The following is a 72089-nucleotide window of genomic DNA, read 5'->3' on the forward strand; positions in this document are numbered from 1 at the left end:
TGATTCGAATACGTCTCAAAACCGCAGCTTTAAACAATGACTTGAACATCAACCTCTAGATATAGTAAAGGTATGCCTGAAAAATTCATCCCAGTAGAGTGAATAAACTAGTATTGTAACACAATCATATATGAAATTACCCATTTGGAATATGCAATGTAAATCAACTACCAAAATAATGGGAAAATTCAGAAACCATATTCAGTAAAGGCAAATCACATTACCAGGAGCAAGTAAATACTCCGAGATTACGTACTGATGCCATAGTCAATTGCAGAAATTATTTAAATAAAAGAACCATTTTTTGTTCACTCGGCACATAAGTTTTTATATATATATCATTTTGAAGAATCAACAGATAATTGGTAGTGTACTAGCAGGTGAGCGGAAGTCATAGTATGGGACCTTAAAGGCTGGTTCAGAACAAAGACCAGCTTCTGAAACTACGGAAGCTATCACAGCACTAAGTATGACCATAGAAGTGGTATTCACAAGTGAAATGGATGAGGAATTAGGTGGTGATGGACTCAACGGGAAAGAAACAACCAGAAATAGCAGCATTAAACCCTGTCAACAGAGAACAACAATTACAATGAGGGTATACATGTATTGATAATGGCAGCATAGATATACACAAAACTGAATACCAACCAGAAGAAATTCCAGCAACCATATGAGAGACCCTTCTTTGTGAACTTTTATCAAACACAACACCAATAGAAGTTCCAATCTCAACGCTAGGACCTCGGGACCTAACGAGTTCCCAGTCCCAAGTGTGACACAAGCAGCAATTGCCTTGACAAAAGTACACGATGCTGCCTTGAAACCATCAAAAACCGAAATAGGCATTCCCATTTTCACTAATAAATTCTCTCCTTTTTCTCCTCATTGCTCATTGCCATTGTTATCTTGTGAACCATCCACAAGAGCATCTCGAAACAAGTTTATTATGGCAACAATCAAACTGTTAAGGGTAATAGAGGATCACCATATCACAGTGCACTCAAGGCACCAGATTAGTGTTTACCATAGTGGTTAAGTAATTAGTAGATACGACTGTTATGTAAAATTGGTGACTAGGCAATAGACAGTTATGTATATGTCTATGTCCTTTTGTATAGTGCATTGTGAAAGTTAATGAGAATCATTCTTCACATATTCATTCTATCTCTACAAATTCTCTCTCTCTCTCTCTCTCTCTCTCTCTCTCTCTAAATCTCTTTATTATTGCTAGATATTAGACTTCTACACAAAACCCCAGAAGTTGGAACCAGAATCACCTGTAGACATTGAAATTTTGGTGAAATAAATGTTGACAAACGCATTAAAATTTCAACATGCTGAGGCATACATGCCACGTGCCACGTGTCGTACAAATTGAACGCATGGCTTGTGACTCAACAAAATAAGAAGAAATACCCTTGGAGGATTTAAACAAGTTTCTTTTCTCATTTTGGGCAACGACAAGGCAAGCACATGTCAATCCATTGAGGATCAAAACAAGTTTTTTTTCTCATTTTGGGCAATGACAAGGCAAGCACATTTCAAGTTTAAAATGGTATTAAGTGGAAAATTAGGTAATGGTTCATGGAAAGAAAAAAAAATATTTTGTGGTGGTGATTCATTCTCAAAATCTATAAATAGGCTTCTCCATCACAAGGCCAATACACCAATTCACAAATACATTTCTCTACTCCAAAAATGGAAGAGAATATTCCCCACACATCCAAAATCCTTGAAGCTTTGAAACTCTAAAGCTCTCAAGCATCCAACCTCCAAATTCCCAAGAATCCCGAAGAATGGAGAAAGCACTCTTCATTCTTCATCAAATCCTTGAGGCAATCGTTCATCCAAGATCAAGCTCTGATGGCCCTTAAAGATCCGTTCATCCTCATTCATCCAAGATCAAGCCTCGACGGCCCTTGGATCAACAAACAACTGTTTTTCAAGATTAAGCCTCGAAGACCCTTAAAGATCCGTTCAACAACTGTTCATCCAAGATCAAGCCCCGACGGCTCTTGGATCAACAAACAACTGTTCTTCAAGATCAAGCCTTGAAGGCCTTTGAAGATCTATTCATCCTCGTTCATCCAAGATCAAGCCCCGACGGCCCTTAGATCAACAAACAACCGCTCATTCAAGATTAAGCCCCGACGGCCCTTGAAGAAGCTCTCAATCGTTCATCCAAGAACAAGCCCCGACGGCCCTTGGATCAACAAACAATTGTTCTTCAAGATCAAGCCCCAAAGGCCTTTGAAGATTCGTTCAACAACTATTCATCCAAGATCAAGCCCCGAAGGTCCTTAAAGATTCGTTCAATAACTGTTCTTCAAGATCAAGCCTTGAAGGCCCTTGAAGATTCGTTCATCCTCATTCATCCAAGATCAAGCCCTAACAGCCTTTGGATCAACAAACAACTATTCATCCAAGATCAAGCCTCGATGGCCTTTGGATCAACAATAACTGTTCTTCAAAATCAAGCCCCGAATGCCCTTGAAGATCTGATCATCCTCATTCATCCAAGATCAAGCCCCGACGACCCTTGGATCAACAAACAACTGTTCTTCACGATCAAGCCCTGAAGGTCCTTAAAGATCCGTTCAACAACCGTTCATCCAAGATCAAGCCCCGACGACCCTTGGATCAACACACCCGTTCTTCAAGGTCAAGCCCAAAGGCCCTTGAAGATCGTTCATCGTTCATCAAGATCAAGCCTTAAAGGCCCTTGAAGATCGTTCATCATTCATCCGTTCTTCAAGATCAAGCCCAAAGGCCCTTGAAGATCACTCATCGTTCATCCATTCATCGTTCATCAAGACCAAGCCTCAAAGGCTGTTGAAGATCGTTTTCTTTGAAAACTACAAACGATGAAATGTTCTTTCCTACTCTCCTTTCTCACTGCCTATTCTCTGCATTTGTAATTCCTTATTTGTTTTGGTGAAATGTGAAGTTATTTTATGTGTAATAAGTTGCTAGGTTTATGTTTGAGCAGCTTCTCTTTCAAGTGTTTGGATTTTGTTAAGTTTTGGGTAGTATGTGAGATCCTACATCGCCTAACGAAGAGGGAGTGATGTGCTTTATATGTACATGCCCACCTCCATATAACACAAGGGCTTTTGGGGACTCACTGGCTTTGGATTCCATATGAACTCGGATGGGTGACCCACTGGGAAGTTCTCGTGTGAGTTCCTAGAAACGAAAAAGTGAGGGCGTGGCCCAAATCGAACAATATCCTGCTACGGCGGAGTCGAGACTGGGATGTGACATAATGGTACCAGAGCCACTCTGTTGTTCGGTACAGATATGCTAGCGAAGACACTGGGTTCCCTTTAAGTGGGGTGGATTGTGAGATCCCACATCAAGCAACGGAGAGTGGGTGATGTGCCTTATATGTACATGCTCCCCTCCTTATAGCATGAGGCATTTTGGGAACTCACTGGTTTCAGATTCCATCGGAACTCCGAAGTTAAGCGAAATTAGGCTAGAGCAATCCCAAGATGGGTGACCCACTGGGAAGTGCTCGTGAGTTCCCAGAAACAAAACCATAAAGGCGTGGTCGGGGCCCAAAGCAGACAATATCATGCTATGGCGGAGTCGGGATTGGGACGTGACATATATTGTTCTGCAATTTTTAGTACACAATTTGAACAACATGACCTTATTAACTACTATAACAAAGATGAAGAATTATTGAAGTTAACTTAATTTCAGGTTTGTGTTGGTCCATTACATATTAATAACAAACATTTGACATGTTCCTGACTAGAAACCTTGCATAGGCTTGTGATTGTTATTTATTTCAATAACTTATTAATCTTGTGTACAAGTCAAAAGCTCCCATTTGATGGACGATGACTCCTTTGTCTGTTGTCTTTTCTTAAGCTTAACTTATTGAGGGCTTTCCATATAGGATTTAACGGTAGTTTATATTGGATTTTTTTTAATGTCAAATATTGTTTTTAGTTTTCAAATTCTCTTCCTGTCTATTTATTTTCTTCCTCTCAATTTTTGTTTCCAAATTTATATTAAGTTAGAGTAATGAAATTGGTATACATCTTGGTGTTATGGGGACCTTACATTAAGTTAGAGTAATGAAACTCATATACTTTTGCATTTAGCCTTTTTGGGTTGCTTGAAAAAAACCTATGCATCTGAGACCCACTATAACCCCATCATGTTCATTTACTACCATAACCAAAGCCAAACAGTTATCGAATTATAAGAACTTCTATTTCATAATTTAAAATTTAAACCACAGCTTATGCTTAATGTGGTTTTATTTGGCAACTTACTCTGATGCACAATCCACAATCCAAGTACAATCCACAAACACCGTTTAGTTTACCCTGATGCACGCTTACCTTTCTATACACATACGAAATTTTTATACTTTCATGATTTTAGGATTGAAGGTGCTCAAGGTTGAGATTAATTAAGTACAAGACCAAAGCTTCAAGTAAGTATGTTTTCTTAATCATTGCAATTTACAATTACATAGTATTAATGCTACCTCTAGCCAAATTATCATGGCATCTGAAAAGTAATGATGAGTATGAAGTATTGTGCATGTATTCAAAGCATGCTGGTTATTTCAATTTGTTATCTAGCATGCTGATTTTTGTGTGATTTTGCTATTTTCTAGTATGCTTACTTTAGTATCTAGTTGCTCTTGAGTTGGGATATGTCTATTTTTTTAATTAGCTTCTTGACGTTTTTGGTTGTTATATTGTATGTCTATCTTAACAATTGTACATATATATTTTATTAGGGTAACGCTAGGGAGTTCAAATTATTTAAACCAAATCTGCAAACCAAATGATGTGGTTGTAGATGATTTGATTATTAACTAAGTGTCTATTAACGTGCTTGTTTCTTATTGGTGACACATCATTTGGTTTGCAATTCGGTTCCCTAACATTATCCATTTTATTATGGCAACATATTGAAATAAGGGTGTGCAGCTCAATACTAGGAGTCTAGGATTGAAGTGATCTGACTTCATGGATCGACAATGGAATCGTAGTCAGGTTCACCTTAGTTCCGAACATAGAGAAGGGGTCAAGTCATTTATTGACATTGCTTGTCAATGTGAACTAGAATAATCAAATACCATGTCCTTGCAGAGTTTGTCATAACACATTTTTTTCAATTAGTTGAAGATGTTCATCTTCATTTGTTGAATTCTAGTATGGATGTGAATTATGATGGATGGATATATCATGGGGAACATATCCATTAAAAACATAGGTCACTGACTTTTGTATTTTGTGACGCTGATATCGTCACATATTAGATTTATAAGTGACGACAAAAGTATCACGTAAAAGTAAAATATGTGGCGACTCTGCCTTTTTGTCACTTAAACTATCGTTGACGTTGTATAGGCGACAATAAATGGGATGTTGGAATTTCGTCACATATAGTCATATGTGACGAATTTTCATATATATATGTGATGAATGTTGGTCGCTACAAGAGTCCTGTTTTCTTGTGGTGGGTGCTTTGCAATGGTTTTGAAGGATATATAATTGTGTTTTCTCTTCAAGTGATGGTATGTGTTTACCTTGTGTATTTAAAGGTGTTGGATCCAGCTTGTAATGTTTAAGTATTGTGAGCTTATCTAATTTGTTGGGTAGGTGTGGATCTTCCGTAGCTAAGGAATCATACTTGCGAGGAGTTGGTTTTGGATTGTGTTATTTTGTTTGTTTTGTTTGTGGTATTGTGATGCCTCATAGAATGACGTCTTTGTCGAAGGAGCATGGTCTGTTGCAAGTTCATCAAAAAGTGATGCAAGGTTTTGTCCTTGTGCGCATTAACTTTTTGTTTGGTTAGGTGTAGTTATGTGACTAGGTTTTGTATGGTTTTTTGTTACATTTGTAATCATAAAATTAATTTCTTATCGATGATGTTCATGGTTTTATTTTATTAATAAAATGTTTTTTATCTTAATAAAAAATGCAAATCCATATTTAAAGTTGTTCAATAATGTTTGTTTTGTTCTTTTATTATATCTTGTATTGGTTGTGGAGAAGAGAAGTGAAAAATGGCAAGGACTAAGAGTTTGGAAGCGAAAGACGCACTAATTGAAGCCTTTATTGAGAGAAAGGCTAACTATCAATCACGAGATTTCCGATTTTGTTTGTTATGGCTACTACCATGATCAGGATTAGGGTTTATGTCCCCTTGACATATTGTATTTTTTTTGTTTTCTTTTTATAAATCTAGCCCATTGTCACTTTCCATGATAGTAATGCTAGAGTGAGATTGACTTTGTTAATTTACAGGGAAAAAAAAACACACGAAGGAAAAAAAAGGCTAAAAAAAAAACTCAAAAATTGTGTTTTTTGTTATAGTATGAATTTAGTGAATGAAGAAAAAGGGAGATCGGCCAGAGAGAAGAGGAGGGAGAGAAGTGCTTGAGTAATTCGTAAGTCATATTCCTCATGCCTTGTGCCTTTATTTATACTAACAAAGGAGAGAGAAACTTGCTCAATAATACAAGTTGTACAAAGAAAATCTTCTAAATCTCATAGGATTTGTATACATAATCTACTAAGATTTACACAATCATATTCCTAATTAAATTAGAATTGCATCACTCCTTCATGAGTGTGTAAGTACTCAAGTAGATGACACATCAAGTCTTCAACGATAATGTAGAGGTAGTTGATGAAGTTATTGGCACAATGAATGAATGTGAGTCTAAAAAACAAACTGAAGAATGCATATAGTAGTAAAATTTACAAAACCTGGCTATGTTAAAAATCAAGGCAGGATAAAACCCATAGTCTAAGGAAAAGGATGAGAAGATACATTATGTCAAAACTAAAGGCCTTCACAATGCAAGTACAACACACACAAAGGTATGACCAACCCATGATAGGTGCCTCATTAAAACTTCGTTAGGTAGCAAAAAGTCAGTGGAAAAAAGATCCTAATATAAGGGGAAAAGAGTACATTAGGTCAAATGAGTGTACTTCTGGATACTCCCCCTGAGTTTGACAAAGCTTTCAAATGATAATACAAGCATTGCAAATGAGATAATTTATGCACACAAATTTCTTGAACAAATTTTTGGAAGCTTGACTTAGGTAGTGACTTTGTGACGAGATCAACAAGGTTCTACTAAGATTAGATATGCTTGACTTCAATCTTATGATGCTTTGTTGATATGATGATGAATATGCTCAACAAGAGCTCTTGATCATATCTCTCATGTATGGCTTATGTAGGTGCAATGAGCTTGTATTGATTTGAAGATTTTGCAACTAAAGTTTATTTCGTCGACCTCCAAGATACTCTAGTATTCCTAACGGTAAGGATATAACTGTCTAGGAATGTGCCTTGTGCGCGTTTGATAATAACCTTAGTTAGTGAACTTCGGGTTCCACAACCTCTTCAGACCAATAGTGAAGGAAGTTTCATGTCTAATACAATGAGCTAAGTATAACAAAGAGTAAAGTTGAATTTAGATATAAAACTTTGCATTCCACAACCCCTTTAAGGGTCTCATTTGCATCTAGCGACATTCATTCTCTCACTATTGTGCTTTTGAGTGAGCAACGTGGTAGTAATCAGATTTAAGAATTCAGTGAAGTTCTGTTCTCTACGTTGTTACTTCAAGGGTATGTTAGAGTGAGAAGGATGAGAAAAATCTTCTCCGGTCGAGATTCACTCGAATTCTATAAACTTCAAAATTGTATCTATTGATAGACGTAAAGGTTTCAATCATATTTTTCTTCAGGCAAGACCATCTTGCATGATTGAACGGTCTATAGAGCGAGCCAAATAGCCCTGGAATCCCCTTTAGTGACGTACTTCCATTTTTAATTTTTTTAGGCATAAATCTTCGAATGAAGATAATGGAGGAGATTTAGCTTAATTCACGCCATGATTGGCTTTAATGATTTTTCAGTTTCTGAATAGTCAAGTGGAGTATCATGTCTTGTACCCACATAGAGTAGTTTCGGTCAGAAACTTCCATGTCAGTGAGATCGAATTTGAGGCGGTTTCGATAGTCCACTGAATGGAGAGAATAAGATTGTGGTTGGTGCTATGAGAAATAAAAACCTACATAAAAGCATCTCCAAATGAGATGTCAAAATACTAAGTGGAATGCCATTGCGCATATTTGACATCAAAAGTCTCTCCAACCGAAGTGTTATTAGTTGACTGGATTTCAAGGCTTTGTGATTTGGAGTCAAATTTTGACATCAATATCAAATTTATTGTTAATTCATCTTAATGGTGGGTTCCTTATTCCACTAACATTTCAACCAATTTCGTTCGAGAAGTACAAAATTTGACATAAGATTTCAGATTGCCACATTGCCACATTAGCCATCAATTGTATTTTGACTCTTATAATTTGATATTTCCTTTGGAGATGGTCTAAGCATCAAAGTTAGAACATTGGGTTCTAACTCATGGTTTGGTTTATTGAAAACCTTCATGTTTTTCATGGGTGTATTGTTTTATTATAGATTAAGGTTTCAAAGACACTAAATTTGAAATTACAAATTTGATATAAATGAACTTCTAGTTCAAAACAAAGTACTTGCAAGAACACAAGATACAATGTACAACTAGTACAGTGAATTTGGGTTGCTTTGGGGACCCAATGTGAGTAGCCTTGGAACTACGAAAGGATGTCAATAGTCCCAAGAAAAATGATAAAACATAGAATTGTAATTTATAAAAAATGGATTGCATGCCAAAAATATGTTTTTTGTCAGAATCATGGACTGAGGGTCACTAAATTAATCCAAAAGGTCGGGCCTAAACAGGGGTCGACAATGTAAGCAAGAAAATATAGTGGTCCAAGCTCATATTTGGACTGGGTGGCTGCGAGCCAAGTAGAAGAGAAGCCTAGATCATGGGTATCAACCGCAACAAAGGCATCTCAACAAAAACTTGGCACTAGTTGAAGATAAAAGGTAAGCCTAATTTTTTGGGTTTGGATCATGATGTGCAGCAGGCCCAACAAATTGGGTTGCAAAAGCAAGATGCCAAACGACATTGTTCTTAAATGGGTGCAGGTCGTGGCTTGCGTGCGCGATTAGGGTTTTGTTTATAATTTTCTTAAAACACCATAGTTTCCTTGTATTTTCATGCTTTTCTTTGTACTAGCACAATTTACCCTAGCAATATCGAATATCATAATATTGCATAGGAAAATCAACATAATAAAACACGAACAACATGCATAATTGAACAATATATGCAACATATAAAGCAGAAATAAGTTGGGGTTCATACATCATGGTGAATGTTTTTCATGCTATCAAGGCTTATAAAGTATCGATTTCGTATTTTAGAAGAATCTGAATTGGATGGAAACGATAAAAGCCTATGAATGGTGGTTGTAAAAGATCATTTTCCAAAATCCTTTGATTTCTTAGCACAACAACATGAGCGTGTTGATAACGTATTACATTATGAATTTAGTGAAGAAAGAAAGATGGAGATCGGCTAGAGAGAAAAGAAGAGGCTTAGGAATTTGTGAGTCATATTCCTCATGCATTGTGCCTTTATTTATACCAATAAGGGAGATAGAAACTTGCTCTCAAAAATAATACAAATTGTACAAGGAAAAATCTTCTACCCATATGATTCCTCTACATAATCTAGAATGATTTACACAATTATATTCTTAATTAAGTTAGAACTACAATATTTTTAGATTTATTGCATGACTCCTACCGGAAAAGTTAAAAATTTCTAAAAATAGGTAAAAACGCTAGAACCCTCAAAATTTTGGATGATACTTCCAAAAGAGTGAGGATCAAATCACATTCGTTCATCATACATCGTGCGGTCAGAAATTATTGTAAATTTTTCGATGAATGAATGTGATTAGAGGATTGGAGGAATATGATTTCTGACCGCACAATAAACGATGAACGGATGTGATTGGAAGATCTCTGGGATCCTTACAAAGAGAATCCGGCGAGGATCCTCTCCCCTTCCAAAATATTCGAATTGGCATGAATTTACGAAATTCTGAAATATCTAAAATTGACCGCTGATCAATTTGGGACGTTTAAGAAAAGTTGGGGGACCAAAGTAGGACAAAACAAAAATTAAGGGGGCAAATTTGAATTTAATGTAGTTGTCAGCTCTTGAGTAGAGCAGCGGCTTTTGATGGAGAGCAGCAGGGCATTGGGTATCGGCAAGTCGCTTATTACAAAAGCTCGATTGGCCACGACCCACTCAGGTACTTTGTGATTTTTCTCATCTTCTGTACCGTAATTATACATATTTTCTTATGTTTTGAACCCCCAAATATGTTTAGTTTTTCATGGATTCCAAGTTTGTTGCTTTTATCATTTCGTCAAGAAACAGAACGCAGCTGCGTTTTTCTCCTTCGGATAGATTTTTCCAAGTGCCCAGGTGTGGAGGAAATGGTACATTTTCCCGTGTCTCTCTACTTGTATTGTGACACGTGGAGTACCTGCTTGAATATCGGGCACCTCGAAAATTTCCTCCTTCTTTTGGAGCGCTGGATGTGTTCGATGAAATGCCCGAGAGAGATGCGCGTTGTGCGTTCACTTGGCGTTCGTAACTTCAAAAGACTTTCAGTTGGCTGCCTTTCGGTTTTTTTGGCGTTGGTTTTCAGTGGGAATAGCTGGTTTCAATTTGATGTGGGAAAATACAGAGTTGATCATTAGGAGATGTCCATCCTATGCTTGATGATTCATGAATCTTTTGAGTTTTTTCATTCTCTCGTATTATAGTGGCAATTAGTGGCATAACTACTATCAAATTAACGTGCAGGATATTTTTTGTGTTGCTTATTAAATGGGGGAGCCATCACTTTTTGATAAAATGATCAGCCATCTACGTGCAACATCCAAGTATGAGCATTATATTTTTACTTAACTTGTCATTTTCCATCTTAAGATGATATGTCTCTGTTATTCTAAGGCCTTTAACTACTGTTTTTCGTATCTTGAACTACTTCCATTGGTCTTGAATCTTGATGAAGTATTTAAAAGTTCAGTTTAGGATGTAGGCACTTCTTAATTCTGGGCTTTGCCTACACCGCCTCTTGTCATGTTATCTAATCAATTTGACTCTATTATGTTTGTTTCACTTCAGTCTCCTTATGTTTATGGTCTGTAATGTAAGGTATTATACTGGCTATCCAAAGGATCTTGGGCCATCAAGGGTCATCCATTTTACATCAGAACGCGAGTTTGTCCAGCTCCTTCATGAAGGCCATCCCGTGGTTGTTGCATTCACCCTCAGGTCATCTAGAGCTGGTCTCCATCAATTTTTTCTTTTTGATGTTAAACCTATACTCTTCAATTGAAGGTTTAAATACTTGATTTGGATAATGCAGGTGTAATCTCACAAAACATCTTGATGGAGTATTGGAGGAAGCTGCAGCTGAGTTTTATCCACATGTAAAATTTATGCGCGTGAGTAACTAAATACTACCATTAATTATTAATGATATCAATTGTTTGCCTTCAACTATGAATGCTCAAACATGTTGTGCGCTAGCATGAGCCTTGAAAACATATTTATAAGCAGTGTGTGTGATTAAAGCCCATGCCCTTACCTTTGGCCCTTATAGCCCAATGGTTTTATTGGCATTGTTTCGAAGAGGGAAGTTTTACGTTTAAAGAAGAGAGTTGCTCACACCAGAAAGAAGAAAAAAGATCTGTCCTCGATGAAAGCATGATTCCATGATTCTTGAGCCAATTTTCACATAATTTTATGTTAATCTTCCCTTGGAAACAGTAGTCTCTTATATGTTTTGTTCTTGCATTGGCATTTTCAGGTCGAATGCCCAAAATATCCTGGTTTCTGTATAACACGGCAGAGGAAGGAATATCCATTTATAGAAATATTTCATAGTCCACAACAAGTAAGACAACATATCTTTCTCTACAATTTTCTTGTTTTGAACCTTGAACTTGAAGCGAGTCTGTTTCGTATTTTATAGCATTCAAAAAGTCTTTGTGGCATGCAGTATGATCAGGATTCCATCATGCATTTAATTTTTCATTGTAGCATGGCCATCAAACAAATTCGGGGGTAAAAATGGAAACTAAATCCTGTATCGACATCATAAAGTTTCCATTTTAGCCCGAATTTGTACCCTTCTGGAAAGTAAGGGAAAGTGGTGTTTGTCCATCCATGACATGCTTTGTTGATATGCTGAAGGTTTTCTTTTGTATTTTTGACTGAGACACCTCTTAGGCACTATGCAACTGCTCGTCTTTCGCTTATTGAAATTTTTTCTGATTCATGCACAAAACCAGGGAAGGGTTGCTGATGCAAATATTACAAAGTACTCTGTGAAAGTTCTTCCCGTAAGTTTCCACTCTTGCTTACAGATTATGTTGTTTCTTTCTCAAGTGAATTTTCCTCTGTCATATTCCAACCTGATTACATCGCTCCATATTCTAGGGAAACCATTTTTACTTTTATGTATGCATACAGAGACTCGTCATCTTTTTTCCCCTCCATTTTTATTCTCACGCGTTGTCTGTTTTGTCATATCTGCTCATTTCCAGTTCAATTACGACACTAGTGCCTACGGATTTAGAGAGTTTTTCAAGCGGCATGGGATACAGTCGTCAAGTCCACAGTGAAAATCTGGTGGCGAATGAGTACGAGTTTGCAAGTTAATTAGTTTTTGTTTATTCGTTGATCAAATTATACAAACCTTGGTCTATATGTAATGATTTGAGATCTTTGAACTAAAGCCGAAGTTTACTGATTTGTCTAATTTTTCCTAAACCTTATATAGTATGATTGTTATATTATTTAACAACTATGTTACAATAAATCTCAAACCTTACAGTTCCAACTTAAGGTGAAACACAAACTTATTCTCATCTCATTGCCATTAAACCTCGCGTCATAACATTTTCGTTTCAATAAACGACTCGAAATTGTCGGAAGGGAAAGTAAAGGGGTGTGTGCTTGAAGGTCTTGATTGATGCATACCATGGGTGTGCGTCTACATTTCTTGCTACTTCCTTCGACTGTGGACCTGGAAACATGTCAATGCTTTACCAAAAAGTTTGTAGATTGTCTTACAATTACCAAAAAGTTTGGACTCCTTTCCTCTTCCCAAAGTTTGTTATACTCTAATTTTTTTAAGCCTAACATACAAATGTTCAAGCTTGGCTTGTTTCTTGCACGAGCCTAGTTTTGTCAAGCCGAATCCAACGCAAGCTCAAGCTGTTTTGAGCTAATGCTAGTTGGTCCAGTCATGAGAGGAGGGAGATAAAACACAAAGAAATTACATGAATCCGTTTCACGCAAGTTTTTCTTCATGTATGCAGCAGATATGATGAAAAAGTGATAGTAAGAGGTATCTACTACATTAAGGATGCCTCGACATGCGTGCATACATATAACAATAACTTCTTGAAAGCAGCCGGTTGCCAAACTCTTGAAGTTCTTCAATTCTGCATGTTCTTCTACCAGTAAGCCCATCACTGTATAATAACTTTGCTGAGAAGAACAAAAGTCAAAGAAATTTGGATAATTTGCCTATACACCCTTTGTCGACATGTCATCATCACGGCCGACTCATATCCTGCAGTACCACCCGGACGGTTTGGATATGTATAACTGAGAGTTCCTTTCTATCGAGGGAGAAGCACTTGGTGGGATTTACTCTGGATCTATTTTAGTCATCTGAACTATTTATTTTTTTATTCTCAACTCAAGATTATCCAACAAAAACTGAATTATTTATTTTTGTAATTCTCAATTCAAGAGCATCCTAACAAAAAATAAGATAAAATCCGAAACCGTTAATGAGTGTAATTGGAGTTAAGTGAATGGACGAGTATGATACTTCAAGAAAAAAAAACAAAAATGACAGCCATTTGATTGAGTGATCAAACGACTTCAGATTTCAATGGTTTTGTTCAAGAAAGACCTTTGAGAGAAGACTTATATATTTGGATTATTAAAGAGCATCCCGCTGGGATCCCAAAGAGTGGCCAAACATAGGGTTGGTAAAGCATTATGGGACATCTACGTGTGGAGTTATATCTCATAAGACCTCGAAAATGGATTTTTCTTTAATACTATTTAGCATACGGGAAATAAATGACTCAAATTGAAAATGGAACATTATCACAAATCTAGCAAAAACAAGAAGGAAAAAGAAATTACTAAAATCTAGTAATTCAAATTAACTTTGTTTTTTAATATATATATATATATATATATATATTTTTTGCAAGTAACCTTTACCACAATGGTGAAAAGGAGTTTGGTCCTTGCATGATGGGGTGGATTCGAACCTCGTCGGGGCTAATCTAACATTTAATCTAGCAAAATCTATCGTATGACCAAAAAAAAAAAAAAAACTTTGCTTTATGTCAATTACGCAGCAATGTGAAGACCTGTTTGGTAGTATTTCCTGCCTTTTTGGTGTGAGAGGATCCAGCGTGAAGACTTGTTTGGTAGTATTCCCTGCCTTTTGGTGAGAACGGATCCTTGCCGGATCCTCTTTGTGAGGATCTCAGGGATCCTCCAATCACATTCGTTCATCGTACATCGTGATACCAGTTTTCGTCAGGTACTGTTTATATTCAATTTTAAATAATAAAAATTACAATGATTTCTGACCGCACAATATACAATGAACGGATGTGATTTGAGGATTCTTAGGATCCTCACATCTCAGGATCCTCACAAAGAGGATTCGACAAGGATCCCCATTCCTTTTTGGCTGCAAAAGCGATTTCAGATTGTAGTTTTGCACGCATAAGACCATCTCCAAAGGAGATGTCAAATATGCCAAATAGGATTAAAAGACATTCAAGTGTTCTTCAATGGATATGCCATATATGATCTGGCATGTGAGTCATTTAATTCCTTGCTTTCTAGCTGCCTTTTTTTACAGCAAACAAAGAAGGAGTCAAATATATTTAATTTAATTTTTAATGCATGGGTCATGTTGATGCACAAAATTGGCGAGGACTTTGGTACAACAGAAAGTGTCAAGTTTGTGACCTTCGCTAGGTTGCTCTGGTCATTAGTGTGGATAAGTATGTAAATGAATAGAGACAGGGAAGCAAATAACACAAGATGTACGTGGTTCACCCAGATTGGCTACGTCCACGGAGTAGAGGAGTTCTCATTAGTTGTGAAGGGTTTACACAAATACATATGTTCAAGCTCTCTTTTAGTGAGTTCTAGTGAATAGTTTAGTACAAATGACATTAGGGACTCTTCTAGCTTTGTTCTGACATTGACACATGTCGTGTTGTGATTGGCCTCTGATATCGACACGTGTCACGCTGTGATTCGCTTCTGATACCGACATGTGTCGTGTTGTGATTGGCCTCTTGGTTGGAGGAAAAGTCTTGTGGGTCCTTCACGGCATGTTGTTGACCGATGCTTAGTAGTTTCGGGATTGGTCAAGTATGGTACAAACAGTGCTACCCTAAGTTCCCGAGTAAGGGAAGCTCCTCGGTTGGGGACTTGCAAGATCCAAGCCATTGAGTAATCACGAAACTTCCAAGTACCGAAGTGTGGTGTCGCCTTCACTTGCCTTCTCTGTCCTGTAAGTAGATGTGGCATCTTCTCTTGGAAGTACTTTTCCTTCATCCAGGAGTGGTATCTTTGGTTGGTGTTGACGCACAAGGTAATGTATCATTTTCATTTGAAGCTTACTTTTAGTTTCGGGTTTGGTCAAGTGCGATACAAACCATATAGTAGGAGTCCCCCAAGTCTTTAAGCGAGGAGATCTGCCGAAGGAAGTGACAGACAAGGTAAGCAATCAAGGTTCCAAGCAATCAGTCTCAGATCGGTAGGTTGATCTTGAGTTCTGGCTGATTGTACTCATTCTCCCTGTCTCTCATTCAGCAATAAGGATAAAGAGAAGAAACAGGGAGAAGAGATGATATGAGGTACTCTTATTTTTGGAGAAAACGGATGAATCGGCACGTGCTTTGTTGTACTTGACTTTCCACAGGTGTATTCTTGAACTGGCCTGGAGGGTTTTCTGGTTTCCTCCAAAGTAGCGAGCCGACTCCAGAATTTGAGGGTTAAAACAAGTCCGTCAGACCTGGAGTATGTTCGATCCTGATGATATAGGATACTTTTGCTGTTTGACAAAGTAGTAGATGTGGTATGGCGAAGCTTTGTTCTTCGACGACAGTGTTAGCAAAAGGCTGTTGAGGCTTCTCGATCTCTTCAATTAGAGCAATGATGCCGAGCTTGGATTTGACTTAGACTCTTCCGTCTGGATTGTGCGGTTTCATAAGAAGGGGCGTCATGCTGTAGTGATCTGTTCTAGCTCACCGTTGAACCTTCTGCTTCAATCTTTTGTATAGCAGAAATGGTGCGTAATCTTTGCATTTAAATGGTCATTCAGAGCACTACTTCTCAGTGACTCATCCATGCTTGGCAGCTTCAGTGTAAAGAGCCAATATCGTACCAACTGTTCTGAGGTATTTGCCGAAGGAATTCATGACCTTGACAACAGTTGAGGATGAGTACTCGAGAGCAATACTAGGCAAGCAACCAGGCAAAGGTTCCGGGCAATCAGTTCTAGATCGGAAGTTTGATTTCAGGTTCCGACTGATTGCATTCTTTCTCCTTGTCCTGCAGGTAAGAGCAAGGGCAAAGGAAAAGACAAGGAAAAAGCATGATATGGGATACTCTTGCTTTCAACCCTGATGATATGAGATATTCTTGCTCTGATGTGGCTGGTTGGCATGGGTATTACCGAAGGAGAAGAAAATGGAGTATTTCGAGAAGCTAGATTGGGAGTGCCATTTCGGATGTGAGGAAGGGTTGAGTATTTTTTTTTTATTTGGCAGGTCTGCCTGGCTGTGGAGGATGGAGGTCGACATATATAAGGATTGTCCCAACAGCGAGTGGTAATGCTGTTCCTTTACCCTTCTCGGTCAAAGCAATGTAGTGGTCGCTGCAAGGTTCACGTGTTTTAACTTTGTCAAAGGACTTTGAAAAAGTGGTCTGTGGTATCCAGAAAGCTGATGTTGCGTGTGAGGATTGTGGACAAATTTTATTCAATGAAATCCGACTTCTCGAAGTTCAGGGAGCGGTGCCTCTTCGATTTCTGAGTAAGAAATCTTGTTGGGGATATGGTTCTCGAGATTTGGAGAGCGATGCCTCTTCGATTTCTGGGCAAGCAATCTTGTTGCGAGTGTTTTCTCAGATGTCAAGAAAAGTTGGGCATTTTTGCAAGTCTACTTTGCCACGGAGCACAGAGGTTGACACATATAAGGATTTTCCAGTAATCAAGCAGTGGTGCTATTCCTTTATCCTTGTTGGTAATAGTAGGGTAACTGGGCCTTCAACATTTACATGTCTTAACTTTGTCAGAGTTCTTTGGCAAAGTTGTCTTTGGTATCCGAGGAACTGATGTCGCGTGTGGAGATTGCTAATAAATTTTAACCCAGGAAATCCGCTTCTCGAAATTTAGAGAGTGGTACCCTCTTCGATTTTCGAACAAGCAGCCCTATTGAAGATCTGACTCTTTCTTTTATAGGAGCACCAATTAAGTTCAAGGAGTCTGTTCTGAAAGTTATTGCTTGTAGGAATTTTTCCCTTATCTTCATACTTCTGAGACTTACTGTACTTAATTTTTTTCTTCATCTTTTCTGAGAATGTCTGGCCCGTTCGACCGTCGTTTGGACTTGAATGCTGTAGGAGAGGTAGTCATGTCTCCTCAGGATAACATATGACGCTCATCCTTCTTATCTCCTACTGGTCCCCTTACTATTGGGGACTCTGTGATGAAGAATGATATGACCGCTGCGGCGGTGGCCAAAAATCTTCTCACTCCCAAAGACAACAGAGTACTTTCCAAACGATCCGATGAGTTGGCTGTTAAGGATTCTCTGGCTTTCAATGTCCAGTGTGCAGGTTCGTGTCTAATATGGCCCAACGCCTATTTGCTCAAACTCGCCAAGTTGAATCATTGGTGGCTGAAGTGATAAGTCTCAAACAGGAGATCAAAGGGCTTAAGCACGAGAATAAACAGTTGCATATGTTCGCACATAGCTATGCTACAACCATGAAGAAAAAGCTTGACCAGTTACAGGAATCTGAGGGTCAGATTTTAAATGATCATCAGAGGTTTGTGAGTTTGTTTGAAAGGCATTTATTGCCTTCGTCCTCTAAGGCTGTACCACATACTGAAGCTCCAAATGATCAACCTCTGGTGCCTCCTCTTTTTGGGGTTCTGCCCAGTACTGAGGCTCCAAATAATCACCCTCTGGTGTCTCCTATTTCTGGGGCTTTGCAGAGTGTAGAGACTTCTCCTGAGCAGCCTTTGTGAAGCCGCCCTCTTGTTTGTTTGTTTTGATTCATGTGTATGCACGTATTTGTAATTTATCGAAGATATCAATAAATAAGTTTTACTTCATTCAACGTGTTGTGTTAAATACACTAAGGTATCCTTCACTAAGTTCTTTGAATTTTTTATTTTGTTGAAGTTTGCATGTTGAAACTCCATGGGTGGACCCTGTGGGTTGAGGTAGTGCTCCCTTAATTTCTTGAGTGAGGAAAACTTCTCGGTTGGGGACTTGAAAAATCCAAGGCACTGAGTAGTCGCAAAATTTCTGAGTACCAAGATGTAGTGGTATATGGTAGGAGTCCCCCAAGTCTCCGGTCGAGGGAGGTGTCTTGCTAGTAGGCAATTTTCCAAACAAAACTTCACCATTTTCCTTTCTAAGTGGGTGCCCAAAACTCCTCCTTCATATATATTTGGTATGAAAGTTGTTTAGGCCCAAAGAAAGGAAGGCCTAGGCTCATCTTTCTTTCTTTCTTTCCTCCTTTTTTTTTTTTTTTTTTTTTTTTTTTTTTGAATTTTCGAAAATGTTTTTTTATTTTTTATTTATTTTTATTTTTTTTGGGTGAAGCTTTGATGTTGAAGTTTTGTAGGTGAAGTTTTGGTGTTGAAGCTTTGGTGTTGAAGCTTTGTAGGTGAAGCTTTTGTATTGAAGCTTTGTAGGTGAAGCTTTTGTATTGAAGCTTTGTAGGTGAAGCTTTTGTATTAAAGCTTTGTAGGTGAAGCTCTTGTGTTGAAACTTTGTAGGTGAAGCTTTTGTGTTAAAACTTTGTAGGTGAAGCTTTTGTGTTGAAGCTTTGTTGGGCACCATAAATTGATTTTGCTTCACACTATCTTGATCAAGAGTGTGTGAAGCTTTTGAGAATTGTAGTTGCTCTCCATTGATGAAGCTTTTTAGCTTCACACTATCTTGATCAAGAGTGTGTGAGGCTTTTGACATTTGTTGTTGCCCTTCACTTGTTGAAGCTTTTGTTGGCACCATAAGTTGGTTTTGCTTCACACTATCTTGATCAAGAGTGTGTGAAGCTTTTGAGAATTGTTGTTGCCCTTCACTTGTTGAAGCTTTTGTTGGCACCATAAATAGATTTTGCTTCACACTATCTTGATCAAGAGTGTGTGAGGCTTTTGACATTTGTTGTTGCCCTTCACTTGTTGAAGCTTTTGTTGGCACCATAAATTGATTTTGCTTCACACTATCTTGATCAAGAGTGTGTGAGGCTTTTGACATTTGTTGTTGCCCTTCACTTGTTGAAGCTTTTGTTAGCACCATAAGTTGGTTTTGCTTCACACTATCTTGATCAAGAGTGTGTGAAGCTTTTGAGAGTTATAGTTACCCTCCATTTGTTGAAGTTGTTGAATTTCCCAATTTTTTTTTTTTTTTTTTTTTTTTTTTTTTTTTTTTTTTTTTGGGAAAATTAGAAATTTGAAAATGTGGGAGAGACAACATATACAAATTTTGTGGAAAAGAGACAATATATACAAATTTTGTTTCCACACTGTTGAGCAAGAGATTGTGATGCAAGCCACACCTTGTAGTAGTCGAAGGTTTGGATGAACCATATAAATTGAATTTGCTTCGAACAGTCTTAATCAAGAGTGTGTGAAGCTTTCTACGAGTTGTAGTGTTTGCATTGTTACAGAGGAAAAATGTCTGAAGCAGATGTAAGAGGGCTGAAGAGCTTGATCTTCGTATACCATGCACTGGAGCCGTTATTGGCTTGAAATAAGACTTTGTTGGTGACTATAACTTTTGTTAGGCATAAGTGCTCCCCTGGTTGAGTTGTAAAGCTTGAGGGTTTTCGATTATTTGTGAATGATAGGGGTTCACATGTATAAGTTGTACCACTCGTCTTCTGGTTGGTGGAATGAATGGTGAGTTGCTTTCATCACTTGGTTAGTGGTACGAATGTGAGTTCCTTTATCACCTTTCATCACATTTCATCACCTGGTTGGTGGCCTGAAGGTGAGTTCCTTGTTCACTTGGTTGGTGGCATGAGTGGCAAGTTGCCAAATGAAATTAGAGTACAGGTTGTACATTTTATCACCTGGTTGGTGGCATGAAGGAAAGTACAGGTTGTACATTTCATCACCTCGTTGGTGGCATGAAGATGAGTTATTTCTTCACATTTCATCACTTGGTTGGTGAGAATAAGGGCAAGGTGTCGAGGCACATTGTAGCGAGTGTCGAATGACACAAAGTGTGTTGAACCTTTTCGAAGCACAGTTGGCTTATGTATGGATGTGTTGGAATGTATGATGTTTATGTTGATTGACATGAGTGATGCTTATGAATGTTTTGCTATGCATGAAAGGATCCCTTGTTTGGATATAAGTCATGTTGACATATACTTAGACTTTATTTCATGTTGTAAGCATTCGTGTTAAAGCTTCAAACCTGAGCGTTTCAGTGATAGGGATGTAAGGGAGTTAGGACCAAGTTGTCTAAATCACCTCTTTATTGAATTGATACCAAATGACCTTCATTACATAGGATGCTGAATGGCCGTAGCTCAACACTTGTACAGTTTGAGTCTACTTGTAATAGTACTTCAAGTGATCAGTGTTCCATGGATGGCTAAGGGTCTTGCCATCGGAGCTCCTTAGCTTGTAAGAACCAAGGCGACTGATGCCAATAACTTCAAACAGTCCATCCCAATTTGGGGTAAGCGTGCCTTCACTCGGGACTCTGTCGCAGAGTAATATTTTCTTTAATACCCAGTCCCCTACTTTGAAAGAGCGAGGTTTGACTCTTGAGTCATAGTAGTTGAAGATGCGCTACTTGTAGGCGACATTCCTCAAGTGAGCTTGGTTTCTGTGTTCCTCGACTAGATCCAAGTTGAGGGTGAGTTGTTTGTCATTTTCACTTTGCATGTAGTTCTGGACTTGGAACATTGCTTGCTCAAGCTCAACTGGGACAACAGCCTCTGTACCAAAGGCAAGTGAGAATGAAGTTTCTCCTATTGAAGTTCGATATGAAGTGCGGTATGACCAAAAAACTTGGGGTACAAATTCTAGCCAATAACCTTCGGCCCACTTTGTGAAGTAGTCAACTGCAACGATTGCATAGCGGACCTTGCCCTTTCCTGCAAGCATTGGGCCGATCAAATCAAGTCCCGGCGAAGGGCAAAGGGCTGATCATAGGAGTAAGAGGCTCGGGAGGGGAGTGATGAATAGTTGCGTAGCGTTGACACTTATCACATGAGCGGGATATTCTGATGGCATCTTGGTGGAGTGTTTGCCAGTAATATCCTTGGCAAAAAGCCTTGTGTGCTAGGGATCAAGATCCAGCATGATCTCCGCAGACTCCTTCATGTATTTCTCGAAGGACAATTTCTGCTTTCGCAGGTGTGAGGCACCGTAAGTATGGTAGGTTAAAACCTCGCTTGTAGAGTTGGTAATTAATGATCAGGTAGCGGGTAGACTTGTATCGAATCTGTTTAGTTTGGACTTTATCATTTGGGAGAGTGCCATGAACAAGGAATTTATATATTGGGGTGATCCAGCTATCCCCCTATTGCAAGTTGCACACTTCTGTGACCATGGTGCTTAGTGTTGCCAAAATTCAACATGAATTTTTCTCCCAATCTTGTCTTCCACTGCTAAGGCAAGGCAAGCCAAAGCGTCTGCATGACTGTTTGCCGCTCGAGGGACTTGGGTGATCTGGTAGTGGAAGTGCTTGAGCAAAAGCTACGTTTGCGCAAGATACGCTGCCATGGAGTTATCCTTAGCGTCAAAGTTGTTTGTGACCTAGTTAACCACCAATTGGGAGTCATTGAAGATATTAATTTGTTTAACTCCAAGGTGTTTGGCCAAACGTAAGCCTGCTAAAAGGCCCTCATACTCGGCTTCATTGTTTGACGCCTTGAATTTGAAGCGAAGAGCATACTCTATTGCCACTTTGTCTGGGGTAGTCAGGACTAGTCCTGCTCCACAACCCTGTTGGTTGGATGAGCCATCAACATATAGAGTCCAGACTGGGAGTGTTGGTTCTACCTTCCGGGTTTCCAGGGGTGATGAAGTCGCTGCCTCAGGTGTAGGAGAAATGTCAACGGGATAAGTGAATTCGGCAATGAAATCTGCAACTGTTTGGCCCTTTTCAGCTAGCTTTGGGTGGTAGGAGATGTCAAGCTCTCCCAATGCTATAGCCCATTTGATCATTCCCCCCGAAGTGTCAACACTCTGAAGTATTTGTCGAAGGGGTGATTGGTAAGCACGATGATGGAGTATGCTTGGAAGTAGGGGCGAAGTTTCCGAGCAGACATGACTAATGCTAGGGCTAATTTCTCAATGTTGGAGTATCGTGTCTCCGCATCTTGTAGAGCCTTGCTAGCATAGTAGACAGGTCGTTCAATACTACCATCCCTGCGAATGAAGACGGAACTAACTGCTGAAGCTGAGACAGATAGATAGACAATTAGGGTGTCACCAACTTCAGGTTTGGAAAGCAGAGGGGCTTTACTCATTTACTCCTTGAGGTTCTTAAATGCTTCGGCACATTCATCGGTCCACGTAATGTACTTCTTACTTCCCTTAAGTACTTTGAAAAAAGGAGCGCATTTGTCTGTGGCCTTAGAGATGAACCTGGTCAAGGCTGCCACTTTGCTAGTAAAGCTCTGGATGTCTTTTGAGGTTACTGGTTCTTTCATGTTCATGATTCCTTTGATATTCTCGAGGTTAGGTTCAATGCCTCGTTGGCTAATCATGAAACCCAAGAATTTTCCAAAGCCCACACCGAAAGCGCATTTGTTGGGGTTCAACCTCATTCGATACTTCTTCAGGATGGAGAAGGTTTCAGACAATTTGGCAATGTGTTGGTCAGCATGTTTGCTTTTGACTAACATATCATCAACATAAACTTCCATGCTTTTCCCAATCTGTTCAGCGAACATTGAATTGACTAATCTTTGATAAATCGCCCCTGCATTCTTTAGGCCGAATGGCATGACTTTATAGCAATATAGTCATCTATCAGTGGTGAAGGCCGTGTGTTCTTGGTTCAAAGGGTTCATGAGGATTTGATTGTACCCTGAGTAAGCATCCATGAAGCTCAAGAGTTCACACCCTGCTGTAGAGTCTACAAGTCTATCAATGAGAGAAAGGGGAAAGCTATCCTTCGAGCATCCTTTGTTTAAGTCGGTGTAGTCAACACACATTCTCCATAAGATCTTTTGAAGCAAAAGACTTTCCTTGGTCGGACTTTTCTTAACAAGGGACCACATTTGCTACCCACGTTGGATAATTGACTTCACGGATGAAGCCTATGCTTTTGAGCTTTTCAACTTTTGCCTTCATTGCTTCATATCGTTCAGCATCATAAGATCTTCGCTTCTGTCTCATCGACTTGGTCTTGGGATCAATACTCAAGCGATGACAGATGATATCGGGAGAGATGCCTGGCATGTCCTCGTATGACCAGGTGAAGACTTAAGTGTTCTCTTGCAAAAAAGAGATCAATGCCAACCGAATGGGTGGTGACAAAGTGGTGTCAATCTTCACTATGCAATCTGGATAATCTTTTGAGATATAGATCTTCTCCAACTCCTCAGCAGGTTGTGCTTGCTGGGTGAAAGAGTCATCTTGAGGATCATCGGATTGATTGTGACCACCGTGAATATTCAAGTTGGCTTTGTCCGAGCTGGTCTTGATAACTTGGTCATGTATAGAAAGTGTTTCTTTGGGTACATGCAAGTGTTGCTGCTTGGCTGAAGTGTTGTAACATGATCGTGCACTAAGTTGATCTCCTCTGATGTAACCATTGCCATAGGGGGTTGGAAATTTCATCAACAACGTATGTGTAGATACCATGGCCTTGAGATCATTAATGCCTGTGCGCCCAAAGATGACATTGTATGTCGTTGGGCAGTCAACCACCAAGAAGTTAGTGGTGATGGTGGCTATGTACGGGCCTGTACCGACGGTGAAGGGTAAATGTACGCTCCCTAAAGGTTGCATGACATCACCAGAGAAGCTTATTAGAGGAGAAACTGAGTGATCGAGCAAGTGTTCAGCTACATTAAGTGTTTTGAAAGCTTCAGCAAACATGATATTGACCGATGATAGGAGCATATTTATGCGACTTAAATGGCTTGTTCTCGTACATTTACGTTATGTTTCTTTAGTTATTTTAGTTCTTTATGCTTCTTTTGTGTGTTTTCAGGTTCTAAGGGCAAAGTATGCAAAAGGATGCCTTTTGGAGCCTTTTGGAGCAAATTAGAGATTGGAATGGATATCATATGCTTGGAGCCAAAAGGATGGACGAAATTGAAGACTTGAAGTAGGAAAGTTAAATCCTAAAAAGACCTCATGTTTGAGCATCATTGAAAACTCCTACGCATTTTAGAACACAAAAACAACATTCCTAGCAACCTTAGGACATTGTCGTGTGTTTCCTTGTGTCTCCCTTCCTTGCCATGCAAGGAAGGGCTTTGTTCCCTATTTTAAATACTTAAACACTACCACTTATCATTCACCACATATCATTCACCACTTATCATATCATACATTCATTTATCACTTATCATAATCATTCACTTATCACTTAACATATCATACACTTATCACTTATCACTCATAATCACCTACAACATCCACCTACTTCACCTACAACATCCACCTACTCACCTACAACATCCACCTACTTCACCTACAACATCCACCTACTCACCTACAACATCCACCTACTTCACCTACAACATCCACCTACTTCACCTACAAATGACATAGCCATATGTTCCCTCCACTACTCCTATAAATACCCTTGCATTCATTCGTTCAATTCACATCTCTCCATTTCACACACCACAACTAACACAAACACTTCCCCTTAGAATCCAAAACCGTGAGTCCCCATTCCACCATTCCTCATCCATTTCCATAATTCCCCAAACCTCACCTTAGACCTTGTGCTACAACAACGAGGAAGATAAGAGGGCCTAAACGTTCATACAATTCAAGTTTGAGTTGTTGGAATGTTTAGGTGTTTCTTTGATTTCAAAGTTTAAATTCAATTCTCTTTGTTTTGTACGTATGAGGAATGGAAGAGAAGAGTGCCTAAACGTTCATACAATTCAAGTTTGAGTTGTTGGAATGTTTAGGTGTTTCTTTAATTTCAAAGTTATGAGGAAATAAACCCCCCTTTAGCTAGGGGGTGATTCGAAACTATGTTTATATTTGCAATATGAATTGATTAACTTTCGTTGGAATTTCATAAGTTGTGGATTCAATTTGTTTAACCGTTTGATTGATAATTTATTTATGAATGTTTATTAAGAATGCGCGCTTAATTTTCATGCATAAATATGACGCTAGAATATAAGTGAATTTCACCTAATCGTTATGAACTTATATTCACAAGTAGTGGAGGTTGCTTATAAACAATCGCGTTAAATGAATTCTTGGCACTAGTTTCATGCGTATTCCATAGTAACGAAGGCCTCGTCAACACTTATAGTTTTCATAATGCTTAATGATCTTTGATTGTATCTTTATTGTGCTGTTCACGTAAAGGACTTTTGGAGAATGTTGTGAATTGCGTTGCGCAAACCCATCCAATTCATTAACTTAAGGAAAACTTGACGGTTAATTTAAGCGGACCTAATTAACCCGGAGTGTTGAGTTTCATAATTTATCGAAAGACCAACTGAGAATCAATCTTGTATGCAAGTATAACATGTGTGGAGAAGAACCCCTTAGCTAGCCTTCATTCCATTTATTCCATCATCCATATTCACATTTACATTCTGCTTAGTTTATTAACTTGTTTTGTTATTTCAATTTTCGTCAAATCAAAACTCTTCCCCCCTTTTTCCTTATTGTTCAATTTAGTTTATGTTTTAAAGCATTTTGAGTCTTTGGTTTGTCTTAGTGATTTAAAGTTTAGTTTTGCATTCTTTGAGTCTAGTATAGTGTTTTAAACTTTATTTTACGTTTTTGAGTCAAATCCAAGTGATTAACAATCCCTCCTAATCCCCGGTCCAGAACGATCCCTACTTATACATATACTACAATTTGACGAAAAGAGGGTTTAATTTGTGTGCGTATAAATTATCGCATCAAATTTTGGCGCCGTTGCCGGGGATTAGAAAATTTGCTAATCCCTTGGATTGTTTGTTTCTGTATTGTCTTTTAGATTTAGTTTTTGTTTTTATTTGTGTTTTGTTTGTTAAGAACAACATGGCACTTGATAACGCTTCTCTTTTGTCACAGCTCATGGAAAGGTCACAAATGCAAAGAGTTGATATATCTAATCTTCAATCAAGGAATAACGTGTTTTCCAATACTTACAATTCGGATTGGAGTGATCATTCAAACTCTATGTGGTGGGAACCTCAAAATGCTCAACAAGGAGGATATTGGCAGCCACCACAACCTCATATTCAATATGCCCAACCAAACTCAAGTTCGTCAATAAATTATAACCAAAAGCTTGATGAATTAATTTGTTTGGTGCAGGGCTTACAAAATCAAGACAATGAGGCTCAACAAGAAGGATATTGGCAGCCGTATGAGGAGTTCTATTCAACGCCTATGCAGCCACCACAACCTGCCCAAAGTAATGTAGGTAATTCAAATGATAATGATACGATTTTTCAATTACTTACTACTCTGGAAAAGCAAATTGGGCAGATAGCGGAGTTCGAAGGACAATTTTGCGACCAAGGCGAACTCCCTAGTTCAACCATTGCAAATCAGAAGGGAGAATTTGAAACTGCCAAGGAAATCATGTTGAGAAGTGACAAGGAGGTTGGAACGGACCCTCAACCATCAAAATCAAATCACAAGGAAGAGGAATACACCCAACCCACGGAAAGGGTGGAAACACCTTTACCGGAGGCTCCTATTGCTCCTATGCCATCTAATACAGGTATGGTTGTTCCAAATTTCATTATTTTTAACCCCGTTCCAACAAGTATCCCTATTCCTTGCAGATTCATGACTTCCAAGGAAGAAGAAGGTGAAAAAGACATCTTGGAAGCCCTCTCAAAGGTGACAAGTAGGGAATGTCATGAATTCATCAAAGAGGACGTTCTTGAAACCACAAAATCCAAAGAAGTTAAATTTGATGACATTGGACAAGTCATAACCATCACTTGCAATCTGGCCAAGTCCAATATCCCTGAAACTTTCAAAGGAGTGGTGTTTGTCATTGAGTTCTTGTCGGACAAAACAAGTAAGTTTTTTTCAAATTCCTTTACATTTTATACTAACTTGCTGTTTTTTATGAATCAGGCACCTACACTAGAATTCAAACCAATGCCGGTTCACTTCAAGTATCACCTTCCATTCAAGGACCAATTCCATGCCGTTTGATTTTATTTATGTTAAAAAAAAAAAAAAAAAAAAAAAAAAAAAAAAAAAAAAAGAAAGAAAGATACTAAACATGGAGAAAGGTGGAGCTTCACAAAGGTTGTTTGCGTGAAGCCCCACTACGAGGCGCAGAAGCGGAAGGCATAGAAGCGGGAGGCATAGAAGCGGGAGGCATCGGAGCGGAAGCCATCGGAGCGGGAGGCATCGGAGCTGGAGCATTCCAGGCCTCAATACTTGGCCAAGCGCTGGATGACCTAGGAAAAAGGTGCCTCTGGAGATAAGACGCAAGCCTTTGACGGTCACTGTGAATTCGACCCTCAGATTCTTGCAGCTCATCAAGCTTCCTCTTCATCCCCGACGAATAGTTATTTGCAAGCACATGCAAACTTCTATTCTCGTACTTAAGCTGCTGGATCTCTTGCTTAAGTCTTTCCACCTCTGCCATCAACGATTCCACTTGGCGGGACCGAGCAAGCAGGCGTTGGCCCATGTTGGACACAGAACTCGCACACTGAACACTAAGTGCGAGGGACTCTTGAACGGCCAACTCATCGGACCGTCCTGACAGCAGCCTACTATCTTTTGAAGTGAGGAGGTTTTTAGCTACTATTGTAGCTGTTGTGGCGTCCTGCATCACAGAGTCTTCACCTGAAAGAGGACCGTTAGAAGATAAAAAAGAAGGGCGCCATACATTACCTTGACGGGGCGCAACCGGATCGCTGCTGAGACTCAAATCTAAGCTAAGGTTCGATGAGTTTGCCATTTTTTTTCAAAAGTGTTCAAAGAGAAGGGATGGAGTTAAATTTCAAAGGGCCGGAGTCGAGTTTCAGGAATGGGAAATCTTCAGAGTGTGTATGTTGGCAGTGATCGATAGCTCTATAAAATGCCAAGGCGACGCGTCCACCGATTCAAAGAGCCGGATTTTCCGGCGTAAGTTAGGCGACGCTCCCTCGGCTTTTCAGAAAACGCGTTCAACTTTGTCAAAAGATTTCTGACAAAGCTGAAAACACGTGGAGGCCATCATCGCATCTACACATCTTTAGCCGACAAGCGCAAAGTTCGGCGACGCTTTCTCTGCTTTTCAGAAGACGCGTGCAGCTTTGTCAAAAGGAGCCGCATCTGCACTACCACGTGTCGTTCAGAAAGCGAAGGGGCGTCGTTCAGAAATCGAAGGGGCGCCTGCTCAGAAATCGAAGAGGCGTATTCAAAGATCGAAGAGGCGCCACTATTTCAAAGAGCCGGATTTGCGGGATCAAAACGTTTGTCGACAAAGGGTAAAAAGTACCACCACTTGATATTATCTCTATATATGTCGACCTTCGTCTTTTATGGCAGGGCAAACCTGAAGAAAATGCCCAACTCTCCCTCACCTCTGAGGGCGCACTCCCAGCAAAGCCTTTCAAAATACTCAATTCTTTCTTCTTCCCCAAAGATGATACCAGATGCCTGGAGTACATATGACCCAGGAGGAAACGGCGGATTGAAGCATGTGCTGATTCATTCACCGCTTCTTCAAAGCAAAGGTATCTCATATCATCAAGGTCAAAAGCAAAAGTATCTCATATCATGCTCTTTCCCTGTCTTTTTCTTTGTCCTTGTTCTTACTTGCATGGCAAAGTAAAAGAAGCAATCAGCCGGCACTTGGAGTCAGTCTTCCGATCTGGAGCCAACTGCCTGGAATCTATTCCTGATTGCTTACCTAGCGTTGCTCTCGAGTAGTCATCTTCAACGGTTGTTACACTTCCAGAGAAGGGACCACTCCTGCAAAGATTGAACAAAGAAACAGATAACAGGAGGAAGCTCAGACCTTCGGGGGAAACCAAAAGAACCATCCTGCTGCCCAGTTCAAGAAGTAGCACAAAGGAAAATCAACGATGGGCAGAAACCAGTTCAAGAGTAAGCCTGTGGAATCACAAAGATCAAAGCCTCAATGCAATCACCAAGGAGAAGAGGGAATTTACACTCCATAACCAGATTTGCGTCCCTAAACTCTTCTCTTTGTTAATTACATTATGCCATGTTTAATATGTTTAGTTGCTTTTTGTGTGTTTACTTATGTTTTGTGTGAATCTATGCTTAAAACATTGAGGACAATGTTTGATTTAAGTGTGGGGGGGTAACTAAAGTGTTTTGATGCAAATTCGTAGGGTTTTATCCACCATAACTTCTAATGTTGTTCCTTGCTGTTTTAAGGTGTTTTTAAGTTGTTTTAGAATGTTTTAGTGTGTTTTGTTTTATAATTCGAAAATCCCATAAAAATTTGAAAAATTGTTTTGAAAAACCCAAAAAGAGTTGTTTTAAAAGTCGTTTTTGTGTGTTTGTGTCTTAGGGTACCTTCCAACACAATGATAAGGATTTGGTTTATAATTGCATGACGGTTAGAAAGAGTTATAAACATAGAGAAAAGTTTGATTTACTCTTGGTATATGTTTGGTTATGGTTATAATGTATGACTTCACATGCAATCATAAAAGAAAAATTCGTTTTTGTAACATGCTTGAAGGAAGAAACTCAAACAAACGCTACATCCCTGTGAGACTCGAGCCATTACTTTCTTTGGAGAGTTATTTTCTGTGATTCTTTATTTTCTAAAGTTGTTGCATGATCTCATTATTCCTTGCTTGGTTGCTACTTAGAATGCAATTGTATCATGATAGAACTAAATGCTAGAACTCATGCCCATTTCATTCAAAGCATGTTATTGATTTGCATAACACATATTCAAGAAGAAGTTGTGTAGTGACCACCACCATAGCCAAATAGCCTTACTTCCCATACTTCGTATATGTTGTAAGTTTTAACCCCGTTGAGCCTTGTTTAGCCTTTATTCTTTGTTTACCCACATTTTCCTCACCTAGCCTAGTTTAGGACAATCCCCACCCTTGTTCTTAAAAGATAGTGAGCATGACTTAATTGAATTCCTTTTGAGTTACATTATGAAAGAAAATAAGTGTGGGGGAGAGAATGTTTAAGTGTTTATGTTTTGAGATTCAAAAGAAAAGAAAAAAAAAAAAAAAAAAAAAGAGAAAAAAAGAGAAAAGAAAGAAAGAAAGAAAAAAGAGCTTAAAAAAAAAAAAATGAAAGAATAAGTGATTGAAGAAAGGTTCCAAAACACCAATTCTGGGCGTAAATTGTCTAAATTCTCCCTTTTTGTTCAAAAGTTGAGTTTTCATTCAAAAGTGAATTCTAAGTTGATTCAAATGCTTTGCTCACTATTTCTTTAAAAACCTTTGTTTTCCATATCCCTTCTTTGTTATCCACATACCCCAAGCCCCGTTACAACCCTTGACTTCTATCTTGAGTGTTGTGTATTTCAATTTGTGGAGTTTGAACTTGGTATGAGCATATGGTATCACTGGTCCTCGCGTCTAAGTAGTAGCATTCCATTCATGAGATCATATCTAAACATGCTTATTAACTCCAGAAATTGCTTCCTTTGAAATACATATATGTGAGTGTTCGTTTTTATGATTACATCAATCTTCTCACATATACCTAGTGTAGGGTGTGTAGTCAGAAAATCTGTGTGAAAAACGAGAGTACATCTAGTAAGAAATTGAGGGAATTCTCTAAGGCATGTTACTACATTCAAAACATGGTTTTAAATGCTTAATTGTGAACTAGTATGTGGTGACTATGAGTAAGAATGTACTTAAGTGTAAAGATGGCTCAAATCTGTGAGAATAATGATTTTTAATTTGTCATGTGCATTGGAAGTCCCTGATACGATTGTTGGAAGGTGTAGGTTGTGTTTTGTTCTTTTTGTTTTGTTTTTCTGTTTTGCTCGAGGACTAGCAAAAGCTAAGTGTGGGGGTATTTGATAGGAGCATATTTATGCGACTTAAATGGCTTGTTCTCGTACATTTACGTTATGTTTCTTTAGTTATTTTAGTTCTTTATGCTTCTTTTGTGTGTTTTCAGGTTCTAAGGGCAAAGTATGCAAAAGGATGCCTTTTGGAGCCTTTTGGAGCAAATTAGAGATTGGAATGGATATCATATGCTTGGAGCCAAAAGGATGGACGAAATTGAAGACTTGAAGTAGGAAAGTTAAATCCTAAAAAGACCTCATGTTTGAGCATCATTGAAAACTCCTACGCATTTTAGAACACAAAAACAACATTCCTAGCAACCTTAGGACATTGTCGTGTGTTTCCTTGTGTCTCCCTTCCTTGCCATGCAAGGAAGGGCTTTGTTCCCTATTTTAAATACTTAAACACTACCACTTATCATTCACCACATATCATTCACCACTTATCATATCATACATTCATTTATCACTTATCATAATCATTCACTTATCACTTAACATATCATACACTTATCACTTATCACTCATAATCACCTACAACATCCACCTACTTCACCTACAACATCCACCTACTCACCTACAACATCCACCTACTTCACCTACAACATCCACCTACTCACCTACAACATCCACCTACTTCACCTACAACATCCACCTACTTCACCTACAAATGACATAGCCATATGTTCCCTCCACTACTCCTATAAATACCCTTGCATTCATTCGTTCAATTCACATCTCTCCATTTCACACACCACAACTAACACAAACACTTCCCCTTAGAATCCAAAACCGTGAGTCCCCATTCCACCATTCCTCATCCATTTCCATAATTCCCCAAACCTCACCTTAGACCTTGTGCTACAACAACGAGGAAGATAAGAGGGCCTAAACGTTCATACAATTCAAGTTTGAGTTGTTGGAATGTTTAGGTGTTTCTTTGATTTCAAAGTTTAAATTCAATTCTCTTTGTTTTGTACGTATGAGGAATGGAAGAGAAGAGTGCCTAAACGTTCATACAATTCAAGTTTGAGTTGTTGGAATGTTTAGGTGTTTCTTTAATTTCAAAGTTATGAGGAAATAAACCCCCCTTTAGCTAGGGGGTGATTCGAAACTATGTTTATATTTGCAATATGAATTGATTAACTTTCGTTGGAATTTCATAAGTTGTGGATTCAATTTGTTTAACCGTTTGATTGATAATTTATTTATGAATGTTTATTAAGAATGCGCGCTTAATTTTCATGCATAAATATGACGCTAGAATATAAGTGAATTTCACCTAATCGTTATGAACTTATATTCACAAGTAGTGGAGGTTGCTTATAAACAATCGCGTTAAATGAATTCTTGGCACTAGTTTCATGCGTATTCCATAGTAACGAAGGCCTCGTCAACACTTATAGTTTTCATAATGCTTAATGATCTTTGATTGTATCTTTATTGTGCTGTTCACGTAAAGGACTTTTGGAGAATGTTGTGAATTGCGTTGCGCAAACCCATCCAATTCATTAACTTAAGGAAAACTTGACGGTTAATTTAAGCGGACCTAATTAACCCGGAGTGTTGAGTTTCATAATTTATCGAAAGACCAACTGAGAATCAATCTTGTATGCAAGTATAACATGTGTGGAGAAGAACCCCTTAGCTAGCCTTCATTCCATTTATTCCATCATCCATATTCACATTTACATTCTGCTTAGTTTATTAACTTGTTTTGTTATTTCAATTTTCGTCAAATCAAAACTCTTCCCCCCTTTTTCCTTATTGTTCAATTTAGTTTATGTTTTAAAGCATTTTGAGTCTTTGGTTTGTCTTAGTGATTTAAAGTTTAGTTTTGCATTCTTTGAGTCTAGTATAGTGTTTTAAACTTTATTTTACGTTTTTGAGTCAAATCCAAGTGATTAACAATCCCTCCTAATCCCCGGTCCAGAACGATCCCTACTTATACATATACTACAATTGATAAAAAGAGGGTTTAATTTGTGTGCGTATAAATCACGCATCAACCGACACCCCCGTGTCTACCAGGATTCGTCGTACATCAAAGTTGGCTATGTGAGCCTCCACAATCAGTGGGTCGTTGTGAGGATAGATGATACCTCTTTCTTCCTCAGGGTAGAAACATATTGGATCCTAATTAGGCTTTTGATACTTGTCTCCCCTGATGCCTTCCATGTGAAACACTTGGTGGCCAGGCTTCAACGTTCGTTCATTGTTTTTTATGGCCCTATTGGAAGATTCAAATATAGGTGTGCGATCGCTTATGGAATATATCACATTCACTTGGTGTTGGTTGCGGTTATCCCTTGTAGGGTGAAGAAGGAATTGGTCAATTTTTCCTTCACGTGCCAAAGCTTCAATATGATCACGGAGGGTGATACATTTCTCGCCGTCATGGCCATTATACTCATGGTAACCACAAAACATGCATGTGTTCTTCGTGGACTTGAAATCTGGCTCCCTCAATTTTGGCTTTGGTATCAAGTGAGCTATACTGGGGTAAATGGCCATGCATGTGGCGTTCAAAGGTGTGTATGTCTCATACCTCGGGGTAGGACCATTCTTGACACGTGTTTGGCCCACTGCATTGACTGCCTGGGGGCGGGTATTATCGTGGTGATACTTTTGGTTATCGCGATAGTGCCCCTTACTCTTTTTATTAAAATGAGACTAGTGAGGATGGAAGTCTTTCCTCTTGCCCTGAGAATGATACGCCTGTTGACTTGGCGAGGTATTAAGTAGGGCAGGGGGAAACGTCACTGCTGTTTGGAAGGTTGAGGTCTTCTCATTCAGTTGGATTTGGCTTCCACTCCCCATTTACTGATAAGGGATGGCTGTAGGGAGTTTCCCTTGATATGTTCTTGCCTCGGCGGAGGCATGGTTATAAGCATGTGCCATTACCTCAAAGTAAGTCTTCCAAGTGTTAGCATTCATCATGTACTTGAAGAAACAATCACGTAGGTCTGCCGTGAAGGCTTTAAGGGCGGTCTTGTCATCTGCCTCAGCACAGCGAGAATACTCATGGCTGAAGCGGCCGGCATGCTTTCGTAGTGACTCATCCGGCTTCTGGCGAATAGTGTACAAGTCATTTGCGGAATGCAAGCGATCTGTCTGAAAGATATCTTGAGAGACAAATAGTTTCCTCAGTTCCTCAAATGAGTCTACTATCTCAGGTGGAAGATGGCAATACCAATTCAGAGCTCCTCTGGAGAGGGTAGAGGAGAAGAGAAGACATCGTTCTTCGTCAATGTGCATCCGGTATGCCATGGTGGACTCAAAGAGGTTAAGGTGTTCAATCGGGTCCTCCCTTCCAGTGTAGAGTTCTAAGCCAAGCTTCTGCTTTGTCTTTGCTTGGAAGGGGTGTCGAGGATCCTCCTTGTAAGAGGGTCAGGCCTAGGTTGGTTCCAGTCAGGTATTTTGGCCTGACGTTCGGCCTTCAACTTGTTTACTTCCTGAATGAGTTGTAGGACAAGGGGGTCCTGAGTGGAGTCAGGTACTGTTGGATCCTTCTTCCGTAAGTCTCCATCTCCTCTTGGAAGTAGGAAAGCTTGGTCAAGGGCATGGGATTTTTCTTTGGACTCACCATACTGACTTCCAGGGCGAGCCTGTCGAAACGCCCCTGAGTCCCCTGTACCTTCATATTCCTTTAGGACATGTCGCTCATTCCCTAGATTGGCAATTAGCTTGAGGCATGGAAGATGACTGAACCTTTCAGAAACCCTTAGATCGTTGACCTTCGAGCTTATGTGGATGGGGTTCTCTCGACGTTGCCTCAAGAAGTCTCGACAGTCACGATAAACGGCTTTTGATCCTTCTACTCCTTCTGCAAGAAGGTGCCTTCCTCCACTTCTCCTGCTTCGGGTCGAAGCAGCTGGGTCGAGAGAGATCTCGTGTTAATCAACACCTTGATGAGTAACTCGCTCCCCATTAGGGACATCTATGTTGAAGACAGGTAATCCCTCATGTTGGGGGGCACCCAGGTGGTGGTTGATAGAGCATTCCCCGGGGGCGATGAGTTCGTGTGTTTAAGTATGCCTAGCTTCATAGAGCATTCCAAAGAGCTTCTCATGCTGCTCCTAGAGGATCTCATTCTTTATCGCTATCTTGTTGTTCTGAGCATCTAGCTCATTGACTTTAGCCTGAAGAGCAAACCTCTTTCGTTCTTCTTTCGTTGCTTTGCACTAAGTGCGAGATGGGTGTCGTTCTGCGTGCTATGGCTCCCTTCACTCCCCATGTTGGAGAGGGGTGCCTGGTCAAAAGAAAGTGTGTGAATGGTGGAAACCAGCTTGACAAAGCTGGAGAGAGTAGGAATAAGTGCGATTCCCACAGACGGCGCCAAATGTTGATGCACAAAATCGGCGAGGACTTTGGTACAACAGAAAGTGTCAAGTTTGTGACCTTCGCTAGGTTCCTCTAGTCATTAGTGTGGATAAATATGTAAATGAATAGAGACAGGGAAGCAAATAACACAAGATGTACGTGGTTCACCCAGATTGGCTACGTCCATGGAGTAGAGGAGTTCTCATTAGTTGTGAAGGGTTTACACAAATACATAGGTTCAAGCTCTCTTTTAGTGAGTTCTAGTGAATAGTTTAGTACAAATGACATTAGGGATTATTGTGGGAGAATGATCCCTTTTATAGAAGAAAGTTTCTAGCTTTGTTCTGACATTGACACGTGTCGTGCTGTGATTGGCCTCTGATATCGACACATGTCGCGCTGTGATTGGCTTCGGATACCGACATGTGTCGTGTTGTGATTGGCCTCCTGGTTGGAGGAAAAGTCTTGTGAGTCCTTGACGGTATGCTGTTGACCGGTGCTTAATAGTTTCGGGATTGGTCAAGTATGGTACAAACAGGTCCCATTAACAACCAATATAATACAATCTAAAACTAATTTTGATTATTTTTTAATAGTTAATGTAACTCTAGGCCCAATAAAATAATAAAATAAATATTTGACATAGCCCTTGTATTCAATTTGTCACATCAGCCATCAAATAAAATTTTGACATATTATATTTGACATATCCTTTAGAGATGCTCTAAACTACGATGGATGGTAAAGCTAAAGAATTACAGATTATAATATTGATTAAGCTGTGACCAGCAGGCTAAAGATCTCTGTATTTGACCAATTATTTGCAACTTTATCATCATATTCTATGGAAAAAGATCCTGGCCGGATCCTTTTCCTGGAGTTCATAAGGATTTCATGATCGTGATCGTTTATAGTACATCGTGCGGTTAGAAATCATTTCAAAATTTAAAATTTAAAATTAAATATAAATAGTACCTAACGAAAACTGATTGCACGATGTACGATGAACGATCACGAGATCCCTAGAATCCCCAAGAAAAAAAATGATCATTTTCCATATTCTTTAAGACTTAAATGTTTCTTTTTCAAAATTAATGTTAATTTAGGAATGCTAAATATATATTTTCATTGTTTTATGTTGTCACATATATTGACTTGTAATCAAGCTTTCGATGTGTAGATTTTTTCTTCCTTTCTATATACAACGATAACAAGTGGGGTGATGATTGAGCTTTACTATGAACTTCTCATAATTTAGTATCGAAATTACTAAGTCATTATTCATGGAGTCAAACATCAGACATCCTACTTAATAGCAGAGAGAAATTCTACTACTGTAGCTCTCGTCGCGATGTGTAAAAGACTTTAATTTCCAAGTTCAATAAATATTACCCAAGTCATTTTCAAGCTCTGGGAATGTCGCTGCTAGAAGGAAAATTTGACTTTTTATAAGCAGCCAAGCCTACCCCTACTTGTTTGTTTTTTCACAAATAATATTATCTACCCTTGCGTAGCATTCTTATTTTATCATTTGTCTATCTTCTTACTACGTTTCACACTTAGCTAGTAACGTTTGATACAAAATTCCTAATTTCCTCCAGTATTGGACATAGGCTTCTTTTGATGTTTAAGATTGATTTGGCTTGAACAACTTATTAAATTCAATGAACGTTGATTGCAAATATGGATGCCAAATTGCATACTTTGTCCAAGTGAAAGTAAAAGCTAGAGAAATCACGAAGAAAACTTTCTCTCCGAATCCCCACAAAAATGGTAGGATTCGAAAAAAATATGTTAGTTAACGTCCATGTATATATTTATGTTTAACATTCATTGAATCTAGTGGATTGTCGAAGCCAAGACATGAAACGAGCTCGTAGAATCTATATTGTGTAAGCTGCTACATTAGTCGGGAATTGAATCTCAGATGTGTTTGCGCTTCATTTTTCCTCACTATGTCGACAAAGGGGACATATTGATGTTAATGGAAAGCAAGAAGAGATGGACATATTGATGTTAATGGAAACCGTAGTTGTCAAAAGGGCCATTAATTGACAGGAACAGTAGTGAGGGCCATCGTATATGATGACATTTTCTTCAAAATATCAGTTGTACTGTGTGAGAGAGAGATGAGCAATTAAATCTTTTAACAATACATCAAACAGTTGGGAGGAAAGGGTTAATGAATGAAGGTAGTATTAGGTAGCCCTATTAATATACTTCTATGTAAAAGAGATGGGTAGAAACAGTTGGAGGAAAGGTTTAAAGAATGAAGGTAGTATTAGATAGCCCTACTAATATACACTTTTATGTAAAACAGATAGGTACAAACTTATACAATTATCAATTTTTTTTCTTTTGTATTTTCCCGGAGAAAATTATGGTTTGTAAACTGACGGTCTAGTCTAGTTTCAAATTTATTTCTCTCTTTTTTTCGTACATTAAAATTTTATATATATATGGATCCGAACCCAAAGTCTTGGTAAGAAAATGGTTAATGGATTGACGTTGGAAATATGTCGTACTTAATAGCTAATCATCCTTAGTGATATTTCATGTAATTGTTACAATTAATGAATGGAAAATTTAATTTGTTCATATATATAGACTAACTTTATACACATAGTAGGCATAGGCAAATACTCAAAGGTATGAGTAAGCGCGGTTAACAGACCATTTAAAATTCATAATTACGGTTATCGGTAACCATTGAGATAAATAAACGGTTATGGGTATAACCATTTATATGTGAAATCTAAATAAGTGGTTGAGAGTATTACTCGCGGTTATAAATGGATACCCATTTAACCGTTTATTTTAATATATGTAAAATAAAAAAATAAAAAATAAATCTAGAACCCTAAATTAATAAATTTTAAGGTCAGAAAGGTCTTACTGATTCTGAGTTTGAGTTTATTTATCATGCATTGCATGCTAAAGTTAAACATATGTTGGTTAGAAGGGAATTAAATTATTGACGTGTTTCATGTATATATAACTACGTTCGTCTTGCTAATTGCGGTTATAAATCAATGTTTCATGATCATGTATATGGATGTTTTGTTAATTCATTTCCAAATTCTTATTGTGGCTATAAATTAATGTTTGATGTTCAGACGCTAGGTAAGAAAAATATCAACGATTCGTCGTCAAATATGACGGTGTTTAATCATCAAAAAAAGAAAATTAAGACAAATTTTTATTTATTTATTTTTAAGTTGTTAAAAAACATGTAGACGTGTATAAAAGGGGTAAACGAGTTAAAAATGGATAAACAGGTTAAAAACGGGAATGCGGTTATAGTTAAATGGGTACGCGGTTATGAGTATGGCTAACCGTTTATAAATGGTTATGGGTATGGGTATAACCGTTTATGCAATTACCCAAAGGGTAAGCAGTTATGTGAGTAAAAGTTTAAACGGTTATGGGTAAATAATTGCAGTTATCCACCCTCATAACCATTGCCCATCCCTACACCACGAGCAATTCAAGAATCATGGTAATAGAGAGTTTGATTCTAAGAGACCTTACACTTAAGATCGTATATGATGGCATTTTCTTCAAAATATCAGTTGTACTGTGTGAGAGAGAGATGAGCAATTAAATCTTTCAACAATACATCATACAGTTGGGAGGAAAGGGTAAAAGAATGAAGGTAGTATTAGGTGGCCCTATTAATATACTTCTATGTAAAAGAGATGGGTAGAAACAGTTGGAGGAAAGGGTTAAAGAATGAAGGTAGTATTAGATAGCCCTACTAATATACACTTTTATGTAAAACAGATAGGTACAAACTTATACGATTATCAATTTTTCTTCTTTTTTTTTTTCCTGGAGAAAATTATGGTTTGTAAACTGACGGTCTAGTCTAGTCTAGTTTCAAATTTATTTCTCTCTTTTTTTAGTACATTAAAAATTTATATATATATGGATCCGAACCCAAAGTCTTGGTAAGAAAATGGTTAATGGATTGACGTTGGAAATATGTCGTACTTAATAGCTAATCATCCTTAGTGATATTTCATGTAATTGTTACAATTAATGAATGGAAAATTTAATTTGTTCATATATATAGACTAACTTTATACACATAGTAGGCATAGGCAAATACTCATAGGTATGAGTAAGCGTGGTTAACTGCCCATTTAAAATTCATAATTACGGTTATCGGTAACCATTGAGATAAATAAACGGTTATGGGTATAATCATTTATATGTGAAATTTAAATAAGTGGTTGAGAGTATTACTCGCGGTTATAAATGGATACCCATTTAACCGTTTATTTTAATATATGTAAAATAAAAAAATAAAAAAAAATCTAGAACCCTAAATTAATAAATTTTAAGGTCAGAAAGATCTTACTAATTCTGAGTTTGAGTTTATTTATCATGCATTGCATGCTAAAGTTAAACATATGTTGGTTAGAAGGGAATTAAATTATTGACGTGTTTCTTGTATATATAACTACGTTCGTCTTGCTAATTGCGGTTATAAATCAATGTTTCATGATCATGTATATGGATGTTTTATTAATTCATTTCCAAATTCTTATTGTGACTATAAATTAATGTTTGATGTTCAGACGCTAGGTAAGAAAAATATCAATGATTCGTTGTCAAATATGACGGCGTTTAATCATCAGAAAAAGAAAATTAAGACAAATTTTTATTTATTTATTTTTATGTTGTTAAAAAACATGTAGACGTGTATAAAAGGGGTAAACGAGTTAAAAATGGATAAATGGGTTAAAAACGGGAATGCGGTTATAGTTAAATGGGTACGCGGTTATAAGTATGGCTAACCGTTTATAAACGGTTATGAGTATGGGTATAACCGTTTATGCAATTACTCAAAGGGTAAACAGTTATGCGAGGAAAAGTTTAAACGGTTATAGGTAAATAATTACAGTTATCCACCCTCATAACCATTGCCCATCTCTACACCACGAGCAATTCAAGAATAATGGTAATAGAGAGTTTGATTCTAAGAGACCTTAGCCTTAAGATCGTATACTATATGTTACTAGTTTATAGGATTATCAACTAGACAACTGTGGCAATGAACTATTCTCCACTTATATAATAGTATAAGACGTATCGCCCCATGTTCCGTACTTTGAAAAATCTTTTCCAAACAAGAAGGGATGTGGACTAATTTGGAACGTTAATTACAATAATATAACACGCAATGGCCTACAGCAGTTAACCATAATTATAGATTCATATTAATTCTTTCCATTTTGCTAAGCATACTAATTGTTATTCTAATTCATTTGAAAGATTATTATTTTCCTATTAATCACCAATTGTCCTCTTATGGGATAAAATTAGTGACTGCCACTACTACAGTATTAGTTTTAGATGTCGAATGATGGTGGCGGTTTAATAAGCCATTACATCGGATAAAAGATATCCGACACATCGTTCAATTAGTGTCGAATAACAATGAAATCCTATCGGTTATATTCGACATAAATTCCTAACGGATATTTAGTGTCAGATGCAACCGCCATAAAATTATTATAACCGCCAATATTTTTGAATTCTTTCTTTTTTAATATTTTTAACATATTCCACCGGTTTTTAAGTTAATGGCAGCGGTTATAACCGATAAAAATTGAATATTTTATTACTTTAGTTTCTGGTGGTTATTATATTTAGTATTCTGGTTATTATAACCAACAGAAATTGACTATTTGATTATTTTAAAATGTTATATTGATTATAAATAAATAAACACATAGTCCTGTTGGATATAACCGACAGGAACAAAAGCAAAACCCTCACTCATTCTCATTTCAACTTTTGATGACCTCGAGCCCAAAGCCCACACGACTCTTTCCTTCTGCGAATGTCCACATTGTCCTTGGTAAGCCTAGAAGCTTAGGATGCGCACACGTATCGTACATCAGGAAAAGGATCTCCCTAGGATTCCAAATGAAAAGCCATAGGTTTCTCTCATTGCTTTCATCTAAGTGTAATTAGAAACCCTAGGTCCTTCTTTCTCTAGAAACCGAAAAAGATCTTCTCATTTCTCTCAGCCCTTTCTCAAATCAACACAAACCTTAGGTAGAAGCCATAGCCGCTCTTCCATCAACCATGAGAAATGTCTTCATAACTCTCGACCTACACACAATCTAGTCTTCATTGTTGTTCAACACAAACCTTTCGCCTCTCTCGATCTAAAACTGTAATCCATGCTGCCATGGCTCTTGGTCCCATTCATGGAAGCCATCATCTGCACTGGATCTCGGTAGCGAAACCCCTAAGTCAAAGGTAAAAATCTCATTTTGCTTCCATGGAGTTCTATTGAGTTTATTGTCATGGAAAAATCAAAGAACTAACACATCCATGCAACTTTTTTTTTTTTTTTTGCGAGAGTACACGGATCTACAACAAGGGAGGCGCACCAACACCCAAAAGTTCCAGATCCATGGCGGATTGTCCAAAACTCCCCTATCTTTAGGTAAAAACACAATCACCCCCAAACTTCGGTTCTAATGTTATTTTCAAAGTTTTTTTGTGATGTGATTTTTACACTCATCCGTGTTCTGATGTATGCACAAGAGCGGACTCCAAAGCTTGGATACTGCATTACGCAAGAGAGACAAAACACAAATCAAAATCCAAATTGAAGCCCTCAGTTGACTGTGTTGGTTTTGCATGTCGAAGATCTATTGATTTGCAAGAATGATAAAGTTTAGGGGTAGTTTGTGTAGGGTGCTCATGGATCCATTCGCTGGTTGTTTTGTTACAGGAATACTTGAGATCTGTTTGCTGGAAAATGCAATGAATGTAGGGGAGGCCAACTTGAAAGGGAAAGAAATGATTCAGAAAGTGGTTTATATTTTTTTTATTATTAATATATTTTCTGTCGGTTTTATCCAACAGATAATATACGTTTCTTGTCGGTTATCATAGTGACACTAATAAATGGTTTCGTAGTAATGTGCCTTGACCACAATAAGTTCATAATCTTTTTCAATAGAGCATATAAACCAAGTACCGATGGACCAAAATGTCACGAATGGCCAGTTTGAGATTACTTTTGTTGACAATACTTCGAGAAATACTTTCATGAAGCGTTTCGATGACCTAAATGCACATTGCACAATGAAATTTGATATTGCATCAAATTTTTATTTTAGATGAGATATTGTATCAATTTACAATTTTGTTTCTTTTTATTATTATTTTTTTTAAAACAAATCATAATATCTACACTAATATGAGGGGTGTGAGGAACTAAATGAGACATAGTGGGAGTAATGCACGACAATTCGCGGTGTTCTACAGGAATGTTAGTGATCTTATCTCCTCCTAACGACGGGAAGACTGTTTTATTGAAGTGACAATCTGCAAAAGCGTGTAGATCTCCTATCAAGGGCTCCAAGTAACGAATAATGGATGACGAATCATAACCAACATAGATTCCCATATTTCTCTAAGGACCCATTTTGGTACGTAGTGATGGCATTATTAGCACATAGACTGCGCACCTAAACACACGTAAATGCGAGACGTCAGGCTCGCATCCAGTAACCAACTGTAATGGTGAATAAGGTTGGGTAGCCATGGGCCTCAGGCGAACCAACATAGCTGCATGCAATATTGCATGGCCCCAGGCAGATACCGGCAAATTAGTTCTCATAATCAAAGTCTGAAGTATCGTTTGAAGGCGCTTATGAAAGCTTCTTCCAGGCCATTTTGGGTGGGAACATGGGGTACAAAATGTTCAACACCAATCCCGAAATAATTGTCAAAAGTCTGTGACGTAAACTCTTCAGCATTATCTAGTCAAATCTACTTGATCAAATAATAGGGTGGTGAGCCCTAAGCATAATAATTTGTGCTAGGAGTTTCACAAATGTAGCATTGCATTTGGATAATAAGCAGACATGTGACCATCGTGTCGATGCATCAACCAACACCATGAAGTATCTAAATGGTCTACATGTTGGTTGGATAGGTCCACAAATATCCCTTTGAATCTTCTTAAGAAACTTAGAGGGGTTGTGAATAATCTTTGTAATTGAGGGTTGAATGTTCAACTTCCCCAGGAAGCATGCTTTGTAAAGCGGATGGCCAGGATAAGATTTCAAGTGATGCCCATGAGATACTTTAAGGATATGGCGCATCATATCTTGTTCGGGGTGTCCCATTCGATCATTCCAAAGCAGGAGAATGTCCTGAAACCCAGCCATAGGGCCAGCCACATAGTGTTTCTCGAGGGCTCGAATGGTTGTTATGTACAACCCACTTGGGAGACGTTCCAGCTTCTCGTGAATACGCTTCTGGCCATATTCGTAAGAAGTGATACAAAGAAATTCAGAAAAATTCTCTTCAATGGTTTCAACATGATATTGATTATCTCGAATATCTCTAAAATTAGCAACGTTCTTCCAAAACGTGGAGAATATAATGTCTCTTTAATCGTTAATTCAGTACCACTGGACAATATTTACAAGCCTTGTCGTATCCTTCTATCAGGTTGGATAGGCTTGAGAGGGTTCTCAGATGTGCGTTCTTAGGTACGAAGTTAGTAAAATAGTATTTCTCACGTAGTATGGTGTGCATAGTTGCTATCAGCCAGACAACTAACTTCCCCACTAGTCATACCTAGAAATAAATTAATTGAATCGGTCGCATGTATAGATATGATTCCATACATTCAATTAATCAATTCGAGAAATAATATCCATAAAATAATCATCCATAGTTCAAAACAAATCAAAACCAAACAAATAATTCCAAAGACTTAGACAAATTGTCCAAAAATTAAACCATAAACCTAGAATTTAGGGGAGGGGCCTTCGGCCACTAGGGGTATAAAAACACCCTAACATGTCTTAGAAAACTAAAACTTTATCCTTCTATAGGAGCGGATGCCTCCTTAAAATCTGAAACCTCCAAAGTTGTAGTGGCATCTTCTCGATGTTTCACATGCATAAAGTTAGTCTCATGACGAGAATGATACTTGGCAATAGCCTCGGGGTTAGCTCGGCATATGTGTGACCAATGATCCTTTGATCCATAGTGATAGCACATGTTCATTTCAGTGGAATCCGATTGAACAGTAGCTTTTTCCTTGTTCTTGAAGTTTGGGCCTTAAGGGCAAGGGTTGGCGCTTCTAAGTCAAATTTCCTCCCTTGGATGGGCCTCTATTCGATGGACCTTGGGCCCGTGGTGGGCCTTGCCACCCTTTACCACGGCCATGACGAGGTTTCCGTCAGTTGTGGCTGCTAGAATTGGTCGCATGCCCTTCAAGCTGAGCGTTCTAGCCAGTAGGTCGAGCTTGATGATTTTTCATCAAAAGCCAATTTTTCTTTTCAGTGAGAAGTAGAACAGAGATCAAATTTGAAAATTTAGTGAACTTTTATGCCTTATATTGTTGATGCAGGACTATTGATGGCATTGAAGGTCCAATAGGTCTTTTCCAAGAGATCCTGTTCGGTTAAGTCTTCTTTATAGAACTTAAGTAGTGATTGAATTCTACAAACTTCAGAGTTGTACTCATTCACAGACTTAAAATCTTAGAAGCATAAATGTTGTCAGTCATGTCTTGGAAGCGTAAATGTTGCCAGTCGTGATCAAAGTAATCCGCCAGAGCGAGCCATAGGGTACGTGGATCCTCCTCTACGAGGTACTTGGTCTGCAGTGCATCATGGATGTGTCTTCGGATGAAGATCATAGCAATAGCTTTCTGAGCTTCGTTGACGGGTTCATCATCGATTGGTTCCTCGATAGTAGCTCTAAGACTCTTTGCAGTAAGATGGAGCTTCACATCTTAAGCCCACTTCAGGTAGTTTCTTCCAGAGACTTCCAAAGCGGTGAAATCGAGCTTGTTCAAGTTCGACATGTCCCTAAACAAAGGGTACAACAAAACGTAGTCAGTTATATGGAAAGCCATAAACATACATTGTAGAACATTTGGGTTCTACAGACATGTATTGGTTTAATTTAAGCATGAAAGCTATGGGTTTCATGTGGTAAGTTTTGAATAAAAACTTCGGGTTTCAAAGGCACTAAATTGGAAACTACAGGTTTGATTTAGTTATGAGCGTTTAGTTCATATAGAAGTACCTGCAAGAACACAAAATACAATATACAATAAATTGTAGTGGCTTTGTGGATTGCTTCAAGAACCCAAGTGTAAGTGTGTTGGGACTACGAATGATAGTCAACAGTTCAAAGAAACGAAATAATTTATTGAATTGTTAATGCCAAAAAGTGGACTTTAAGCTAATAATTTTGGATTAATTGTCAGATTAATGGACTGCTGGTCACTTAATTAATTCAATAGATTGGACCATGCAGGGTCGATTGTAGAAGCAAAAAATTAATAATAACGTTCCGGTTAAAATTATTTAAAATGCCAAAATTAGCATTAGATTCGAAAAACCGTAGTCCAATTACAGTGGGCTTGGGTGCTGTGAGTAGGGCAAAGCCCTAAAAGGCTTAGTGGGCTCGGGTGGCTACAAAAGCAGCCCAAAGCATGGCTGCAGGCCACTGTCTGAGAGGTGGGAAACCCAGCAGCAAGGATGCTGGCATTTTGGGCAAAACGGCACGGGTACTAAGCCTAACACGGGGCTGGCTTGTGATGTGGGTGCGCACGAAGTCAGCAAGGCTAGCTTCAGTTTTGGGCCGCAGGGTCAAACCCAGCTATTTGGGCTGGCTTCAAATTAGCGGGCCGTGGCAATGGTAAAAGCCCAGTAAATGGGAACATGTCGTGCTGGCGTGGGTCGAGTCTTCAAGCCCTATCAAGGACAAGCCCAACATGGCTTTAGGCATGCGAGTATAGGCTTGGGTTGGACTGGGGGTTGCAGGCCCGTGTGGTAGTCAACCCAAGCCAAAGCCTGGTTGGGTTCGAGAGAGGCAGCAAGCCCAGAAGGGCTGTGAGCATGGTCTAAGGTGTCAAACAACACCATTCCCTACATGCCTTAGATTCAGGCCAGCGCGGTGGTCCCGCGATGGTGCCACGATGGTGCGGCGATGCTGCCGTAATTCCTTTTTTTTTTTTTTTTTCGAATTCTAGGGTTAAAACCCCTAATTGCTTCTAAATTAATTTTGATGCTTTGACTCACAATTCAACATAGCATAATTGCGTAATGCATGAACAAGTATATATATTGATAGAATATGCGAACATATGTACAATATATATATATATATATATATATATATATGTAATTGAAAGGAAAATATAAATATAGGGAGTTCATACATCATGGGGAATGTTTTCATGCTTCAAGGTTTTTTCAAATATCTTAATTTATTTTAGAAGAACCTGATTGGTAGAAAACAATTGAAAGCCTTTGATTTTGTAGAAGAGAGCCTCTTCCTACGATCTTTCAGTTCCTTAGCTTCTGGTAAGAGCATGCTGATAACGTGTTGTAGGTCTATTTGACTTAACTGTATAAAGGACAGAGAGGAAGAGGGGCCGGCGGCAACAGAGAGAGAAGAGAGACATTTAATTTTGAGGTGTGTCTTGTTGTATCACCCCCTTATACTTTTATTTATAGTAGTAGGATAGGTAGAATCCATACCCTAATAGGATTACATCTCTAATAGGAATTCAACTACTAAAGGGAATATACAAGATGCTCCTAGATACATAAAGGGGGTGTAGTCAAACTTATTTTAAAAGGATTTTAAAGGATTTTAAAAGTGGTAGATTTGATAAGATTTAAGAGGATTAAGGACTCTTACAAAATTCATATGGATTTTTAAAGAATTTGAATGCATTGTGGTGGATTGTGGTGGAAGGATTTGAAATCCTAGGGGGTGAGGTTGGATTCTTTTTAGTCTTGGTTATATATACTTTTGGCTCTCAAATCTCACAAAATCTACAACTTATTGAAATCCTCCAAAATCTTTATTTTTTTAATACACTTGAATTTGAATGGATTTTAAAATCCTTTAAAATCTTTTAATTGACTACACCTAGATTTTAAAGGATTCTAAAATCCTTTAATTGACTACACCTAGATTTGAATGGATTTCAAAATCTTTTAAAATCTTTTAATTGACTACACTAGGATTTTAAAGTCTTTTAAAATCCTCTCAAATCCTAGTTTGACTACACCCCCCAAGATTTACACAATCACATTCCTAATCCAATAGGACTGCAACGTTTTTAAAATTTTTATTGTACTCATAATTTTCCCCTCTTTGATTTGTACCCATAATTTATTACAATGTACCCATGTTTCTTTAAAAATTATCACTTGTTATATGTAAAATGTACTCATTTTTTTAATTTAAAATCTTTTTTTTTTTTTCAATCTAAAATGTATCCATTGTTGTTTATATAAAATGTACCTATTTTGTTTTACATAGAACTTACCCATTTTTTGTATAAAATGTACCCACATTTTTAAAATTTATAATTACGTGCACCATTGTACTCACATTTTTTAAACATTTTTATGAGTTACATATTATAACATTTCACTTTTGAAATAATTTTGAAATTGTACCCCATAGCTAATTATATATGGTGAATGTATGGGTTTCTATTGACATGTGACAACTATTTTATCATTCATAACAATGTTTTCTTTTGGTCAAATTCATAACAATTTTGGATACATTCTTTTGGCACTTTTTTTTAACATTGTTTCCAATTGATTGATACATACATACATACATACATACATACATACATACATATATATATATGCGTACATGTACTTCACATCTATTAATATACATTTTCAGAAGGAATTATATTGTTATATTGATTTTTTATTCAATCAGAATTTTGAAAATATTTCCATATTTTTTGTTGGCCAAAAATTGAAAACTACAAAGGTTTTAATCAATGAGTATTAGTGATCAGGGACCGCATCCAAAGTCTCCCTTTATTTGAGGATACTACTTCTATGTAATATTGGTGCATGACGCTCTTTCATCCCTTCAATCGGGTTCAAATCCTTGGCAAGATCTTTATCGATGCCCATTTTATTGCACCCTATCCTCTATTTTGTACATGAATGCTCAAACATATCAATTAATTTTTCTCAATAAAAAAAATTTGGAATTTTACTTTCACACATTCTTTTTAGCCTCTTACACACCCTTATTAAATCATGAGTATTGATTGGATTTGATTTTTTTAATCTGATAACTATAAATAAGGAAGAGTATGAAAAGCTAAAAATATGTGTGAAAATTACTTTCCTAAAATTTATACCCCGTTGGTACCACCACCAACACAACCCCATCGCATTGTTCGAAGGAAGGGGCCTATAAAAAGGCCTTTTTCCCGTGATAAAAACAAACCAGCCAAACAACCCCCTCTTTGATTCTTAGTTTCCGCCACTTCTCTCTTTCTGTTGCATTTCACAAAAACAAAAGCACACTTCTCTCTCTCTCTCTCTCTCTCTCCACCATCTCTGCCTCAGCTCTCCCTCTCTTCAAATGGTATGTGAACACCTTTCTCTCTCTCTCTCTCTCTCTGCTTCTCTCTCTTACAACGGTTTTTGTGTGTGTTTGAATGATTGCTTAATTAATTGGTTTAGTATTAATTTCATATATCTGTGTACACAACTCAGAAAAATCAGAGATGAAATCAAACGCAGCAATGGTTTTGTATCATTTGCTTGTATTGGTTTCGAAACTTGATGGTCAAAGCAAACGCAGCAAACACTTCATCAAAATATGAGCTGTTTTCCGGCTCATGAGACATTGAAACGGCTGTTTTCAGAATGTTACCGTCGGGTTTTTTGATTGGACTCAGACTCAGACCTTATTATGTATTAAATATATATTGGTTTTTCGCGCAAAGGAAATGAAAATAGCTTTGTGAATTGTGATGGTGGCATCTTTTTCGTTCCTTATTATTATTTTTTTATGTTGTATAATGCCACTTGTTTAACATTAAGATAGCTTTTGTATCTTGTAACATGCCCACTGTTTCTAGTAGACCTTGTCCTACGTTTTTGTTTAATCCCTTAATTTCCGAATTTAAACCTTGTCTTTTATGCTACTTTGTACTACGGTTAGTGATATTCCTCTTTATTTATAAGTGAGAGATTTTAGGTTCGATTCTCACCAAAAGCGAATTTGAACCACATTATTGTAGTTGATTCATTGTGCGACTTAGCACACTCTCTCACCTCCTTAAGTATATAATATCGTTTGTTCAAATAAAAAACTTATCCTTCATATTTGTTTTGTTATCGTTTGAAGTAAGCTTCATTTCAATTCCCATTTTCAATTTGGTGTCCCTTGTTTTTTTGCTTTCGGTTTTATTTGCTTTTTTAAGTAAAACCAGCTTTCTTTAAAAGGTCCGTCAAATTTGTGATAGAATTTTTTTTTTTTTTTTTCTTTTCTTTTCTTAAAAAAAGCCGATGAAGAAACTTTAAGGCAGTAGTTGTATGCGTAGGGAAACCTCCTCCATTTTTTTTCCCTTTTTTGAGTATCTAAATTGCCTTCATGAGCAAGCAACAAATAACCCTCACATATTTGTTGCTACTTTATCTTTTATCACAATTTTTGTTTTGCAACGGTCACAAACGAAACATTACTCATTTTTCGTCCTCTTTTAGGATTTAACTTGACATTAATTCCCCGATTCAGCTACCAAAACAACATATGTCATGTTTGTGGACAATTCTTTCTGGATTTTTTAGGTGATTCGTCGGAGGATTAATAATTGATCATTAGAGACATGTACACGCATCAGTAATTGCTTCGTTTCAATAACATTCTATCATTAAAAAATTTGAAAAAATTCTAAATATTCTTTCTTTTCCGTGTCCCATGTTCCATGGTTTGTGTCAATTTATGGGCCACATATAGCACTCTACTCTGTCGTTTATCAAATGGCAACTTATGCAGCCAAATAATGTTTTCCTTTAGATGTTGGTATTGACAAATCTAATAATTAATTAATAATGGGAATGATTTGGTGTGGTGTAGATGAAGGAGGAAGAGAATACCGGAGTTATTCTTTTGACAAAGCCCTTGTCACTGGAAGGGGATTCCGATGTTGATTACAGAGCTCCTAATCTACTTCAACGCGTCCTAAGCCTGTTTAAAAACGTACGGCCAGGATCTGATCTCACACGCTTCCAGGCAAGTCTTTTGTTCTATTCATTTAGTATGCATTTTAGTTAAAATGGTTTTTTTTGTTAAATTGGTATAATTCCTCATTTTGGTCTCTGATATTTAAAATCGATAAAAGTGGTCCTTAGTTTGTCCACCGTCAACAATTTTGGTCATTCTGTGAAAAATCTCCATTAAATTGAGATTGTCCACAATGGGTAGTTTCTTCAACCCCTCCCCTTGAACTGGTGTTTTCTTCAATTTAAAGAAGTGGTCTTGAGATTATCCACCGTCAACAATTTTGATCCTTCTGTGAAAAATCTTCGTTAAATTGAGATTGTCCACCATGGGTAGTTTCTTCAACCCCTTCCTTGAACTGGTGTTTTCTTCAATTTAAAAAAGTGGTCCTGAGGTTGTCCACCGTTAACAATTTTGGTTATTCTGTGAAAAATCTCCGTTAAATTCAGATTGTCCACCATGGGTAGTTTCTTCAACCCCTCCCCTTGAACTGGTGTTTTCTTCAATTTAACGGAGATTTTTTAACACAATGACCAAAATGATTGACAATGGACAATCTCAACGACCATTTTTTTCAATTTTAATAAATGGGAAAATGTAGCATTTACTCAATAGTTTTACACTTGAAAGAAATAATTTAGGGGTCATTTGATAACTATTTTGTTTTTCGGTTTTTAATTTTTTTTTGAAAACTAAAAGCACAAAAAAAAGCCAGAACGTAAATTCTAAACGCCAAATTTTGAAAACTCTACGGTCGTTTAATAATACTTTCCTTTTTAGTTTTCTTTTTTTTTTTTTTTAAATTGAAATCGTGTTGGGTAACTACTTTCAGTTTCAAAAAATTGAAAAGTAAAAAATAAAAATTGAAGGGTAAATTTTGAAAACTCAAGAAAGTAGTTTGATCGAAAGTAATTACTAAACAAGATTTCAATTTTTAAAAAAGGTGAAACAAAAACTAAAAACTGAAAAACGAAATAACTATCAAATGGCACTTAAGAAAGTAGTTTTCAGTCTTCATTATTTTTGAAAAGTGAGAATTGAAAATAGTTCCAAAATAAATTCAGTTTTCAGTTTAAATAAATGAAAAAATAACCAAAAAATGAAAACAAAATGATTTTCAAACACCTCTTAACTTTTCACTTTAACGTGGGAAATAAACTTGAAATTTCAACTTATTTCAATAAACTTGGACAAAAGAAAGACCATGAATTTTGGAAGCTCGCTCGAGCTGCTTGTATAATTAAGAAGCAAGCCTCAAGCTCGAAAAAAACTAACAACCCAAACTTGAGTATAGTGATGCTAGGTTTGGATCGGTTGTTTCCAGCCCTAGTTAGGGATCACGAAAAAGAGACGTGACTGTGGTAGCAAACTTCCGCCGTCTTTAATCTTGACAAAAATGTATCTTCAAAACAAATTACATCTTTGATCAAGTACCAAAACCTCACGTGCTCACGAGGTGGGGGGTGGTTTGGCCAATAAATCTCTGATGCTTAAGTTAGCTTCTTTGAAAAGAATGAGTGTTTAGGATTTGTATGCGTAGCAAAAACGTACCAAAGTTTGGTGGAGATTAAGTATTTATGAGGAAGTGGCCGACCTAGGTGTAGAGTTTTATATCCTACACATGGCGACTTCCCATTGGCCAAGGTTATATCATCTGTAGAATGAATGCGGAAATAATATTACCACGATATTAATTAGGAGATAATATCTTGAGATAATGATAGAAGCATCATTGATTGATTGTGATAGGGATTCCTTACTTGATTGAGTTGATCTTCAATTGGGAATGCATTAAAGGTAGGATTTGGTGATTAATTCTATATTTAATGCCAGTTACTTTTTCATGGCACGTGAAGAAGAGCTTTGAGCAATCGTAGTTAGCTGCTTGGACCTCTAGGGTTGCTGAGCTGCCTGTAAAAATATGTGTGTGCCTTGCCCACTTAATGAGGCAATCTCGTCTTCTTCGGGAAAAAAAAAAAAAAGAAGGAAAAAAAAAAAAAGTCCATGTGTCGTCTTTAGGATTTTTAGAATTATTTTTTGCTCCACAGGGGCAGTTTGGTAAAACGATAGGCTAAAAAGATATAAATATCTATTTTTTCAGTTCTTAATTATATTTAATTAATTCTATATGGGCAATTTTTTTTTTTTTTTTTTTTTTGGTCAAACGATAGATTTTGTTAGATTAGGTGTTAAATTAGCCACCGACGAGGTTCAATCCCACGCCGTCATGCAATGACTCAACTCTTTTCCACTAATGTTAGGGAGATCAACTTTGTAGACCATATTTATAAAACAAATGGTGGCTGCAGATGCAGCTATGCCACATCCTTAATTAAAGGCTTTTTAGTCAAAATGCTCACTGAGATTTGCATAATTTATCACTTTGGTTCCTGAGATTTGAAATCGATAGAATTGGTCCCTGAGTTTGTCCATAATTAAATCATTTTGGCCATTCCATGAAAAATCTCCATAAAATAAGGATAAAATAACAAAAATACCCTCAATTTTTGTCAAATCATTTTGGCCTATTGTTTATTATATTGAGGGTACTTTTATCACTTTGATCCTTATTTAACATAATTTTTCACCAAATGACCAAAATGATTGATGATGGACACTCTCAGGGACCAACTATTGATGATAGGCACTCTTAGGGACCACTACTATTGATTTCGAATCTCAGGGACGAAAGTGAAGAGTTAGGCAAATCTAAGGGACCATTTTGGCTAAAAAGCCTTAATTAAATTGAAGTTTGAAAAAGTCTTAGTTATTATTAATCAGTTTTTAGGAATAAATTATTATTTTGAATGCATAATTGATTATGTGAAATCCAAAAAACATTTGGAAAATCTCTAAAAAAAATGTCAAAATGTCCAAATCAACATTAACAGTAAAAAAAAAAAAAGGGAACAACAATATTTCCAACTGAAAAACCAAATTTGATGTGGCATGGCAGAGATTGACAACCCCACCCTTGTCAAAATTAACAACAACTTCAAATATTTTTTAATTAATTATTAAATGTGTTGTTTTTTCTTTTAAAACATTTATTATAATAGTTTAATATAATAAAATATTAATTTAAATTGACATATTGGGGGAAGATCAAAACTTTAAAAGATGTCAAAGTGTCACATAAGCTATCAAATTTAAATTTTTTTGTTTAAAATTTGACATTTCCTTTGGAAAATAGATATCTCAAAGTGCCAGAAACTTGGACCCATACACTAAGTGTCATAATATAAATGGTTGAAAATTGTTTTTTAGGTAAATTACAATTTGCACCCTCAAGTTTGGATACAATTACAACCTCATACAACATTATTAAAACATTTTAATCTACTAAAATTAATAATATTTCACTTCACTTTCGTATAACTATTAATTAATCCGTTAAATTAACTTTAAGTGATTACGTGACAAAAAAAACATTTAAACATTAAAAAGTCAATTTAAAAACTAAACTGAATTAAAACAAAGTGAGCCCTACCCACCTTCTCTCCAGAGTATGTAGCTTTACATTTCTGGCTTTACTGGACGAAGCCCATTTCCATATACATCTTTCGGTAAGGAGTTTTCAAGAAATACGATGAATCCCACCTGCCCTTGTTTGCAACGCGAGCATGTGTGGTGACTTTGACTCGAATGTGGCAGCTTAGGATGTAACTGATGGAGCAGTTTAGGATATTTTAAAAGATATTGTATAAGATTGCAAATGATTTTTAACGTGACTTGAATGAATTCATGAAATAATAAAAAATGTATAAGATAGAAATGTTTTAAAAAATGTTGTATGAAGTTGCAAGCGACTCCAAACATAAAAGGTAAAATGTAATTGAGTATTCAACCACTTGTGTCATACCTAGTCGTGTTTCCGATAAACTAAAATATATTGGCTTTGAAGATACTCTTGGTTAGTTCCTATGTCTCTTTCGCTGGTTGTTCATGGCCCTACTCCCTCTCCCAAAATTCCCCGGAGACAAGTTCCCGACGCCATTAACATTATGCCCACCTTTTTGTTCTTACATTCCGTTTGATTTTTAATTTAATTTCTTACCGCACCAACTTATTGTTGTTAATGCATCAGAACGATCATGATCGTATTCATCTTTTGGTGCTTCTTCCTCCACTTCTCGTAACTATGCCTCTTACCTTGTCCTGGAAATCACGAACCTCACGCTTCGTGCTTTTCATGAGCCGCTCCAAGGCAGTTGATGTGCGCATCCAGGCTGCCCTAGGCCTGCCGGAGCGGGCACGGACAAGGGATCGGTGGACTGGGGACGATGACGAAAGGGTAGGTCTGGTCAAAATTTTTCTCACTGGCGAATTGAGGTGGAGGGTGGAGTGGAGGGATGAGGGTGAACGGAGGACAGAGGTCTCTGACTCTCCGAACTGTCTACAAAGTTGGCCTCCTTACCCCAGCATTACCCTTTCTATATATACTACTACTTTTCCCCTAAAGTTCACGGCTAACTGGATGAAAGGTTGAGAAATGTTTAGGTCCTTAACTGCTTGCACTTCCAAAACTGGTGTTTGATCCTAAATTCCCAGTAGCAGCATAGTTTTCTCCAACAAGTAAATTTGCCAAGATCCAAGGGAAATAGCAGTAGAATGAGATCCGAGTAATTAAACCTAAAAGAAACACAACTCTGAATAATTCTACAGCAATTTTGTTACTCTCCTTTCACATGTTGTATGGAACAATAACACCTACAAGTCTTTACATAAACACTGTATGTCTGCAACTCTTTCGAGTCTTGATTGTTGACTCTCCACGGTGTTGTCTCTACCGCCTCGGGAGTTGTATCTGCAGATTGAGAGTCTTGACTCTCGAGTCTATTTTCTACTAGTGCCACTATTGCTCCATCGATGATCCGTCGTGTTGTTGACTATATATGATTTCAGTGATATGTTAGTAAATATTTAGTAGACCCTTGCGCATCTACTGTGCTTGCGTACGAAAATTAACATATACATTACATCTGTAACTGATATTTTTTTTACTTCATGCACTTCGGTTGAAAAACTAAATATCACACAGCAGTGTCTTCTTGATTGTATGGTCAATTTAACTGATATTTTTTACTTCTCCTGCAATTTCAGCTGTCACCGCAGTTTAACATACCAAAGTCACACCTCCAATGTTTCGGTGAAGAAGTGTACTGCACTGGTTATGATTTGTTAGGAAGGTGCAACAAAGCAGAAACCCCTCATGACAGGTTCGCAGCTGTTGTATCGTGGAGCATTTCTACTTTGCGTCCAGTGATCTTTGGGATTGCTCCGTACAACCCCATTCTTGGAGAAACCAATCATGTTACAAGAGGGAATCTCAATGTTCTACTTGAGCAGGTACCTCTATTTGTTATTTCTGCTAAACCTTGCTCAAATTGATGCTGCCTTGATGGCCAAGCTTGAACTCGATGTCACTAACTACCTGGCGAGTGGCAAGTTTGTGTATCTTTTGGTATAGATGGACTAAGATGATTTCTTTCTTGGTTGCATTCTTGCAGGTTTCACATCATCCACCAGTTACTGCTCTTCATGCAACCGATGAAAAAGAAAACCTTGAAATGATATGGTGTCAAAATCCTACTCCCAAATTCTATGGTATGCTCTTCTTCGTAAGATCATAACAATGATCATTATAAGAGAAGCAATCCTAATCCTAGGTTTTCCGGTTATTATAGACCTCGCATGTTTAATAAACTAAGTGTCAAGTTCTTAGAAAAATGGAAAACAAAATATACTTGTTACAGACTGCTTAGGACATATCTTCCTTTTCCTTTCTGAAAGTGCTATTCAAGCTCCTTTGCGAATCATTCTTTGGTACATTTTAGTTTCATTCTCTAACTGTCAGATTATACCAAATATTAGTCCGAAAGGGTTCTTTTATCTTGTCCTTGACAAGCTATTTGTCATTTGTGATCTAGTTAACTCTTTATATGTTACTCATACAATACAAGGATGTGCATATGTTTTCAGTTCACTCTAGCAGTTTACTTTATACTTGTCGGGAGCTCAAAAACCATGTAATAATATTCATCTTGTCAAGAACTTTGAACTCACCAACAATAACAAAGACTTCAGTCTCATCTTAACTTTACCGGTGCTTATGCTAATTGACTTTGTAAGTATTTTCTTTAAATATTCTGTTGTGCTTAAATGTCATATTAATTTTTATCAAGAATCATCTTGCAGGTACTTCAGTGGAAACTGAGGTGCATGGAAAACGGCGGTTGAAACTCCTGAATCACGGAGAAACTTATGAAATGAACTCGCCAAAACTCTTAATCAGGTTCCTCCCATTGCCTTGGGCTGATTGGGTTGGTGAAAATAGAATCCGGTGTCATGAGACGGGCCTTGAAGCTGAGTTATATTATGGAAGTAATTCATGGATTAGGGGAAATCCTAGAACAATTAAGGGAAAGATCTTTGACTCAACAACATTTGAACTTCTTTATGAGATACATGGTCGGTGGGATAGGTAATTTAAGGCTTCACTCTTCTTTCAAAGTGCCGCTATGTAATTTGAATACAGGTAGAAAACAGTGGTTTTATTGCATGCATTTAAAGAAATTAAAAAAATAACCCAACACTGATTACTTTGAAGTTACACCTTGATGCTACAGATACATTTTACGCAACAATCTTTAACCGTAACAAGTGTTCGCTCATACTGTCTATCAGCTTGTCTACTAACTATACTTATGATTAGCCTTGAAAAATTATACTGACATTTGTTAAGACATCCATTTCTATCTAGCTGTAACTCTGGATCTTTGATTTCAATACAGAACTGTCAAAATGAAGGACGTCAGTAGCAGGAAAGAAACCGTTATATACAATGCAAATGAAGTCATTTCAGGACTGAAAACTCCGATTGTTACGGATTTGAAGGTAACTAGTTTCTGCCTCTCTATCTTCGTTTCTGTTAACTTTCATTGCATTCAATCAATGTGCCCTACAAAACCTGCAGAATGATTTCTCTTCATCCATGTAAAGTCTTCGCCATTTTAAGTAGAGAAATTTCTTTTGTTTCTTTTTTTGTTCCCCTTCATGTTCAATAAGAATAAGATACAAAAATTAGTGTAGTTATCCCTTTCCTAAATCCAGTAATCTCTCTGCCCACATGTTAGCATATATGAGATTGTAGAGAATTGTCAACATTCGAAAGTTACGGAAACTTACAGACTTATAAGGAATTGTGCTACCAGCATATTCCCAATTGGGTTTCCCTAAACTAATTTAATTGTATCCAAGCAGGTTTTTCAATCCATGTTAAAGTCCCAATGGCCCCACGTGCTTTTTATTCTTCGTTATGTGTTCTATATGTGTTTGACTTGACCGTGGTCATACCTATATATGAGAAAACGCATGGGAATATTGAGAAATGCCCCGCATTAGAAAATTGAGTAACCTTGTATAATAAGTTATCCATTAGTCGGCAATGAACCGCCGGTCATATCGGTACACTTCCAATATATATGTATTTTTCATTTTCTTTGGGTTGGTATGTTTTTCTTGTATAAAGAAAAGAAAAATATGCATGGATGATGTAGCCATTTATACGTTTCACGTGGACTAATCAATAATGATTTATTAAAAGATTGGATTATTTTACCAATTTTTGGAATAATCAGGGGGTTTGCCCAAGTGAATCAGCTGTGGTCTGGGGACTGCTGAACCAAGCAATTGTTGGGAAGGACTGGGGCAAAGCAAGAGAAGCGAAGAAAGCAGTAGAAGAAAAACAGAGGGAGCTCCTGCGAGAGAGAGAATCGAGAGGTGAAACTTGGATTCCCAAACATTTTACAGTGACTCATAGCAAAGAAGGTAGTGGGTGGGACTGCTCACCCATCCAGCAGCTGGTCCCGCCGGCTCCTATTTCTGTTCCCTTGTAACTATTTGGCATCATCATAAAACTTGAAACTTGGCAACTAGATTATGATGATGATGATGTTGTTGTTGTAACTGTTAGTAGCTTGACTAGCTTACCTGTAATGGTTACAAATTTTAAGTTTCTTGGTTAGAATTTTAGGGTTTCCAACTACATACAGATGAAGAGATCTACCAAACCTGGTTTTCTTCAAATAAATGACGTAGTTGTGGAATTCCAAACAAATTATAATACGTATGTTCAATCTAGGTTTTTTTGTTTGGAAGTGCTTTTCAAGTGATCGAAAGTGCTTTTGGTGAAATGTTTTTGGGTTTCAAAAGCACTTGAATAGCATTGAAAAGAATCACCACTTATGTGCTTCCTGCAATAAGCACTTCAAGTGTTTTTTTTTTTTCAGAATTCACTTGCATTTTTATTACAAATCAGTTCTAAAAATGCTTTATTTATTTCAAAAACACTTTCCATCACATTTGTGTAAGTGTTATTATTTGTGTAAATTGATAACTGGCATTCCAGAAGAAATTCGAGATGATATTACTGACATTCTAGAAGAAATTCTCACATTCATGGTGTCAGTTGAAATTGTGGAATTAAACATCATCTTTTTCTGTTTCCTTCTTCTCTGGCAAAGAATTAAATGATTGTAAAAGAATAGCAAAAAAATTAAATGAATTTTCAAATTTTGGTGGCATTTGAAGGAAAATGTTGTCTGTTTTGCATTGATGTCACACTCATGCTTGGTAGCATTAGAATTACTTCCACTCATTTATGGATGGCAAGGACAAGGTTCTCAAAAAGCTACCTTTTAAAGGACACATCTATAATTGCAAATATCACATACTTCTTGCTATGCTATGAAAATAAATATATATAAAATAAAGTTATTGAAAATTTGATAAAATGTTTTTTGTAAAAGTGTTAAAAAAAAAAAAAAAAAAAAAAAAAAAAAAACATTAGTGAATGAGTGTTTGGTAACCTTTTATATAAATTGTTGTGAATATGTTAAATGATTAAAAAAACATATTTAATGTGATATCTTTGCCTTGAAGATTTGGAGGCATTATTTATATGGAGAAAAGTGTAAGATCTTTACAGATCATAAGAGTCTTCAGTAACTTTTCACCCAGAGGGATCTTTATCTCCAACAACGAAGGTGGATAGTGTGACATCCCACATCGTCCAGGGGAGTGATCCTTATATGTATATTCCCATTCCTACCTAGCACGAGGCCTTTTGGGAGCTCACTAGCTTCGGGTTCCGTAGGAACTCCGAAGTGAAGCGAGAAGGGGGCGAGAGCACTCCCAGGATGGGTGACCCACTGGGAAGTTGCTCGTGAGTTCCCAAAAACAAAACCGTGAGGGAATGGTAAGCCCAAAGCGGACAATATCGTGCTACGGTGGTGGAGCGGGCCCGGGAAGTGATTCCCCCCGGGTCGAGATGTGACAATTTGGTATCAGAGCCTAACCCTGGTCGCGAGTGTGCCGACGAGGACGTCGAGCCCCTAAGGGGGTGGATTGTGATATCCCACATCGCCCAGAGAAGTGATCCTTATATGTATATTCTCATCCCTACCTAGCACGAGGCCTTTTGGGAGCTCACTAGCTTCGGGTTCCATGGGAACTCCGAAGTGAAGCGAGTAGCGCGCGAGAGCACTCTCATGATGGATGACCCATCAGGAAGTTCTCATGTGAGTTCCCAAAAACAAAACCGTGAGGGCGTGGTTGGGGCCCAAAGCGGACAATGTCGTGCTACGATGGTGGAGCGGGCTCGGGAAGTGGTCCCTCTCGGGCCGGGATGTGACAGATAGAGTTGCTCAGTGATTATGATTGCACGATTGAGTATCGCCCTGATTGTGCAAATGTAGTGGCAGACGCGCTTAGCAAAAAATCCCAAGGTTGAGTTAATGCTTTATATGCTTGTCGTGTTCCTCTTCTCGCAGACTTGAGATCCACTGGAGTGAAATTAGGGGTGGAAGATCGGGAGAAAACTTTACTTGCTAACTTTCAGGTCTGGCCGATTTTGATTGATCGTGTACTCGAGGCACAGGTGAATGATGAAGAAATTCAGGAATTAATTCAAGCAATGTCACAGGGGAAAAAGAAAGACCTCAGAGTGCGGGAATCTGATGGTATGCTTATGCAGGAGAAACAGATGTACGTACCGAATATTGCTGAGCTAAAGAAAGATATTCTTGATGAGGCACATGTTTCAGCTTATGCAATGCATCCTGGAAGTACTAAAATGTATCATACCATTCGGCCTTTCTACTATTGGCCTGGCATGAAAAGGGAGATTGCCAAGTATATAAGTAGATGTGCAATTTGCCAGCAGGTTAAAGCTGAAAGGAAGAGACCTTTTGGGTTGATGTAGCCATTGCCCGTTCCCCAGTGGAAATGGGAAAATATTACTATGGATTTCGTGTACAAGCTTCCTCGTACACGGAATGGTTATGACGGCATTTGGGTGATAATAGATTGGCTTACTAAGTCAGCACACTTCATACCAGTTCGGGAGAACTATTCCTTAAGCCGATTAGCTAAGTTCTTTATCTCAGGAATTGTTAAATACCACGGGGTTTCGGTTAATATCATTTCTTATCGAGATCCAAGATTTACTTCTAAGTTTTGGGTGGCATTTCAGGGGGCACTTGGTTCGAGATTGCTTTATAGTACAACACATCACCCCCAGACTAACGGACAATCCGAGAGGACTATCCAGACATTAGAGGATATGCTGAGATCTTTGGTACTACGGTTTGGTGACGCTTGGCATAAGTGTTTGGATTTGATGGAGTTTGCTTATAACAATAGCTACCATTCTAGCATCGGGATGTCGCCTTTCGAGGCACTCTATGGTAAATCTTGTCATACCCTTCTTTGTTGGTCAGAAGTTGGTGAGAGGGTATTAGTGGGCCCAAAGATTGTGGACGAGACTACTCAGAATATTCAGGGAATTAAATCTAACCTGAAAGCAGCCCAGGATAGACAAAAGAGCCATGCTGACAGACATGCCACAGATAGAGTGTATAATGTGGGAGATTGGGTATTTTTGAAGTTATCCTCATGGACATGTGTTGTACGGTTTGGTAAGAAAGGTAAGTTAAGTCCTCGATATATCGGATTGTACCAGATCACCGAACGGGTCGGTGAAGTTGCTTACACACTTGAGTTGCCTCTAGAGTTGTTAAAGGTGCACGATGTTTTTCATGTCTCTATGCTTCGCCATTATGTTTCTGATCCATCACACGTGATACCTCCTCAGCCATTAGAAATTAATCCAGATTTGACTTATGATGAGAAGCCAGTGACGATTTTGGATTGGAAGGATAAAGTTCTGAGGAACAAAACTGTTTACTTGGTCAAAGTTTTATGGAGAAACCATTTAGTGGAGGAGGCTACTTGGGAAACAGGGGATCGTATGCGAAATATGTATCCACACTTATTTTATGGATATTAGTGGTTGTTATGTTAATGTATGAAATTTCGATGACGAAATTTTCTTAAGGGGGGTAGGTTGTGACGACCTGTCCCAAATTATAATATATTTTATCCTCGAGTGCACTGAAATGACTATTTTGCCCTTGTGGGCCTTGTGACGTGGATGTAAGTATATAGTCTTCAATCATTTTTCCATCAACGCGAGTAAGTGGTATTCGACATTACTAGAACGTGGATATAAATTAGGGCCGAGTCGGGTGCGTGGTGAAGATGTTGTAAAGGAATTGGGTTGGGTTTAATTGCATGAATCCAAAGCATGCAGCCTAATTAGGGCTTGAGGCTATTTTAATATGGTCAACCCGTGGCTACACATACATGCACACGTGCAACCTGCATCATCTCCCTCTTTCTCGAATTTTCTTCCCCGTCCGTACAACCGAGAGCATTCACCCTCAAACTAAACCAAAACACTACGGATCGAACTTGGTGTTTCCAGATTCTTACTCTTCTTGAACCCTAGAACACAGTGATACCTTTTGTTAAGCGGTTTGACTTCGAAAACCTGAGACTCCATAAGCTCCGGCGAGGGGTGCAATTTTCTCTGACATGATCGCGAAGGTTTTAGCTAGTTTTAGGACTTAATAAGGTACTATTCTTGCTCCACTAGCACTTTGGAACAATTTTAGAGCAGTTTTGACATTGGGACACTCGGGTTTGTCAAGTTGCAGATTTGGCCAGACTATCGAAGAATTTTTCCGACCATACACCGTTGGTTTTAGGACTCTGAACAGGTAAGGACATGTTCTACTCGTTTAGAGCTTCATTTTGGTATAAAATTCATGAAATTTGGTGTTGAATTGAGATTCAAAGTTTTTCCAAAAACTGGCAAGTGCAGCAGCGGTCGGCGACGGATTCCGGCGAATCACCGGAGAAGACAGAGCATATTCCGTCAACTTTGACGGAATATTCTTAACGGCGTCAAGTATATTTAACGAAATATTCTATTTTTAACGAAATATTCCCTAACGGCGTTAGGGTTACTGTTAACGTGCTAGGCACGTGCCTGCACATGGCCAGAGCGTGAGGGCGCGTGAGACGTCAAAAAATTATTCTAAAAATATAGGGATGCTCGGGGTGTTGAGTAGGTTACGATAGTATATTCAAACACCCCAATTGAGCAATGTATGAGAAGTTATTTCATAGTGATGGTTATGTGCTTAAAAATAACATCAAATTAGTTGTTTCACATATAGGTGAGACATTTCCAGAGGATAAGCGCAGCCAGGAGAGATTTGGGGGTTACAACCCGGCTACATACCAATAAGTGGGCTTTTTGGTTTTATATATATACATATATATGCCTTATGTTTCCCAAAAAATGTTTAAATGGTTTTTACGTTTTAAATACCATGTCGTATGCATTACATATTAGTATATGTTATAATATAGTTGTGCATATTACTGCTCGACGCCGCGGACGCTCAGGTAAGCTTCAGGTGAGTATATAGTGATGGTTGTGATGGTAGTGTGTATGATTATGATGAGTTGCTTTGGTTATTCTCGAGTATAGTTTTCATATATGTTTACAGTATTATTTTCTGGGAAACTTATATGGGTTTTACAATGAGCGGTTATTACATTTGAAAAGATAAATGGTTTTGAAAGTTTTGTTTTGCCCACTCACACTTTCTGTTTTGCGCCCCTCCAAGTTCTAGATAAAAGTTCGTGTTGGTGGCTCGTGAGGACTTTACGACGTTTTTGACAGACATTCACCAGTGTAGGTTTCTTTTATGATTTGTATAATTATTACTTAGTCTTCTGGACTGCACTTCAATACCTATGCTCTGGTTGTGTGTGTCTTTACTCTAATCACTTTCACTTGTACTTATAGGCTAGTCTAAGGTAAGATAACTAGTGGCTTTTATTTATTCGCATTTTCATATCATTACCACTTCCGCATAGCGCACATGGTTACGTCACCCTAACGTGACAGCCAGCATGCCTTGATTGAGGCCGGGGTGTGTCAAATGAGCACTAATTACTATGCTTTGAAAAAAAATATTTTTTTTTTTTTAGAAGCATGGTAAACTCTGCTTCTATTTTTTTATGTTTTTCTATTGTTATTGACATCAGTTTTAAAAAAAAATAAAAATAAAAAAACAAAAACAAAAAAGATAAATTTTTTGTTTTACCAAACACATTTATGTTCCAAATTTTTTCAATAAGTTTTTTTTTTTTTTTTTGAAGCATCACAATCCAAAATCAGCTCTTAGTCTCTGGACATATCAAAAGCATACCCACAACCACAAATAATGTTTAATCTTGAAATTATTGCTTAGAATTGGATGGCCAATAACTCGTAAAATTTAAGGTACCATTGAAATTAAAGGTGAATTATTTTCATTTTGAGGAGATTATAACAAATAACACGAAGAAAACTTTTTTCCTTTTAATCATACTATTTTAGAGGGATTGAATAGGCTTTAGTAATGAGTAATTCATCTTCTACTTTTAAGTTGGACAACATTTTCACTTCTTTCTCAGTATACCTTGAAAAATAAGTAATCTAATCGAGTTCAATCCTAGTCACCATGTCAAAGTTTTACCGTGAATTAGAAGAACTTGCAAATTTTCTTCTACTGTAGTTGCAAATTCAAAGGGCGATAAGGTTCAGATGAGATATTTGTATCTGAAGAATTATGAATATTTCAGATAGCGTTTTCAACATATCATTTTTTACTCTTGAACAAGAAGAAAACCAAAACGAGAAAGAACAACGACCAGAACTTCCTACTTTCAATTGCCATGATGAACTGGTATTTCGGCTTTTGATTTTGAAAAAAAAAAAAAAAAAAAAAAAAAAAAACCGAAAAATTAAAAACGTAATAATTATCAAACGAGTTTTTCTATTTCATCGTCCCACAAGAAAGTTCTCATTACATCAATCACCATTTTTTTTTTATATTTATATTACTGTACCTGATAAAATTGCAAAACCAACAACTACTTGACAACAACCTCCACATGCATCTCCTGCAAGTCAGACTCGGTCCTTTTGTTCAACGATCTCTCCGTTATCGTATCCAACAGCGGTTTCCACGACCGGCCCCGCGACGATCTCTGAGAGCCATAATCCATCATCATACTCAAATTCTCCTGCTCCACAAACCTTAGCGGACTCCTCCCCGGACTCCTCCCCGGACTCCTCCCGGGCGACGACGTATAGCTCCACACAGGGCTTGGGCAAAACTGGCCGCTCATGCTTGAAGGATAAGCCACAGGAGACTGAGGGGCAGACGTAGGCTGCTTCCTGCTGCTCTTTGCTGCTGCAGATGCGAGCTTTCTGGCTATGGAGGCCAAGTCCAGAGGAGAAACATCACTCTGCAATGCAGAGTAGGGGAGGAGGAAGTAGACCTGCCCTGGTTGGAGGACGGTGTCATGCTTTAATGGCTTCGACCCACTTGAGAGGAGCTGAGCTGGAGTGCACACAAAGTGCTTTGCGGGCTTCCCTGTCACTTGCCCTACCGAGATTGGGTGCTCAAAATCCTCCACATACCCATTCAGATGCACCACCCTCACATTCTGGAGTTCAACTTTTTGTCTGCAAGAAAAGCAACCACCCATCTTTGTTTTTTTTTTTTTTCAGTGTGTTCTGGATACAAAAGAAGAATGGAGAGGCACACCTTACTACCTTAAGGGATATCTATATATATTAATATATGTGTGTGTGTTTATATATACATGTAGATACGACTAAAGAGAATTTAAAGAACAGGAAAACTTTGTGTTGTTTTTGGCTTGCGAGAAATGCGAAAGAGATTTTTTGAAAAGGGACTCTTTATGAATTCTCTTATAACTCATATTTTTTTACATAATATTTTATAATATTAACATATAAATTAACGTTAAATTATGAGATGATGAAAAGTCTAATTTTAGAAAGTTCCCTTTTGCATTTCTCTTGACTTAAATGCTTCATTTGGCTGGCTTCCCAACTATACTATGTGGGATATTATAAAAAAATTCTAGTGGGGCTTGTAGAAGCTAATATTTTAAGTCATCCAAATCATTCTAGTCAATCACCTTCAAAACGGGGTTAACCGGCCCTACCATTTATAGTGGGATGCATGCATCCGAATGAGATTGAAAGGGTTCCGAGGGAGTTATAAATTTATGTAATACTTTTGGTTCATTTAGTATATGGACATGGCAAAGACCAGAGGCATTGAGAAAATCTCATTCCTCATCAATCGTCTTTATGTTATCTTTCATCTTTTTTTTAGTCACCTGTTTGATTATTTTGAATTAATTTGTAATTTACTATAACTTAGCGAGGTTAAATTGAAATTCAGTGTAAGGCTTCAGCAAATCACAATTCTGCTAAACTTTGTTAGAGACTCACTAAATTTGTAAATATGATATGACTCATATGATGAGGCATTTATATAGATATAGAAGTTACTTTTTAAAATAGTTGTGTTTTTTTCTTGAAGAGACAATAGTTGTATCTCTTGAAATAAAAGGCAAAAATTGCACTTTATCTCTTTAGTTGAACAATCACAACCGTATTCATACATAGTCATAACTTATCAAATATAATATACATTAACATGATAATTTAATTTATTTTGAATTAAATTTTGCAATAATTTTAACGGTTGTAAGTCATGATTATATATTAATTTAAATTTGGGCATGAGTCAATGACTAGCCATTGAAGCAGTCGACCAAATTGAACGCATGTGACATAGAAATAATTTGCATTTCATCTGGATTTTTTTGTGAGGATTCTATGGATTCTCATATTCTATCTGTTTATCGTACATCATGCAGTAGGAATTATTTTGAATTTTTTGTTTAAAATTAAATACAATAGTACCTAACAAAAAGTTGCCGTATGATGCATGATAAATTGATAGAATGTAAGTATTTCTATGATACTCATAAAGAAGATCTTTAAAATCCTCATAAAGAGAAGCCGGAAAAGATCCTCATCTACATAGAAGGATCCATAAACTTTTGGTCTGGTCTTTGGAAAGAAAAGGTTGAAACGATAGATTAGTTTATTTTCATCCGATGACTCACTTGACTTCTTGTTCGCATTTATTTCGTGGGTGTGGGGCGTCGGGCATTGGCAGCCTAATGACTTCTGGAAAATAGAACATGTTAATGGAGATGAATGACCACGTCTTGCTTCTGCTAGCTCTTTTTCCGTGATTACAAATTCAGAATTCATAAAAATTGAACAGAAGAAAATTATGAGGACCCCTTTTTCTTCTATATTTTATTTGCATCATGTAACGTGTTGCACTTGCACACTAAACACGGGTACCCACCACTTGTCATTATATAAGTGAAAGGAAATTTTATTTTTTAGGTTCTTAATTTTTCAACGCAAGTATCTCACCACTTGAATAGTGACACGTAGTGTAAGATCTCGTGTATCGGGCACACTAAACCATTTTGTTATTAGTTTTTACTTTTTCGAAACTAAAATCTTATTTGATAACTACTTTCAATTTTAAGTTTTCCAAAAACTAAAAAAATCAAAAAGTGAAAACTCAAGGAAATAGATTTCAGTTTTTGGTTTGCAATTTTCATTTTTTAAAAAACTTAACACAACCAAACAAGATTTCAGTTTTCAATATCCACAAATGTGAAAACTGAAAACAAAATGATTGTGATATCCTGTCCCAAATTTTAGTATTTTATTTCATTTTAGAAGTGTTTCAAAGATTCAATTGAAATTAGGTCGCTAAATTCTCTAGTTTGAGAAAATGTGTATTTAGGGTATTTTGGTCATTTTGAAATTTTCTCGACCTTTTCGGTCAATTCCTGAGTTGGTTAGGTAGAGCTCAATCTCACGAGTGCATAGGCGCAAATGAATCACAATTCTGAGTTAGAGACGTCTGAAGTTGGAGGATATTTTGGTAATTTGGCCAGAGTGCTTTAAATATATAAGAACTTCCAGAAACTTCCAGAAGCTTTCAAAAATGGAAGCTTGACATCAGATCCATTTTGGGGGTGATCTGATTAGCGACCCGGTTGGTTGACTCGGTCATTTCTTGTCCATCCGACCTCATTTTTGGGTGATCTTGGTACCCATGGAAAGCTCTCAACAAGCCCAACGTCAATGTTGTGTTTGATTTCCAATTTTCTTAAAGTGAGGTATGAAACTTCATCTACTCTTCATGATCTTCAAGGTGGTGTGTTTGGTTTGTGTATTGGTAGTTGTTTTAGAGTTGGGTCTTCATAACCCTAGAAATCTGGTTTTCTCCGGTGTATTTGGACTGTTTCTGACTGGAATTTGTCATCGGTATTGTTAAAAGTGTTTCCCTTGTTGAGCTTTAGCTACCCTGTAAGTTTGAGCCGATTTGGTTAAGGTTGAAAATTTGGGTTTCTCAAACCCTCCACCAATGGCTACCACCGTGCGTGGGAATGCCTAGCGTGGGACCTGTCCACATGTATTGTCCAAGTATTAAAGACCTTCTAGTGATCTTGTGAACTTGTGTGTAGCTCGGTTTCCAGAGATTCAATTGTTTGGTGTGGTGATCAAATTGGACCACCACTTGTTTGTGTGATTGACAAAGATTTGATCATTGGATCGTCGTGAATTTTTAGTATCTTGTTGTATAAGCATACTGAGGCCTTTAAAAAGTTACAGATCAGAAATCCGATGTGCGGATCTTCCAGATTGAATTACTAGGGTTATGGACCTTATCATTAACCCTTGATCGATGGTTGATTTTTAGTCAACATGCCTAGAATTATCCTAATGTGTCTTTTATTTTATAGAATGTTGTTGAGACGTGATGGAGCTTAGTTGGCTTATCATGTCGTTCCCAGTTGACGGACGTCTCGATTCATGTACAAGTGGCATTGGTCTCGTTTTGTGTGTCGGCATTACTAAGTTTCCTAAGTGGGGTTTCATGCATTGTATTAGGTTTCTTGGAGCATTATCGGTGAATATGGATGTGTGAATGACCCAGGTGAGTGACTTTAACATTATGTGATATGGTTATTACCCATGAAGCTTTCTTGTTATATACTATGCAGATATAACATTGAATTACAAATGATTTTATGAAAATGTGTGCTACTATGCTATGTTAACTTGATAGTGGTATCAAAAATATATATTATATATATGCCATGCTTCAAATGTGAAATGAAAAAGCCAGTAGAGGACCGCTAACCCATTACATGGGGTGATGTGCCATCGAATCAAAATCTGCACCATGTAGTAGTGGTACATAGATGGTCTTGCCTAGTGGACTATACTATTTATGGGTTGTGCCTAGTTAATCCGCATTGGGCGATCCTCGTTACCTAGGCATGACCATACGTAGTTTAGGGGTGATCACGCCTAATTAATTCGCATTGGGTGATCATTGTCGATCAGTGTTCTCAAGAGTGGTTCTTCTTGGTTAATCTGCAATGGGGACCACATCCTATGTGGTTACCTCTTTATAGCTTTAGAGCTCATGGTTGTTACATATATGAAAGATGAGATTGAAGACTTGTGTGGCTTAATCTGAAAAGTAACAATTAAATCAAATCAAATGGTTTACATGATAGTTTTGCCTAAAAGAGAAGGAATTCAAATGTGACTCATTCCTACTCAATATAAAAAGAGATGCCGATCTCATTCCTACATGTGGTCATATTATTGATGGTGCCTCATTCCTACATAACTTCGAGCTGTGTGATGACTGATTGTTATTTTGAAAGACGTGTGGCGAGATTCAGAGTTAAGAACCATTCCTATACGTATTGATATAGTGTATGGTGGTTAAATTATGAAATATGTCGTAGTTGGAGCCTTGTGATTATTCGAAATTGATGAAAGGCGAGTGGTGAGTCACAATCCGAAGAGAATGATGGAATGATATTAACGGTGCTCAAGTGAGGGATTGATCCATTATTCAGAGAAAAGTCCTATGTGGACTAGCACTACTTTTTCATTTAATCATTAATCTCACTAGTTTTTCACATATGTTGTATTATTGTCACTCGCACGAGTTTCGCAACTTATCCAGGTTTTGCTTTGCCCGATGCTTCCCATGGCATAGCGTAGTTTTGCAGAGTAACATGTAGCGGTTAGAGGAGAAGATTCCAAGTGATGTAGCTGATGTGGGCAACACACTCGAGAATAGGTATTGTCACCTTTTATTGTAAATTATTTTTGCTGAAACTCTAATGTATATTGTATGTATGAGTCTCAGTGATTCTAAATATTTTATATTGTACCGCTACTATCCTATTTTTCACTTGTTGATTCTGGGCATGTCTTAGGATCAGGGTGTGACAATGGTTATCAAATGGCTGTTTCATTTTTACTTTTCGAAATTTGAAAACCTGTTTGGTAACTATTTTCAGTTTTCATTTAAAAAAAAATGAAAAACAAAAACTGAACACTAAAAACCAAATAGTAAAAACTACTTTCTTAAGGTTTCATAATTTGGGAGCCGTTGTTGATAACCATTTCATTTTTCAGTCAGTTTTTTGTTTTTACTAAAAACTTGTTTTATAGCCACTTTCTAACACGCCCCACCCGATTGACCGTCTAGCTAAGGGTGAAAATATACTAGTCAACACTAAATTGACAATATAACCTCACTGTAAAGGTGACGAAACACCATCAACCTAATGATGAAGCTGTAATCAAGGAAATGATGATGTGAATAAATTTGAATGGAAAGTCTCTTTTATTAATTATTTAAAATTGATCCTACAAGTTCTAGTATTAAATTCCATTGTTATCACATCATTCGGAGCATAACAATATGCATACAACAGTAAATCTCAAAAGTATGTATTGTGTCATGCATAATCAAAAGTAAGGTCATACAATTGATTACAACTTGACAAGACTATCAAAAATACCAAATTAACAACAATCTGTAAGAGCTTGATGGATGAATGAAACAATAATACTGGAATTGGACCCTAATCATAGATAGAATATCCAGATTTATATTCTACTGCTTAAATATAGCTTGGACAGACAATTGGTTTACGTAATATATGAACTATGATCCTGCTCTTTGTTTGAGGAAGAAGAAGAAAAGATTAGGGTTTGTGGGGTGTAGATTGAAATATTGTATTAAGTTTTAAGTAATATGTCCTTTTATGTTTTTTTACATAATTAAAAACTAAAAAAATTAAACTTAATAATGGTGTGAACTTAAATGAGTGGTGGTGTTTAATAGAAAAATTCTACATTTTACTCAATTAAAAAATAAACAAGTCTTTATCAAGATGTAGATTAATTACGAATTCTAAGTTGAAATCTACATTGTCCTTGATTTTGCTATGAAAAGAGGCCTCGTGTTGTTGACTTGCATCAGTAACCAAGATAAGATTCAAACATCAAATGAAACTTCGGATTCATTGAACCTTTGATTTTATATTTAATCATCTATCATCTAGCTACATGCTTTACACAAGAACATAATAGAATTATGAATATTCGTAAGACGATAATAAAACAATGGATAATGACTATAACTCACTGTTCTAAAAATTCTCATCTAGTCCATAGACGTTTGAAAATTAAGAAAGTACGTCTATACCCACTTGGACGCTTGCCTAGCACACTTAGGCGCCCGCCTAGTCCACCTAAACCCGCCTAAGTTGCAACTCTCACTTGGACAGAAAATCAATAATTTTAGTTTTGCATTTTATTTTGTCAATCAAATGTAGAGACTTGTTGAATACTTAGATGAACACTCATTATATGTTTGTTCCCCATGTTTTTAATATGTTCTAATATTATATAATCTATATAATAAATTTACTTAAATTCGCCTAGACTGCCTAGGCCCCCCTAGCCGCTAGACCCCAACCTATTGCCCAACTAGCGCCTAACGTATTTTAGAACCTTGCTATGACTCAAAATTGAATTCAATATTTTTGTTCTTGTTCTTCAATTTGGGTTTCAGTTAA

General features: G+C 37.5%; 2 protein-coding genes, 1 long non-coding RNA gene and 1 pseudogene across 5 annotated transcripts; 3 read left to right on the forward strand and 1 right to left on the reverse strand.

Annotated features, from left to right (window-relative positions):
• LOC137732819 (chloride channel protein CLC-e-like) overlaps window positions 1-855 on the reverse strand; it is a 1410-nt pseudogene extending 555 nt beyond the window's left edge.
• Window positions 856-10151: 9296 nt separating this feature from the next.
• Window positions 10152-12735, forward strand: LOC137732463 (uncharacterized). Of its 2 annotated transcripts, none has more exons than XM_068471771.1 (7): window positions 10152-10216; window positions 10777-10856; window positions 11131-11250; window positions 11345-11423; window positions 11789-11875; window positions 12273-12323; window positions 12528-12735. In XM_068471771.1, exons 2-7 carry the CDS (start codon window positions 10801-10803, stop codon window positions 12603-12605), a joined length of 471 nt encoding a protein of 156 aa, XP_068327872.1. In that variant the 5' UTR covers window positions 10152-10216; window positions 10777-10800; the 3' UTR covers window positions 12606-12735. The 2 variants fall into 2 exon arrangements, with proteins under 2 accessions (XP_068327872.1, XP_068327873.1); XM_068471772.1 differs by lacking the exon at window positions 10152-10216 and adding an exon at window positions 10244-10556.
• A 29185-nt stretch (window positions 12736-41920) lies between these two features.
• On the forward strand, window positions 41921-42624 carry LOC137731997 (uncharacterized). Its single transcript, XR_011068298.1, has 2 exons — window positions 41921-42207; window positions 42309-42624. It is a non-coding gene; the product is annotated as an uncharacterized lncRNA (long non-coding RNA).
• Window positions 42625-49015: 6391 nt separating this feature from the next.
• On the forward strand, window positions 49016-58961 carry LOC137731998 (oxysterol-binding protein-related protein 4C-like). 2 transcript variants are annotated; one of them, XM_068471273.1, is made up of 7 exons: window positions 49016-49166; window positions 50673-50822; window positions 55914-56159; window positions 56321-56417; window positions 57009-57294; window positions 57605-57707; window positions 58451-58961. In XM_068471273.1, the coding sequence occupies exons 1-7, from the start codon at window positions 49164-49166 to the stop codon at window positions 58706-58708; spliced, it is 1143 nt and encodes a 380-aa protein (XP_068327374.1). In that variant the 5' UTR covers window positions 49016-49163; the 3' UTR covers window positions 58709-58961. The 2 variants fall into 2 exon arrangements, with proteins under 2 accessions (XP_068327374.1, XP_068327373.1); XM_068471272.1 differs by lacking the exon at window positions 49016-49166 and having other exon boundaries at window positions 50667-50822.
• Window positions 58962-72089: the final 13128 nt, after the last annotated feature.

This window comes from Pyrus communis, chromosome 4 (genome assembly GCF_963583255.1).
Source record: "Pyrus communis chromosome 4, drPyrComm1.1, whole genome shotgun sequence".
NCBI classification, from domain to species: domain Eukaryota; kingdom Viridiplantae; phylum Streptophyta; class Magnoliopsida; order Rosales; family Rosaceae; genus Pyrus; species Pyrus communis.

What these genes read in the sequence shown, in the direction of transcription:
- LOC137732463 (XM_068471771.1), top strand. Translation starts at nt 10,801, where the DNA reads ATGGGGGAGCCATCACTTTTTGATAAAATGATCAGCCATCTACGTGCA. An exon ending in TATTTCATAGTCCACAACAA is followed by an intron (nt 11,876 to 12,272) that starts GTAAGACAACAT and finishes GCACAAAACCAG; the next exon opens with GGAAGGGTTGCTGATGCAAA. An exon ending in ACTCTGTGAAAGTTCTTCCC is followed by an intron (nt 12,324 to 12,527) that starts GTAAGTTTCCAC and finishes GCTCATTTCCAG; the next exon opens with TTCAATTACGACACTAGTGC.
- LOC137731998 (XM_068471272.1), top strand. Translation starts at nt 50,667, where the DNA reads ATGAAGGAGGAAGAGAATACCGGAGTTATTCTTTTGACAAAGCCCTTG. An exon ending in CTGATCTCACACGCTTCCAG is followed by an intron (nt 50,823 to 55,913) that starts GCAAGTCTTTTG and finishes CTGCAATTTCAG; the next exon opens with CTGTCACCGCAGTTTAACAT. An exon ending in CGATTGTTACGGATTTGAAG is followed by an intron (nt 57,708 to 58,450) that starts GTAACTAGTTTC and finishes TGGAATAATCAG; the next exon opens with GGGGTTTGCCCAAGTGAATC.